At 42.1% G+C, this 54,267-nt stretch overlaps 9 protein-coding genes across 9 annotated transcripts; 6 read left to right on the forward strand and 3 right to left on the reverse strand.

The window, feature by feature from the left end:
* Window positions 1–8,917: 8,917 nt before the first annotated feature.
* Window positions 8,918–10,438, forward strand: LOC131281141 (U4/U6.U5 small nuclear ribonucleoprotein 27 kDa protein). The gene is made up of 4 exons (XM_058310396.1): window positions 8,918–8,995; window positions 9,085–9,195; window positions 9,627–9,728; window positions 9,915–10,438. The coding sequence occupies exons 2-4, from the start codon at window positions 9,101–9,103 to the stop codon at window positions 10,189–10,191; spliced, it is 474 nt and encodes a 157-aa protein (XP_058166379.1). The 5' UTR covers window positions 8,918–8,995; window positions 9,085–9,100; the 3' UTR covers window positions 10,192–10,438.
* Window positions 10,439–15,041: 4,603 nt separating this feature from the next.
* LOC131282688 (homer protein homolog 2) lies at window positions 15,042–17,406 on the reverse strand. The gene is made up of 8 exons (XM_058312215.1): window positions 17,293–17,406; window positions 16,918–17,074; window positions 16,661–16,792; window positions 16,394–16,585; window positions 16,148–16,326; window positions 15,629–15,707; window positions 15,269–15,553; window positions 15,042–15,183 (listed from the first exon to the last, which is right to left on the reverse strand). The coding sequence occupies exons 1-8, from the start codon at window positions 17,295–17,297 to the stop codon at window positions 15,073–15,075; spliced, it is 1,140 nt and encodes a 379-aa protein (XP_058168198.1). The 5' UTR covers window positions 17,298–17,406; the 3' UTR covers window positions 15,042–15,072.
* A 5,298-nt stretch (window positions 17,407–22,704) lies between these two features.
* On the forward strand, window positions 22,705–26,290 carry LOC131293548 (neural proliferation differentiation and control protein 1). Its single transcript, XM_058321624.1, has 6 exons — window positions 22,705–22,798; window positions 24,290–24,337; window positions 24,416–25,094; window positions 25,160–25,433; window positions 26,054–26,212; window positions 26,282–26,290. The coding sequence occupies exons 1-6, from the start codon at window positions 22,705–22,707 to the stop codon at window positions 26,288–26,290; spliced, it is 1,263 nt and encodes a 420-aa protein (XP_058177607.1).
* A 4,939-nt stretch (window positions 26,291–31,229) lies between these two features.
* Window positions 31,230–33,260, forward strand: LOC131282310 (probable cytochrome P450 303a1). Its single transcript, XM_058311727.1, has 3 exons — window positions 31,230–32,296; window positions 32,749–32,866; window positions 32,943–33,260. The coding sequence occupies exons 1-3, from the start codon at window positions 31,230–31,232 to the stop codon at window positions 33,258–33,260; spliced, it is 1,503 nt and encodes a 500-aa protein (XP_058167710.1).
* Window positions 33,261–34,203: 943 nt separating this feature from the next.
* Window positions 34,204–36,051, reverse strand: LOC131281457 (polypeptide N-acetylgalactosaminyltransferase 2). Its single transcript, XM_058310790.1, has one exon. The coding sequence runs from the start codon at window positions 36,049–36,051 to the stop codon at window positions 34,204–34,206; it is 1,848 nt and encodes a 615-aa protein (XP_058166773.1).
* A 5,113-nt stretch (window positions 36,052–41,164) lies between these two features.
* LOC131285501 (ubiquitin carboxyl-terminal hydrolase 35) lies at window positions 41,165–43,850 on the forward strand. The gene is made up of 4 exons (XM_058314362.1): window positions 41,165–41,876; window positions 41,949–42,086; window positions 42,146–42,303; window positions 42,385–43,850. Exons 1-4 carry the CDS (start codon window positions 41,340–41,342, stop codon window positions 43,658–43,660), a joined length of 2,109 nt encoding a protein of 702 aa, XP_058170345.1. The 5' UTR covers window positions 41,165–41,339; the 3' UTR covers window positions 43,661–43,850.
* A 500-nt stretch (window positions 43,851–44,350) lies between these two features.
* On the forward strand, window positions 44,351–45,782 carry LOC131281026 (polyhomeotic-like protein 3). The gene is made up of 3 exons (XM_058310278.1): window positions 44,351–44,769; window positions 44,854–45,543; window positions 45,604–45,782. The coding sequence occupies exons 1-3, from the start codon at window positions 44,689–44,691 to the stop codon at window positions 45,757–45,759; spliced, it is 927 nt and encodes a 308-aa protein (XP_058166261.1). The 5' UTR covers window positions 44,351–44,688; the 3' UTR covers window positions 45,760–45,782.
* Window positions 45,783–48,950: 3,168 nt separating this feature from the next.
* On the forward strand, window positions 48,951–49,242 carry LOC131281962 (uncharacterized). The gene is made up of 2 exons (XM_058311338.1): window positions 48,951–49,014; window positions 49,094–49,242. Exons 1-2 carry the CDS (start codon window positions 48,951–48,953, stop codon window positions 49,240–49,242), a joined length of 213 nt encoding a protein of 70 aa, XP_058167321.1.
* A 1,759-nt stretch (window positions 49,243–51,001) lies between these two features.
* Window positions 51,002–53,174, reverse strand: LOC131293549 (cytokine receptor-like). The gene is made up of 4 exons (XM_058321626.1): window positions 53,129–53,174; window positions 52,889–53,046; window positions 51,889–52,796; window positions 51,002–51,782 (listed from the first exon to the last, which is right to left on the reverse strand). The coding sequence occupies exons 1-4, from the start codon at window positions 53,172–53,174 to the stop codon at window positions 51,002–51,004; spliced, it is 1,893 nt and encodes a 630-aa protein (XP_058177609.1).
* Window positions 53,175–54,267: the final 1,093 nt, after the last annotated feature.

A 54,267-nucleotide genomic window follows, 5' to 3' on the forward strand; every position in this document is an offset into this window, starting at 1 on the left:
ACTATGTTTGGGGCAGGGCATTACTTTTGCTAGCCCATGTGCATTATCTGCAAACTATTTTGAGGATTATCCTCTTTTGCAAAATGATCTTTACACTGTTCGCTTTTATATATGTTAGTTCATCAGTATTTTTTATCTTCTTCGACAGGGGAGGGTCCGGTCTCGGTTGGGATTCGAACCCACGCCGTCGAGGTGGTGAGCCTCGGCGCTCATGGGCCGATTTTCTAACCGGCGCTACCGCTCGGCTGTCGCGGACCCCCCGTATTTTTTATGTTAACTTTAAAAAACTCAAAAATGCGACGTTTGATCACCTTTTCGTAATCAAAGCCCAATTCATTCGCAAATTCATCACACATTTGATAAGACATGCAACTTTTTTTGAAAAATAATAAAATTATTTCAACATTAAAATTTAAGAAAAATAAGGTGGGTAAATGATGGGGCCCTCGATAACTCGGGGCCCTAAGCAGCTGCTTAGTTTGCTTACCCTATGATCCGCCTCTGCATGTGTGCCTCACGTAATTATATATTTAACGTGTTCTTCAAAGTTAAAATTCAACATTATTTCTCTCGATTTGAGGTGACGCACATTTATGTAAATCGTGCAGTGCTGTACGAAATTGTAAGGCTGGAACATATACTTCTTCTTTTTCTTCTGTTTTGCGCTTTCGGGGTATATCCTCTTACGTTGATTCGAACACTATGTTCACTTTCACGTATTCAGAGGCGTATCGACTCTGTCCGAACTCCTATATAGAGGTTCGTCCTTTGGGAGATATATAGTAGTAGTTAGTTGGTCTGTTTTGATGGTAGTAGAGTGACAGTAGTAGTTAGTTTGTCGGTTTTGGATTAGAAATAAGGTTGGTATGTGTTTCCATACATAATTTTTCTAGTGATAGGAAGGTGTTATATGTGAGGGGGCAACAGTATTATTTTCCAGAGTTTTTTACCCGGTAGAATGCTCAAGTGGTAACCTGGCGACACTCGTTTTTGCAGAAGCTGCATTTGAATGCTGGAGTTAATTGGTGAGATAATTTTCTTTGCATTTGGAGCATTTGGCAGATTTGGCTTGGTTTAGATTGTAGCTACACCTATTCTGCAACGAAAGGTATACAATGCAATCTAAAGGTATACAATGGGTGATATAAATACCGTTATGTGAATTGTTCGTATTAGGTGTCGTGTCAAACTTTTATCGATGAAAGAATAAATGAGACCCCTGCCTTCGTTTTCTTGTGCGATGATATACCTAAATTTATGCAATTGGTGATATATTAGTTCGGCAACGCAATCAACCTAGTGGTGCGGTATGAGGGGACCCCCCAACGGAGGGGGGCCCCTCCGTTTCAAACTCATTTTTGCGGCCAAACTCATTGGTTCATGCTGCCCATCCTGTGTAGTATAATTTACAAGGTACCTTAATATATAACATTATGTTAACCAGCATTAAATATCTACTGTATGATTATATTATTGTTATATTTTGCAATGAAAAGCATGCTGTGATTAATGACATTTTATAAATTTAAGTCAAAAGTTTTAACATTTTCTTTCTGTCATCAAAGGACAGATTCTATATAATATTTAAATGGTTTCTTAGCCCGGTGTAATGTTAGAGATTTTACATTATCACAAATGACATAGAATGTATTAATTACAAATTCCTAATTGATAGAAAATTTGTGTTTGTCTCGCTTACGCACACGATTTTTTTCTGAAATAACTGAACTATAAGATGAATCATTAGCTGTTACTCCTACATTTGCAAAATCTGCGGGAAAACTCTGGATGAACACTGATCCTTGCAATAGCTCACATTCAACTGTTTGAGGCGTCTTGCTTGTAGCATTTATTTTCTGAAGCAGCGTGTTCCAAATTACGGCCATTAAAACAACCTCATATTTATTCATTTGATGGAGAAGCGTGTTTGTTTCATCTATTGTTATTGCTTTTTCATCTTTAGCGTTACAAATTTTAAGCAATGCATTTTTGATTTCTCCAAACCCGGGTTTTAAAGCTAAGACCGCGTCGACTCTAGTTGACCACCGAGTCATTGAATGATTGTTTTCCTTTTTCATTTTTTTTTGTTACAATTTTCCAAGGATGGGTTGAAGAGGTAAAAATGCGTTTTAGCTGAAAAAATTGCACTGCTGCCTTATAATTTGTAGCTGTAAAATTAAAAATTGAATTTTATGAGTGATTTGCACATGGTATATTCCACTCATAGTACCTGCACTGTTCCGCTTAATGCTTGCGCGAAGGCTCAAGTATTTAGCAGACATATTGCAACGTCAAATGACTGTGCTCTACAGTTTGCAATATCCATAATTATTGTGTTTTTACTTCTTGTTTCCAGTTTTTTATAAGATCTTAGTACTTCTCTCCAATAATTGTGTTTCTTTCCTCTTTCATTTATTAACTTTGTGTCTTTAGTTTGGGTTACCGTTTTTTATCGAATATAGTGTGCATTTTTTCTCAAATAAAATCAAATACTATCTGCGCACTATATTCGGAAGTTACCCATTAGCAAGTAACCAAGATGAACTTCTCAATACTTTTGTTTTAGTTTAGGTGCGCACTATACTCGTCTGCGCACCATACTCGATAAAATACGGTATACTAAACCTTTAGTACAAGTTACAAATAGATGTGATGTGTTCTTTTGATCCATGGGTAATAATTAACACCTTTGGTAGTTTCCGAAAATAACAACCAAGTGCTTTCTTCTGATGCTCCGTTGGTTTTTTCGTCAAAAATGTTCTATATTGAACTTTCTGCAGTAAACGTCATCCCCATCTTTACAAAGAGGTTTTAGAACTCTCGATATTGCCATAATCTGCAGGTTTTTTTCATTACGTGGTCAATGAAAACATCGGAAAAGATTAGTTTTCATGTTGCAACAGTTTCCAAATCAAAATTTGAAATTGAAACAATTATTTCAGTTTTATGTTGGTTTTAAGACATGGTAGTTGTTTCTGGCTCCAGGATCTCCGGTGCTCCTAGAGACGGTTGAGGAGTCTGCATTTTCATTGTCAAACAAGTTCGAACCATTTTAATTCTTATAAATTGACCCAAACCATTTTCTTGAAAATGAATAAATTCTTCTTCTTTTTTAATTTTCAACGGTTTACTGCTCCACTTTCAACAATTAACCACTATAAAATTACGCAAAACAAGTCGCTTGTTTTGCGTAATTTTATAGTGGTTAATTAACTTGTATGTCGCTAATAATTACCAAACTGTACGTAGTAATATGGTAATTTCTAGTAAGAATTGCAAGAATTCTTCACTTCTATCGGTCGTTTGCACACACGATCTTGGTTAACTCTCAATTATGTAGTATGTTTAAAGGGGTTCTCTGACCGGCGAGGCCCCTAGCGGCCGCCAACTCCACCCATAGGATAATCTGCCACTGCGAATGATTTATTGTAGAAATTTGCGCACGATGCGCTCCCAGGTGGCACTTCCATCGACGTAGGAGCTAAGAGGTGAGTTGTCGCTTGTAGATTACTAACTTTATTTTTCGTTCGATACGCTTTTTTACAAAATATAAACCTGTAACTAGGTTACTTTCTTGTTTATCGGTGTTTGCCCGGGTAACTGCTTCGCTTCGTCGGCGGCTTTTTTCGATCCCTACTGACCGACCTACTGGCGCTGCGCCTCGTCTACGGCTTCGCTTCCTTCGACGACAATTATCATACTTAAAATTGTTCATGGCTTAACGCTTGGTTGACGGGCGCTTTCCGTTAAAAACAACGTTACGCCAAGCTACCCCGAGAGTGCACGGGCCCCGTCACCAAAATGTTAAGGCCTATAACTTGGCTTACGTTGTTTTTAACATTATAATATCGTTTGTGTCCCTCAGGTTAATGGACAATCGTCGGTAATTCAACATCGGCCGCATCTGTCCCACATGCGGTTCGTGGAGCTGGCGGCTCGTCTTTATCCGAAAACATTTTTAAGCTATCTGAAGATGTCGCCATCTGTGTTCGCCTTGCTGTGCAATCTTTGCGCGCCTTATATTCCACGAAAAACATCAGGTGGAATACAGTTATCCACACAGGAACAATACGCAGCTACTTTGCGTTATCTAATAACCGGGCGAACGGTACCGGACTTGGTGACAAACGGCCCTTATGAACAAATTTCTGCGCGTAAGTGCTAATTTCGAGTCTGTTGTATTGCATGCCAAATTTATTAAGGTACACATTTTTCAGTTCCCCCAAACCCAACATGAATGGGACACAATTGCAGCGAAGTTTCCCAACATGAATGGGACACAATTACAGCGAAGTTTGAAGAAAAGTGGGACATTCCATGCTGCGTGGGAGCCATTGATGGAATACACGTACCAGTGGCTGCCCGGAAAGGAAAAGAGAAGATGCTGGAGAATTATAAACATTTTCGTAGTATTGTTTGGCTGGCATTAGTGAATGCAGACTGTGAAGTTGTGTTTTCAAATGTCGGTGCTCCAGGTCGGATGGCGGACGGTCGGGTCTATCGATCCAGTAGTTTTTAAACTGCTGTGAAACGAATGCCACCTGTAAACGTGCCAGGACCAGAGGGAATTTCTGAGTATGTTCTTGTTGGAGACAAAGCATTCCAAGGATCAGAACAAATGCTGGTCCCATTTAAAGTTGAGGACACACCAGAACGGCGTATGTTTAACAAGAGGTTTTCTCGGGCGCGGCAAGTGCTGGAGCGTACGTTCGGCCAAATCACCAACCGATTCCGAATTATAAAAATGAGCAACAAAAATTTAACAGCAGAAAAAAAATTCCCATTGTAACAACTTGTGTTGTTTTACATAACTTTTTGATTGCGGCCGGAAAATGCAATTTCCGCGCAGACCGGTTAACAGAATTTATCCATAATATTTCAACTCTAGAAGACGTTAATTTTCCCGCCCTCCCCTGGTGTCTTTACTTCCATCAGTTGATGAACATTCGCTGCTCTGGTGTCTTTCTTCCTTTAATCAGTTGCCAATATTTCTGTAAGAGTGTCTTTTCTTGCAAAAAACATATTGAGATATTCAGTCCTGGCACGTTCAATAGTATTCGTGGCTACAGTGGTGACTGTCTGTTAGATGACCTGTTGATGTATCCTTTGAGAATATGGCTTCTTTATGTCTGCATAATTTAATGCCCCAAACAACACTATGAAATGTTTATAGTTGAGCCCATCTTCGAAGCGTCCCACGGCTGAAACACGGTTGGTACTCCTTCCTCGTGCAATCCTATACTATATTTTACAATTGCATTAACTCAGTATCTATTTCAGCCTAGCCAGGAGACACTACATAAGATGACTTCGTAGGGACGTTTGCAGTACCAGCCAGCCAGCCAGCCAACGTCCGTGTGTCATTATAGGGCAGCGATCAGCATACATTTCTTAAAAAGGGCCAGATGATTAATAGAAAACCGAAACTACGGGCCGGATACCTTAAACAATGACTTACACAAATGGTAAGATAAAATATTTGAATTTTTATCATTAAACAATTTTTAAACATTTTAATTCTTATTTTCGTTGTATTTTGATGGTTTTTTCAACATACAACAGGAACACCTCGTTGAACAATATCTTCATTTTTGGGAAGAAAACAAACCTGACATCGTGGACAAATCTTATAAAAAATGGGTTGAAGTTTTTGTATGAAACACTAAAATTTTATTACGGGCCGGATAAAATTGGTTGGTGGGCCGGACTTTGCCGACCCCTGTTATAGGGCATAGTAAGTCAGGGATGCGGCACAAGATAAAGTGTAGATGTGATTATGGCTACTTAAGCAGGGATAGTGTACCATGTATTTCGTTAGGGTTAGGTTAGTTAGGACTCGTTTCAAACAAATAACTGATAGGGTAGAGTTTGTCAGAGTACCATGTATTTCGTTAGGGTTAGGTTAGTTAGGACTCGTTTCAATCAAATTACTGATAGGGCATAGTTAGCCAGGGATGCGACACAAGATGAAGTGTAGGAGATGCGTGATTATGGTTACTTAGGCAGGGATAAGGCTTGGTTCATTTAGAAATGGGGCACTTTGTATTGCGTGTATCTTTTATACCATTAATCCAATTGAAAAACTTTGTTTGAATGAATCGTAGGTTTTGATTTAATATATTTAAAAAAAAATATTTAAAAAAATACGTTCTGGTTTTACGAATAAATTCTCGTACTTTTTTGTTGAAACCGCCCATCAACCAGCGCACAACAGTTTTAGTCACTGTTTTGGCCAGTAAATTAAACCAATTCTTTATTTGTATTATGTCCTTAGTTACTTCTCCCTTCTTCTTTAATTTTTGTTTCATTATTGCCCAATATCGCTTTATTGGGCGAATCTGGAGGCAATTCGGTTGATTTAGCGTTTTTGATAAGAATTTCTCATCATTAACGTTGTACCATTGTAGCACGTCCTTGCTATAATGGCAGCTTGCTAGATCATGCCAAAACATGACTGGACCATCAAGAGACCTAAGAAATGGAAAAACTCGTTTCTTAAGGCCCTCCTTCTTATACAAGTCCGAATTCATATTCTTATTCGTCATAAACACGGCGGTCTTTTTGCCACATGAGCAGATTCCTTGCCAAATCATAATTTTTTTGTCAAATCAACTAATGTATGTACTTTTGTCACCAAAGGGTGTAAAAATTGTCCATTTTTGTCTACGGGGGGCTCCGCTATCATTCAAACAAACTGCCCCATTTCTAAATGAACCAAGCCTTAGTGTACCATGTATTTCGTTAGGGATAGGTTAGTTAGGAGATTCGATCATTTTCAAGCTGTTTTTATTACTTTCAAGAGTTTCACATACTAGGTGATACTATTTGGGTATACCACCATTTTTTCCTTGGTAAGGTGGATAAAACATACGGAGATAGGCATAGTAAAAGAGTACCACCACCTCCTTTTCATGGTTAGGGACAGGCGACTCAAAATTATGATTAGGGTATATTTCGCCAAGGTTAGTATCAGGATCTATTAAGACAACTATCTTCAACAGAATCACCAGTAGCTGTTGCGTGGCTAATAGCTTAGTTGGGACAGGTTACATGCGAGGTTGGTGGTGTAAGAGACAGCTTTTTGTCGAGTTTTTTAGGGAGTAGTTAGGGATGCTCTTTTGGGCCCTTCGAGTCTGTTCTTAGGAACCGCCCGCCTTTTTGGGCGCCCACGGAGTGCGTAAAATGCATTTTTCTTGGCTTTAACAAAAAAAATCAAATTAGCTGTCGTAGAGTACACGCTACAATCGTGTTTGCTAACTAGTTCGGGTACCGGGAAAAAAAACAAACTATCCTAACACCATGTTCATGATTGAATTGTACCCAAAATAGATGGATCCTCTTGCCCCTAAAAGTTTACCAGTTACTGCCGCATGCTACCCGCGAAGTCCTTCCCGCCTACACGCTCCTCATAGTCGTACTCTGTTTTTCAACTGCCATCGCTGCCATGCCGGTAAGTATGATACAGAAACTAGAAACAGAGCAGAAATATCCTCTTACACTCCGGAAAGTGGTGCCTCGTTAACCTTGGGGGACTCGGCGATTTACCTTTCGAGGTGATTGCTCGGGGCCGTTGTATGGAAGGAACGAGATCAGGTCCCGTAAGTAGCACTGGTGGGTTTCACCACCGTGGTGCGAAAATATCTGCCCTACTCCGGAGAGTGGTCTCCTTTTGCTAGTTATGAAATCTAAGATGTACCTCCTTGTGCAATCGATGGCGACCGTTGTATGAATGGAGCAGAGTTGGATACGATTGTTCTGGAGAGTAATGCCCCAATGCCCCCTCTCGTGTGGTGATTTATATTTAATATCGTAAGCAAAGACAATTAACAGACAGGTCGGGTCAAAGCTGTTTTTTACTCCGCCATTGTTGTGACAGTTGGTTAAAAAAGTGTTTACAAAAATTTCCAGCATACTTATGGGAGATCTCCGGTAAAATCTTCGCGAAATAGGTAGTTGGTAATTCTAGATCACAGTATCCATGGTCCTGCGGATAGAAACTGCTCTTCTGTGTGAAATCATGTGATATAGATCCTTTTGCTCGCTGTGATTGCCGAAATGAAGTGTGTTGGTCTGCCTTATACCCAGTCTTCCTCCAGAACATATTTCGAACGCCTCAACTCTTTGTTCTGTTGATGGAACATACCAAATTTGCAGTTTTACCCCACTTTCTTCGCTGTTCGTGAGAAGTAACCAAAATTTTAACCAACTGTCAACAATTTTCCCACGGTTTTCGGCTCGTTACATGGTATGCTGCGACCTGTCTGTTAATTGTCTTTGATCGTAAGATACTTTCGTCCCTCTCAAACCAATGTAGGGGTAAGCGGTGGGACTTATCATCATCATCATCATCGTCATGTAAACAAATCAATGTCGGTCTGGAAATTGTTTATCCTAATCTGAATCCCCAGAATCCGATTCAGAATTCGGTAAAAATGGTCTGGTCCTGATGAAATGGGTTTGGTTGGGTAAAACAACTCGGATAATGGACATTCTACTGTATTTCTTTGTAAAAAAATAGGTTCCAGGAATTTTTTTACAGCCAAACTTGCAAATCGCGCAAAAACTCAATCTATGTCCATTGGACATTCTACCCAGCGAACGATTTGAGTAAACTTAAATCAATTATATTGTCTCTAGATCGACTCGTTATGTGACTAATTCGACTCAAATCGTTGTGAGTCGATTCAAACAGTTTAGGATCAAGTCAGAATCGCAACAAATCGAGTCCCAAACCAATCAAATCTGATTCGAATCCTAATCGAATCAAATCTTTAGAATCTGTCAGATGGGGTTCGAATCTTTGGAATCCGTCAAATGGGATTCGAATCTTTAGAATCCGTCTAGGGATCGAATCTTCGAATCTTCCGAGTCCCGATTCTGCCAACACTAGTTTGAATCACTTAACTCTAGACGACCGACCAAGTACAAAACGAAGCCGGCGGCAAACACATTGTTGCGGTTTGTTGCTAGGTTCCTTTCTCGATGTTTTAGCACGGTAAGTAGAGAAAATCCGCATTACACGTTGGAGCAGAGTGTTCATGAAGATGGTCTCACGTGCTATTGTTTCGTTTTGCTATCTCGTAGCACCATTCCCGCAAAGATGCCTTCGTCTCCCAAGCGCAGGAAAGAACGCGAACGGCCCAGGCGCCGGAAGCGCTCTCGGGACCGTAGTGAAAGAGACCGTTCCGTAGGTCGGTAAGTAAACACATCCATCGCGGAAATAGCCTCACAGCATCGTTCCATGCGCCTGCGTATGCACCACCGTGAAGCAACCCTTTCGTAAAACGCCGCTGCACAGGGAAGGCCTATAACAATGACCACCCTCCGTTACCGATCCAATGGTCATCTGCCACTTTCTTTTGATGTCGGGGATGGAGGCAGTCTTTTCGCTATGCAATGATGATTTTTTTCCAATTATCGTTCTTCGTAGGGGATGATACGGCATTACATCATCTCGACCCCTTCATAATTATCCTTCTATTCCCACCGTACGATTGTCGTTCTGGCCGCTAGCTAACGCTCACCTGTTTGTATCGTCCCAAGCGTGCGGAACAGTTTCATAATGAGTGTTTGAAATCGTGATGCTAAAGTGTTCGCAAACGTCTTCCTTATTTTCTTCTTTGCAGCGACCGAAAACGTTCATCCGAGCGGGAAAGGGATCGTGATCGTGACCGCGATCGTAGCAGAAGAAAGTCTAGATCCAGATCAAGATCGCGTTCGAGATCGAGGTGAAAATTAGAAGTGTAGTGTATGAGTTGCATATATCTGAGTAGGTTGCAAAGCAAATCTAACAGGTGGTGTTTGTCCAATCCTGTATTCAATTCGTGTTTGCAACCCCACTAGTGTACATTTATCGCACAAAGTGTAATAACAATGGTTCTGTTTCCATTTTTCGTAACGTTTTTCCCCCGCAGGTCGTACGAGCGCAATCTAGACAAACCGATGCCATCGACATCGTCACGGCGTGCGGCACAATTGAAACCGATGGTACCGGAGTCCGAGCTTGAAGGTAAAACACCCGAAGAGCAGGAGATGCTGAAAACCATGGGCTTCTGTGGATTCGACTCGACCAAAGGCAAAAAGGTGGAAGGGAACGATGTCGGCGAGGTTCACGTCATATTGAAGCGCAAGTATCGCCAGTACATGAACCGTAAGGGTGGTTTCAATCGACCATTGGACTTCGTTGCGTAACCATGGGGCGGTTATCCTTGCTACTCCGGATGCTAAGCGACAACAGGAAGTCATCAAAAGTGTGCCCGGTGCGCGAGCGGATGAATACTACACTGCCACGTTATAACCCTACATATCAGGGTCGAGAAGTGCTAAACATTTGCAGCTTAGCTTATCCTCTCAGGGGTAACCACTGTGTAGGGAAAAAGGCCCACCACCGACTCTACCCTATTGGTGGGGGTGGTGTTTTTTTTTTCGTTCCATTTCTGTTTCCCAATCGTACAACCTCATCATGTTTTAACAATCGCATCTAATTTGCCATCTTGCTAGGGAACTAGCGCACATTCATATTTTTCATCCTTCATATAGTAAGCGCTCTTCTTCTGTCTCATTCTTATTTCACACTTTACGTTCGTATCCACAATGATGGTATATTTAAATGTTCAACCTCACCGACATTCCTTTTCCCACTGCAAACAGCCTTGCGTGCCTGCCTACCTGCCTGCGACATATCGCGACGGTTTTGGGCACGTGTCACCACAACCATAGCCATACAATAGTCATGCAACCGATCACCTCACCACATAAACACAAACTGCAACACGGGTTCCATATTACAACAATAGTTATTTTTCATATACACCATATACAAAATTTACCACACACAACCACCACACAATGCAATAGCCAAAACACTACGCACGACGGGTCCAGGCCGTTGGGAGCGCTGCACGGCCAACCGTCTGCCCGCGCACCGTACTGCTCTACGCCGACGGTGCGCCATACAGATGTACGGCAGCAACTTGCAACGCGCTCAACCGGTATGCCGGTTCCATCATACCGAAAGTTCCACAGCTATCTCGAAAATGCATTCGGGAGTCCGCCAACGGTTCGATTCGCATCTACCGCTTTTGTCCTGTTAAGTTTCTCCCGTACATCGCCCTCACGTGCCTCACTCACCACGTGGTCGTGTACTGCTCCCATCTGTGCGGGCCGGTGCGTAGTGTCCAATATATACCTCAACCACGCAGTAAAGTAACACATTAACAGAAACACTCCAAAATGAAATACCATACAAGAACAATAGATACAATATCAACAAATTTAAATATACCTCATATTTTTAGCGACTTAAGCATTATACATAGAATTACTGTGCTGTATCCATCCTCCAGACAGCTTATCGTATGAAAGCGTTTCACCTGTTTCCGTTTCTCTGTAACGTATTATCACCGTTTCTCTGTTCTTGAATTAAATAAGAAATTAGACACAACTGTAATATGTTCGAACTCAAGCGAATGATGTGTTAAGAAGAAATAAATAAAAAAAGTTTTGTTGTTTTTTTACATGCACAGTTTTGGGCCTTGTGTTTTGAAGGTGAACAATGAAAGAAATCAATGTTGATTTATACGTAAAACACTTCGGAAGGGTTAGGAAACACATCTCTTTAAAAGGTGAGCTATTTACATTTTATCATTTAATAATTTGTGAGTAGAAAACTTAATTGAGTAATTTCAATAACAAAATAAACATTTGTTTTTTTTCTTTTTGCTAATTTTTTCCCTTACCTGCTTAGTTTGTTGAGTTAATAAAGAAGCGAGAACCAGGTTATTGTTTTAACCTCCTGTCTATCATAGTGAGGAAACCTTACTACAATTATATGTAATGCGTTCAGATGCTTACCAAATGATTATAAGTGAAACATTTTTTTAAATAAATAAACGTACTCATTGTACCATAATGTGAAAAGCAATGTGAACATGATACAATAGATGTTAAATTATTCATAATAAAAATGCGATCTGACCTACCTAAACATATTTGTAAGTTGTACAATTCCACCTAGGAGAAAAGAAGAATAAGGTCCAATAACCGCAATAGGACGAATTGAATTTAACCGATGAATAAGAAACGTAATTTTGATTGGTTAAGAAATGGCAACGGAAGCTTTAGAACGAAAATGGACGTATCTACTAGTACCGTCCTTCGTGTTCGGATATCCATGATTGTTTGCTTCCTTCTGCACGCTGCTTTTTCTTCACATACTGTAGACAAACAGGTTTTCAATTTATTGTAAAAAGGAGTATTTGCGCATTGTCAATAACATAGTTTCGTCGCTTGTGGTTTTTGTTAATACCAGAACACCCTAGATTCCCTTTAATATTATTTTCATCCTTCTAGTTAGGGTCTTGGTTCGTGTGTCCCAAGGGAAAAGAGATTGTATATGTATATATATATATTTGTTTTGTTTATATGGATGTTATGTATTTAAATATTTTCTTGGCTTCCGCGCGCGGCTTTTATCTACGACACTTTCGTGTTTTTCTTCTTCTCTTGAACATGCATATTTAAATGTGTAGATTTCCATGCGCTTAGGGGCCACCTTCAACTGCCGCTTCCCACAGCTAAGAAGAGGATGGCGAGTGTGCGAGGTGGGGTTCACACGTACGCACAGATTCGCGAAAGAGATACAGATAACGTATCGAATGATAACAAGGGGGAGTAGTAATAATGCTCAATTTGTTCTATTTCTTTGTGCGCTATACTTCTGTGTGGCCATCCAGCCGGACATCCATTGCAAACCTGTTCATGCCTGCGCATAAACCGCATGCCAAACCATTTGCGCTGACCCCCGCCATCGCGTTCAATCTGCAAAACTGGTCTTGCGAACCGATTACAACCTACAACCAGAACCTCAGATCTGGTTGTGCCGCCCCGCTGTGGGCGAGAAATAAATGCAGGACTGGAACATTTGCGGTAGTAGTTTGACCGATACGGACAGGTTGTTTTTAATACGTTGCTATTCCAAGTCCCAGCACGGCACTCCAGAGAATGCACCGCCCGGTACAGTGCGCTTGCAACAGTCACCGAATCTGGCTAATACTTCCCCTAAAGTTGAGAGAACGTTTCTTATTCGCATAAGCTAGAGAACTCGCATAACTCTGCTGCTTGGCTCGATGCTTTAGAAAGTAAAATATAAAAACAAGCAACAAGCGGTTTCTGGAGCTGCCTTCGAGATGAGTCATTATTAAAACGATAAACGATGTACCACAGTAGTACTATAGTCTTCAATTATTTAGGCTTACTTACGCAAAAAGGGTGGAGAGTATATCGGGGGATTTTTTTTCAACAATTGCTATAGCTTCCCTTCTCCACATCATACCTCCTTCTTCCAACTACATACGCTCTCTATCTCTATATGCAAATACTTTTCTATTACCTTCTCTAATGGCTCACATATCTCGTCCTTCCCTTCAACTCTAACCAATTTGTTTGCAACGGTTAATTCGTACTCTTTTTGTTTACATTTTGATCATCGTTTCACTAGAATACCATTTTAATCGCTTACTTGGATAAAATGGATCTGTCACCTATGCGTTTGTGTTTATTCTGATTATATCCTTCGCCGCGTTGGGATGAGATTGGAATGGTGTCCACTATGTTCGACGTTCGAATTGAAGCGCATTTTTCACTATTCCACTAAAGCTAACTTAAAATACGATACAGGCGCCCACACTTCGGTAAGGGTAAATGTTGTTTATGCATTGTGGTTTAAAATAAAACAGAAGCTCTCCCTCTTTGTCATTAGCTTAGACCCCTAAGTTGAGTTTCATGGTATTGTAGAATTTCTTAACATAAACATAATCTTTGGTGTTTCTTAATCGTACCTGTTCACTGCGGTTTTTGTGCTTTGTTGTGTTACGCAGCTTTAAGAATTACGAGGGTTCTAGAATGTTCGTGTAAAGAAATTTTAAAACAAAAACAGAAATACTGGTACAATAAACTTTGCGGGTAGATATTCTTTCTTGTCTAGGGAAGCTCCCAGGGGCACACGAACAAATACTGGCAACCATCATGGCATTTTGTGGAATGTAAAAATTAAAAATAAAAATCTTTTCCTTTTCGTGCTCAAAAAAGAGTAAAAGAAAGTCAATAAACTATAAAAGACAATACTTAAAATCTGTACACTCGCAAGTGAAACAGGAAAAGGTTGAGTCGATTGGCAATACTATTGGGTTTAGATAGATCAGTGTTTTACCAACATCGCACAACCGTGCATAAGAGATTCCTGCGTAGAGGGTCAAAGGGTTTGTGGTTGGCGCTTTTCCAAAAGCACATGTGGTTTTTCGAGTGGGCCATACCGGGCGAGACGTGCGCTGTAGCCAGCGGGGGTAAGTTTGGTAAGATTAGAGTCGCTGAGATTTTTATGCCTGTTTGTCATTCATGAACATGTATGTGGGTGTGCGGGGGTGTGTGTGTGTCTGTGTGTCGATGTATGCGTGGAGTTTCGATATAATTTGGCTACTTTTTTGATTTCTTCAACATCAAAGGTAGTCCGGTTTTGGTCTTGTGCTTCGACACCAGTATGGTGGCCGTTTTGCTGGTTTGCTGAGTTGCGGCCACCCCACCCTCGTCCTCACATGCCGCAGACGTTTCCGATGCCACCGGAAGATGACGGTGATCGTCAACGAGCCGCGGCATGTTGTAGAGGGTTCCGGTTGTCTTAATCAGCGCCCCTTGTTGTGTAGCGACGGCAGGGTTACTTATTTTAGTGCTAATTAAAACGATGGTCGAACCTGACCGAACTCCAACGGGTGCCGCCTTTGCTCTTTCGTTAGCCATTTGCTTGTTGGCTGGTGCCGATTGTTTAGTTGACACATCGATTCCTTCCTGTTTGGCTGGTGGTATCTTATGTTGTTGGGTAGGGTAGTTGAAAATACTGCTGGTAGCTGCTATTTCTGAAACTGGCGATGTAATCAGCCGTGTAATACCACCACTGTCGAGCATGGTCTTTGTGGGCATGGCATAGGATGTTGGTTTATCCTCGACCGTACTGGCTTTTCCCCCGGTGGCGGTGGCGCTGGCGGTGGTGGTGGTTGTTGCTGTTGGCACTTTCGTATCTCAAGTAGATTTATGCTGTGCGTGAATAAGCTTCTCCATTTCTTTGTGAATGCCACTAAGTTCAGCTATCTGAGCATTGAACTGATTACACAATGTATTCATCTGCTTCAGCTGCAAAAACACACGCATAGATGTAAGCATTTGGAAATAAAGACACTATCGAATCGAAACGATCGATGGCGAACGCATTACTCACCATTGGATCGTTTTGCTTATCCTTCAGCGATTTATTTGCGGCCTTCAACTCCACCTCTTGGTTCATCAGTTCGGCTTCGAGTCCCTCGATGCGCGTTTTCAGCGAAACGATCTCGCGCCGCAGTTCCTCCGTGATCTCGCTGCTGGCACCAGCAGCCGCAGCGGCATTGCCCGGGGGAGCACCCTTACCAGCCTCTAGATCCTGATAACGTAGTTTTAATCGTTGATTTTCCTCCTTGTACGAGTGTAGCTGGCGTTTCCATTCGTCGACATTTGCCGTTGACTCCTTGAGAAGAGAGAAGTAAGATGAGAATGTTAGAAAGAGCCTGCTCGTACATTACTAACTAGTATGTATTTGTACCTGCAAAGCACTGGTGAGTCGTAGATTGTTGCTCTTCAAAGTGGCTAACTCTATTTCCCATTTTTTAGCGTTAGCAGAACTGCGAAAAAAATAGATGCGTCTCATTAAGGTAAACTTCTGGTGCGCAGAATGGAGAACTTTTACTTGCTTTACGAAAGTATACAAAATAATGTGTACAAGTGATGAATATTCGTGATTGAAACAAGAAAATAATGCGAATTTTTTACATAAAAATGTGGGAAATCCCTCCAATCTTGGATTGCTTTCAATGATTCACATTTTTTTTTTTTTTGTTTACGTTCAAGCTATGAATTGTACAAGGGAACACAACGGGAAATTGACGTATTTCTACAGAAATATAACACATCCGGGCATTTGGTGGTAATAATATAAAAGTAATGTAAAGTAATTTATCCTATCACGAAATGAGCAATTCAAAGCATTCGATGGAGGAACACTGCCATACGTAAGGTACTACTCTTGTTCGCCCTTCTCGTCTTCCTAAAGAATCCTGCTTACCTTTGTGCCAGGGCCAGCTTTAATCTTTCATTTTCGTATTTCAGTTGTTGCTCCGATGACGAAGTGACCGTACCATCGCTAGACGACGAGTTATTAATTGACAGCTGCTTTAGTTCGTTATTTAGGTTGTTGGCATTTGTTTCACTGATGTTGTGCGATGGACTGTCGGTTTTGCAACTCTGTCAATCGAGAAAGAAATATATTTTTTATGTTCACCATTCGATGTTCCCCTGGCCCGAGACTTACCGTCGTGGTGTTGTTTGCCGGTGCAAGCGGTGGTTCCAAATTTCCAGTTTCAAAAATATCCCCACTGTTGACCGACGCACGTGCCGTTATCGGCGATGCGTTAGCCGAAGCAGCAGCCGAGTTACCGTTGGCAGACGCCTTGTTAAGGGCATCTTTGGTGGCTTCTTTAACCTCTTGAAATTTAACTATAAACTGTTGAAATGAAGGTTAATCGTTTGGTAGATTCTATTTCAAGTTTTCTTTTTCATCTTTGTTCGAATCACTTACCTTACCAAGCTCAGCTTCCGATGCAAAACCAAGCCCGTACACTGTATTGGCACGCACATCGCTCCATTGGCCAAACTTTTGAGAAGTTTGGGTGAATGTCATATTCGGGGTAATTGTCGAATTAATAACAGCCTGTGGCGAAATAAAGTAGCAGCAGTTTAAGTACACTTTCCGATTATTTCAAAGACAGCTTCAGTGTGGGTTGTTTTGATGGTAAAATATTTTGTTGTTGAATCGATTAGTTGACTCTTACAGACCTTGCTTCCTTCCACACTGATGATACGATACAGGTTACGGGAGGAATCATAGAAGAAACTAACGGCAATCGCCTTCGAGCTTGCAGTTATCCAGGTCCGCTTGGTCTTGGGATCTATGTGGAACACATGAGCGTTGCAAGTGAAAATTGGTTGCTCCCTGCAGCATCCGGATGAAGGCGAGAAACACGGAAAGCATCATTAACCAATTGTACACTACACCGCTCCCAAACCCTCCCACAATGTCTTTTCACTTCCAACAGCACGAACTTGTGGGTGGTGTAAAAGTTCTTCCAACCCAGATCGAGCTGCTCAGTTAAACATCTTTTCTGCTCTGCTGAGGCAGGTTTCATGAATTAAAGTGAGCCTTACACTTACCCCATTTTGCACAGCGAGTTTCTATAGGACTTTTAACATGAAGAGAACTATTTTACAACACTCTGAAGGCAACGCCGTCGATATAGAAAAGCAGCTTTTCGACTTCTTTCGCTGTCAAACGGGCGACATGCCCTAAGGTCTATGAAAGGGAGGCCAGGTATGTACACGGCTATTTTGTGCACCACCATCAATTTGACAGCAATGATAATAAACCATTCGTAAAGGAACTGTTCATTGAATTCTATCCGTAAGCCCCCTTTTATTTATTTGAATCGAAAACTGTGCAAATCCTTTTCCTTAACAAGCGCGTTTTCGAATTTGAAATGAATTAATTGAATGATTATGAATAAACCGTGCTCTTGCATAAACTTTGGTATATACTATTGGTATTGTAACAGTGTGTGTGACCAAACAAGATACACACTAGTGTTGGCAGAATCGAGATTCGGAAGATTCGAAGATTCGATCCCTAGACGGATTCTAAAGATTCGAATCCCATCTGTCACCGTCCGTCCACACGGCGCTGCGACAATTCTGCGACCGGGGTTTCTGCGACCGATTTGTGCTCACCGGAAGTGTCAAAGTAATCAAAAGTAGCCCAAGTCGGCCATCTTGCATGTCAAAAGTGTCGCAGAAACTCCCGCCGGCACTGGGTCGCAGCGTTGGACAATCTGGCCAACGTTTTTGTCGCAACTTTCTGCGACATTACAAAAAGACCGTTATTCGTATGTAAAAATGGTCATTTTCGTGGTTTGCTCGACGAGAAGGAGTTTTGATATAGTAAATAAATATACTGGCGTGCTAATTCATGTTTTTAATGCGTTTTTTAAATTTAACTATTGTGTTAAAATGAAAGAATGTAAATAATAATTTTAATGTAAATGCATATAGCATATTTTTATTGTACAGAGTGTGTTGTGAAGACCATCAACCATCAAAAAACCTCAATCGTTTCATCAGTAAATGACTCAAAACAAAATAGCACAACACTGTTTGTTTTGTTTTTGTTTTGCACTCCACCCTACCAGCACAACCAACGTTTAAGTCGATAGAAGTGCTTTTGATCATCGACTTGTGCATCGTTTTTATTACGTCTGTTTTTATGTTATTTGTGAACAAAAACATAAACTCCAGAATAAAACTCTTTCTAGTCGAGCTAAAAAGGATACGGATAACGGACATATCAAAAAGTTTGAACAATACTTAAGCGCTTCCAAAACTACGCTTTTAACGTTTACTTGTTTTTACATTGATGTTTTTGACTTTCTAAAATGCTTACCCATGTAATGATTCCCCAAAATATGTTATAGGGCGCATTTACATTGAAGTTATTATTGACGTTCATACATTTTAATTCAAAACATGAATTAATACGTCAGTATATTTATTTACTATATTAAAACTTCTTCTCGTTGAACAAACCGGCGTTACTTGTTTTTACTTTAATGCTGTTGACTTTCTAGAATAATAAAAATATGCTATATGCATTTACATTAAAATTATTATTTACATTCTTTCATTTTAACACAATAGTTAAATAAAAAAACGCATTAAAAACATGAATTAGCACGCCAGTATATTTATTTACTATATCAAAACTCCTTCTCGTCGAGCAAACCACGACAATGACCATTTTTACATACGAATAACGGTCTTTTTGTAATGTCGCAGAAAGTTGCGACAAAAACGTTGGCCAGATTGTCCAACGCTGCGACCCAGTGCCGGCGGGAGTTTCTGCGACACTTTTGACATGCAAGATGGCCGACTTGGGCTACTTTTGATTACTTTGACACTTCCGGTGAGCACAAATCGGTCGCAGAAACCCCGGTCGCAGAATTGTCGCAGCGCCGTGTGGACGGACGGTCAGATTCTAAACACGCTTTCCAGACTGCACCGTCGCGTAACGCGACGTCGCCTGACAGGCGCTGAATTCCATACTCGGGGCCACACTACAGCGCGACGTCCCGTTTCAAAAGTAGCCCAGTTTCGGCAGAATAATCGCGCAAGCCAAGCGTGACAGAGGTAGGGGAGTATGTGGAAATATGTATCACATTGGGGCGCAAACTCGGCTAAAATTTTTTGTTGAACTTTGAGGTAGTAATGCATGATATTTGTTTAACTACGTATTTTATGCACCCTGAGTGAGTTTGGCGCTTCTACATTTGAAATTCACTGAGAAAACCATCTAAAACAAATCGATGATATTTTGCCCCGTCGTAGGAGGTATATATTTCTCCGTTATCTCCTACTTGTTGAAGAGCAGTTTGTTTACGTTTCGGCTCCCGAAAAAACTTGGTAAAAATATTAATTAAAACTGAGTTCCATAACTGAATTACATTTGTGAAGCCTAAAAATAAGTAGCACAATGAAAAATCCGATGTTTCGTGGATAATATTGCTCGTTTTGTGTTTTGGCTTGTATACGTTTTGTCTAGCTGTCGGTTTGTTTACGTTTCGAATTGACATTTGAAAAGAGCTAGCGCGTCGTCGCATTTTTCGCTGTTTCTACACTAGGCATCGTCTAGCGCGATTTGTGCGACATTTTTTTTATATGGAGCTGCTGTAGTGTGGACCCCGAGTGACACGGGGATTTTAATTGATATTTTATCCATAAATTTTTCGGGTGCCGAAACGTAAACAAACTGCTCTTCAACAAGTAGGAGAAGATGGAGAAATATATACCTTCTACGGTGGGCAAAATATCGTCGTTGTCTGTTTAAGTTTGTTTTCTCAGTGAATTTCAAATGTAGAAGCGCCAAACTCACTCAGGGTGCATAAAATACGTAGCTAAACAAATATCATGCATTACTACCTCAAAGTTCAACAAAAAAATTTAGCCGAGTTTGCGCCCCAATGTGATACATATTTCCACATACTCCCCTACCTCTGTCGTGCTTGGCTTGCGCGATTATTCTGCCGAAACTGGACTACTTTTGAAACGGGACGTCGCGCTGCAGTGTGGACCCCGAGTGAGGCAAAATATCGTCGTTGTCTGTTTAAGTTTGTTTTCTCAGTGAATTTCAAATGTAGAAACGCCAAACTCACTCAGGGTGCATAAAATACGTAGTTAAACAAATATCATGTATTACTACGTTAAAATTCAACAAAAAATTTTAGCCGATTTTGCGCCCCAATGTGATACATATTTCCACATACTCCCCTACCTCTGTCGCGCTTGGCTTGCGCGATTGTTCTGCCGAAACTGGGCTACTTTTGAAACGAGACGTCGCGCTGTAGTGTGGACCCCGAGTGAAGGATTTAGATCGATGTCGATTATCCGAGTTGTTCTATCCAACCCAACCTATTTAGCCCGACCTATTTAGAACGAACAGATTGAAACTGGTTTAAAGTTTAGTACAAAATAAAAAACGGTTGGGGTAATGGTACCAATAGTAGTTTAGTCATGTAACTAACAAAATGATGTAATTTATACTTGTCAAGAACACAATATTTTACGTATTTATACAAATTCTGATCGAAACACCATTATTCTTCTGAAAATCATATTTTTTCATATGGAATCATTTATACATTGTTAACACGTTGACTGCCATGTCACCCAAAAGTGGTTACAGTTCTAAAAAGTTCTAAAAAGTTTTTTATCCAAAAACAAACAAAAATGTAACATAAAAATTATAGTATTATTTTTTGTTATAATTCTTTGAGTAGCAAAATTTTTGCTTAGCCTTTAAAAATCGTTGGTTTAATAAATGTTTTAAGCAAATTTTATTAAAAAAGATTGTTCTAAAAAAGTGTGCTAAAAACACTTGGCAGTCAATGTGTTAAGGAACTCAGCATACATTTTAGTACAACCGTTTGGCAAATATTATTTTTGCAGCCTCTATAAAACGGAGGGGGAAGATTTATCTTTTGAACACTCCATGGAGGATCAAAGAACATTTCATTCTTGGACAAGTAACGCTACAGTGTTTAGTTCTTCGTAGAGCTAGGATTTTATTAGCACCTCTTACCATCATGGGGCCACTTACCCTAACAATTCGAACATCAACAAAATGCACAGATTTAAAAATACTGATCGATTAAGAAGAAAACATCAATCTTTAAGCACTATTTAAATCTGCGTCTATTATAAATCTGCTAAATAAAACTGTTGCTTTCAATCAGTGTATGCAAACGTAGATTCCATTCAAATTACAGATCATTCTTCCATAAGTGACCCTTGGTATCATGCAACGCAACTGAACTCTGCTGAACTGCACATCACTGTACGTTCCAATAGACTTTTGTCCAATAGACTTATGTCCATCATTGCACAAGACGACGATAGACTAAGCTTTTTAATTTGATGTCTTGATCTGATTGGTCGGCCCCATGAGCGCTCACTCACCAACTTGACTTCGTGGGTTCGAATCCCAACCGGACCCCCTTTCCTGTACGAGAGGACTGACTATCCATGTCCTCAAAGGGAAAAAGTCTAGTAAGCCCTTAACGGGACAGGCATGACCAACACGGTCGTTACACCAAGAAGAAGAAGAAGATCTGATTAGCGTGCCGATGCGGGTGTATCGACGTTGGCCAACGATGCTATAAATACTGAATTGAATATTTTATTTAGTTCTTTTATCTTCAAGGAACTAGTGGATACACTTGCAGTTATGCGCAGCACTGTTGTGCCGTTTTTCTCCGCATAAAACGCCAATAGTTGTGCCCGCTGTAAAATGAAAAAGACAAAAACAGATATCCACCGCCGGGTATGAATGAAATTAATTTATCGTATTTGACGTCGTCTCCTGGATAAGGGCGCGTGCGCAGATTCATGTGTCATCTGGTACATGGGAGGCTTGTGTGCAGAAATCTATCAATAGAATTCCAGAGGTGATAGGTGATGAACGGCACGGGAGCATACGGAAAAGAAAGAAAATTTGCTTGCATATTTTCCACCAAGCGGGAACCGATGCCAGTTGCTGCAGTCGATTTGTGCACAAACTTGTGACCACCGAAACCGTCGCAGTCCAGACCGTGTTTCGATGCGATGTGTTCGTGAAAAGTAAGAACCAGTAAAATAATGTTTTACATTCACGGCAACCTTCCGGACTGAGCGCTAGGTGAAAATTGATAAAGAACGACAAGCAAAAAAAACTAAAAAGGGCTCCAACCAACAGCAAACGGGTCGATATACAGGCAGCTCCAACCCCCACGTTGCAACAGAGGGTTCGCGCCACACCACCCCGCGGCCGTGAGTGTGAGAGTGGAGCAAAGGGACAGTATTAGTTGGTGGACGGTGCGTTTCCAGTTCGGTTAATATAGTTTGCACGCCGTCGACGCTTTTAAGCCCTTTTTTCGGCACTCGAAAAAGGTACGCTTGCGAGTGGAACATGAATCTTTGAAACTTCCGTAGCGCCATCTCAGCTATCATTGTTTCGCCAAAGCCGTACCGTGGCCCAGTGTGAAAATGACCTTTCGCAGCATTTGTTTGTCCTATCTCGCAATATGGAACATTTTCCTGGTGCTCCCGATCGTTACATCGGACAATGATTACATCTCAGGTAAGTGTGGAGAAATTCTGGCGAGTGTTAATGCATACAACAAAGCAGAAACGACCCCTCAAATTGTTTACACTACACGGTTGACTTGGGCGCCGCCACATTCGTTGGGTCGATATGGTTTAAATGTGCACCAAACAAAGCACTTCCATCATGCCTCCGCATTGTGGGTGGTTTGTGTGGGTGTGTTTTTTTCTCTTTGGGTTTGCATGCCCTGAATTCAACGATTACTTTGATATCCTATTCATATGGACTTGTTGCTTCGTGTACGAATCGTACCAACATGTTTAACATAGTTTCATGTGCATGAATATGCAAATAATGTGCATGAATGATCCTACCACAAACATAAGGGCCTTATTGTGTGGAAACCCGTGTAATACGCGACATATGTTTACTAGCTTTCATCTCCGGAAAGTATCGATGAGAATAGCGAAAACAGCAATGCTGATCGAATATTCTGTAATGGGGAAGCTTTTCTTTTCTGTTAACACTTGTATGTGAAATATTTGAGGTTCATCTTCCAATTTACTATGAGTTTCAGTTAAATCGGATCATTATTGTGCTTGGGAAATTGAGCAAAGAAGAAAAAAGAATGTAGATAGGAGTTTACACTATACAAAAAAGTTTACAGTATAGAAAATATACAAAAACAAACATGAATTCATTTAAACAACTTAGCTTTCAAATGTTTAAATCGATGCATTTTGGTTAATTTTTGATATATTTTCCATATAGTTTTTTTCATCTTAACATATAAATAACTAAGTTTATATTTTTCTTCTTCTTTGGCGTAACGATCGTCTTCGGTCATGCCCTATTATGGACTTACTAGACATTTTCCCTTTCTGTACGTGCATAGCCAGCCTCCTCACTCAGGGGAGGGGATCCGGTCGCGGTTGAGATTTGAACCCACGCATAGAGTTGATGTTATTTAAAAAATAAAATTATGTTCAAACATTTCAAGACGAGAACCAGAGTGTATCACAAGAGGCCGGCCAAAGTGTTCATATTTCTTCAAATGCAATGTAAAATTTTTGTTTATAAAATAACTGAATGGAAAAGTAACAGAAAATGACATACGATATAATTGAATAAATTCTCACAAGTTAATAATAAAACAAAACAAACTATAACATGATAATATAGTTTTAAGGAGAATTCTTTGAAATTATTAGCTAATCATTTTCCAGATCTTATCACGAGGAAACACCACGCCACAGGTGTGGGATCGAAAACTCTCTTCGGAGAGAGGCCTTGTCCCACTTGGGGATGTCGTGCCACAAAAAAAAACCTTATATTATACTACTTGTATTTTACTACCACTGGGTTTCTACCACTGGTTTTGATAGATCAATAATTTCAATCCTGCACTTTCCAGTTTCGGATTCTTTTCACTACTTTTCAGTGGTAGTTCAATTCTGTAGACGATTCATCAGTTTAATTTTAATAATTTGTTAAATTAAACGTTAGCTACCCCTTTTCTACCGGCAGGATATCGACGAAGATTACATCCAATGACGCCGATGTCCTGGACAAAGGGTAAGTTTAGAGAATCTTGGCGACCCGTTGAAAGAATTCGGGTCTCAATTCACGCATTCACTTCTGTGGATTTCTCAGATGGCGATACGGCGGAAAATATGGTGAAAACGATCAACATTTGGATCGAAGAGCAGGCGCGGCGTCGCTTTTTGAAGCACCTACAGAGTATGCAGGCGGCCAGTAGCAAACCCGCTCCGATACCATCGTTTGCCGACCCTGGCGTGACCTACACCTACCAGCTGCCCCTGAGTAATCAGATCAATTCGGTCGAACCGATTAACTTTGCGGTCGGACCAAGTGATCCACGGTTCTACGATCAGGCCAGCGGTGTTGCCCGGGAACCGGACCTGGAGGACGACGAGACCGACGTTGACGATGGCTTTCCGTACCGCTCGGGACCGGAACCAGATGCCGAAAGGCCGAAGGATCATCGGCGCGAGTCGGAATTGACCAACGACGCGGAGCCGATAATGGACCAGGACTTGGTGTACGGTTACCGTCATCCGCCACCACCGCCCCCGATCCGACCCAAGCTGGGCAAGGGCACGCACATGCGCAATCAGGCCAATGCCAAAAACACCCTCACCACACCGGCGCCCGGCGGCTCGCAGCTTGTGGACCGACGCAACTCGAACGGAGTGGTGCAGCAACCCATCGAGCTCGGCACCGGCCTGGGCATGTATCTGATCGCGCTGATCGCGGGTATCAGTGCGGCCATAACGGTGGCTCTGATTTCGATCGGGTTCGGATGGTACACGTAAGTGAAAACAGTCAACTTACGGAAAACAGGTCGACAATACTTTTATTGCTCTCCACCCACAGGCTGCACAAACGGACCAAAGCAGCGGCCGATGTGGAGTATCCGGCGTACGGAGTGACCGGACCGAATCGAGACTCGACGGCGGGCTCCACCGCTGCTGCCGCCGGCGATCGCAAACTGGCCCAGAACGCCCAGATGTACCACTACCAGCACCAGAAGCAACAGATCATCGCGATGGAAAACACCACGCGCAGCGCCAACCACTCCGAGCAACCCAGCGAGGACGAGAACGAGGAAGGCGACTACACGGTCTACGAGTGCCCTGGTCTGGCACCGGTAAGATATGAACATATACAAGAGTAATCAAGACCACCGTGACCATGGCCACGTGAAACGCGCCACGTGTTTCAAATTCAAATAACAACTAATTACCGAAGAGGTCAAAGTCTCTAAAATTTAAAAAAAATAACAACAAATTTAAAAAAACCGTTGAGTTAATTTCCATTAATAGAAAATTTCTTAATTGAAAACCTTTTTGCTAGTGCAATTCCGACACCAATCTACTCTCCAGTAATTTCCCAAGCTAGAGGGAAGAACCTACACCCCGTTTGAGTTCATGCTATCTAAAGATAAACAATGTTTTTAAGAACAACGACACACATTATAAAAAATAAGCTTTCGAACATATCACCTATGCTGCTCGAGTTTCGAATAAATTTTGAACTATGTTGTTTAAATTGATGCGATGAAGACAAGCTTGATCATACGAAACCAATAATAAAATCCGTTTACACACCACGCCACAGGTGTGGGATCGAATCTCGAGTCTGGCAAGCCCCTTCTTTAAGAATTATCTTTACAGTGAAATAGTTCCCACATGTATCTGCCAGTTTGCGGCGTTTCTTGAATGTCACTTGATTCTTACAACATTTTTGTTTTGTTCTTTCTCTTCCAAGACTGGTGAAATGGAAGTGAAGAACCCGCTTTTCCTTGAAGAAGGACCAGTGAATGGAGTCTCCCTGCAACCATCGATCAGTGGTGAAGGTCCAGCCCTGGGGGTGGTCTATTTGGAAAAACCCGTGCAACCGCAGGCCCACAACAATAACAAAAAATCGGTAAGATGCCCGGATGGTTAACGTGATGATGGAAAGCAGGTTGATAACCATTTTTTCCTTTTTTTTTAGGGTACATAAGCTGTACGTCAGAAACATGGAAACATATTTCCTTTTTGTCGCCAAGGTTTGAATTTTCATTTCACGCTACTTCGAATGCATTGTCTTGCTCAGAGTAAATAGAAATTTGAAGGCCTAAGCTTTTTATTTTGAAATTGTTCCTGAAATCGGTTTGCCTTCGGTGGATTTGTATTTATTAATTCAAGATAAACAAGATAATTTATTTGAGATAAACGTAAAGTTTCCACCTGTTAAAAATGGTATATATGGATTAATGCACGTGCAATAATGTACTGCGCACCATAAGAAGCCTAAACAAACTTCCTCTGATAACAACCACGTCCAGTTACATTCTGTACCAAATCCTAAACCAAATCTATTTAATATCAACCGGTTTGTATCGCTAGTCGGGCGATTGAAAGAAATTATATCATCTTGCAGTAGAAATAGAACGCTGCGAAGGCAGCAAAAAATGATAAATATATTCATTGACATATAAATTCAGAGAATAACACACACACATACACACCAACACACAGAAAAACGTATATAAATATACATATATATATATATAAATGTTGAAATATGTATCAAAAATAGATTTTATTCTTGCTTGCATTGGGCAACTATATGAAAAAACGGGAAAATTTGAGCTGAAATTACGTTGCAATCGAAGAGGGTATAGTCAAATGATGAGTCGAATAAATGGAGTGCACGCAGCGAAAGTATCTATCTTTTTGGTGGTTAAAATGCGATAGAGATGCAAAATCAGAATGGTTTACTTCGCCTTGATTGTGCGACAAACAATAACGAATGTGTTACAATTGATGATGCAAATGTTGCAAAAACAAACAAAAACAAAAAATGCAACGGTATTGGAGGCTAAATCAAACACGAGATAGAGGAAATTCCGTAGGGTGTGGGAACAGTTGTGATTGGAATGGAAGTAGTGACAAACCTTGTCGTAGCCAATAGTATTTGTAATAACCGTCTAATAACTGCTCATCTGATGAGTAAGGCAGCTAGTTTACGTACTGTACATTTCCCAACAACAAAAAAAAACAAACAAACAAACTCAACCCGATGACTTACTTTTCTTGCTACATCCGGGCTGAGCAAGCATGTTTGGCCGGTGGACAAACAAATAAACAATCAAACTTTGGCTCTGATCCAATTTTTTAATCGTGCAACTTACCGATCAGCAAATACAGGTACGATGGTAGTCGATAAACTTGTGTAACTTTTATGGAAACTGTGTGGAAGCAACCAATAAATAGCATCAAATGTGTCGGTTATCTGTGTATAGAGTTATTCATAATTTTATGTCTTGTACTATTTCTTCCACTATGCTCTGAGGAAACAAATAAAACAAATTCCAAATGTATACTTATTCCTGTTTTAATCATGCACGAACACACTGATTAGTTTTTTTTTAATGTTTAAGAAATCTTTTTCCTCGCGCTATACTAGGGTATACATTTTAAGTTTAAATTTCCTTACGTTACTCGTAACGTGTTTTTATTTAGAGCCACTTAGTTTCAAACATATAACTATGAGTAATCCAGCCTAGATGGGTCCACCAAAGCCGAGTGGACAAATTTTCATCGGCGTTAGGAAAAATGTACACAATATTTGAATGAAATACATTTTATATATAACTCAGCGGCCAGTCAGAAGGTTTAGCCGAAACGATTGATGTTGGCGCTTCACGATCAACTGTTCTCCATTGTGCTCTAGTTAGAGAGCTTTAGAACACTAGCTCCGAGCCGTCCTTTCTTAGACCCTGGCATCCATCGGCACTTCCACATATTTCTATATTTTTCTTTGCTATTTGACAAGATGACCAGCCATATAACAGATTCCGCCACTTTGATATCTACCGTTTGCTTCAACTTCTATTGCACTTTGAGTTTCTTTAGCAAAGTCAAATCATGCTTCAAATTAGAGCTCTCAAGGTTTTAAAGTGAGTTCTTAAGAATAAAGAGAATACTGAAAAAATCCCCAAAGCGAACCCGACATGTCTTACAACATCCAAATTGTACTGGATTCAATTTGAATGATATAATTTGTTCTCACCACAAAAGAAATGCTATTCTTGATGATGTTGTTTTCCAAAGAAAGTTGCTGGGATTATTAGTTTTTAACTGCGAAATCGTTGAAATTTGTTCACTTTTTTCAATACATTCGTGAGTACGGAAGGGTTTACTGGAATGAAATCCTTATTCGCCGATCATTTACAGACAAACGCTTCTCGATTTCGATGCTATGCGTCGAAGTTCGAAAGCCTTTTGTCGTAAAGCAAAAATATATAAAAAATATGTGAATTCACTTTTAATCACTTCACCTGGCGAGTTTCGTAGTATAAAAAAGTGTCGTTAGGAATAGAATCTTAAATCTAAACCGAAGCGATGCGTTTATATTTTAACAGCAGCTTGACTGGACAACAAAATGAGCGTGACTGTCTGCACAACATACAGAAATGCCTTATCGAATCTTGCCGTACCCCGACCGAAGGTGGGGCGACGTGCGCGTTGTTGGTGGCCGAAGACGGTGTGGCGCGTCAGTCGGGTTGGCCAGTTTGAAAAGCGTTAGGAAAAGTGGGGAAAACGCTATATTACCCGCCGACTAGCAGTCCTGGCGAACTAGTGCACTTCTATCCGTCCACGGTGTTAACATACTGAGGGATCTAACTCCTCCGATTGAGGCAGGGATACTCGGACAAAATAGTTGCAGGTGCATAGCGTTAGATTATTCAGTTTGGTTTTTTGCGTACACACAACTATATAAAAAAAATATATCACTTTGTGAATTGTGCTTTTGGCAGGTCGCTAGGTGTAGGATGTGACTTCCAGCGTGAATGCAGAGTGAAATTAACGTGCTTGGATAGTTCCTCCATCAGTTAAACTTTGTGAGGTGAGCGAAATCACTGCTCAAACATGTTGTCCCAAACCACCCAGTGTAAAGGAGAAAAATATTTTACAGTTATATGTTACGGTATTTGTATGTTTTCAGTGGGGTGATTGAATAATAACTAAATTTAGTAGATGGTTAACTCTTGATAATTTCTTTCGTGTTCTTTTAAATTTTCGTATAATATTAAAAACAGACCTAAGCCGATGTGTTACAACTAATGGAAAGCAAAATAATAAAAAATAATAATAATAAAAAACAAAAAGTATCAAAACACCCAGTGCCAATGTGCCAGTGATAGACTCGGATTTTACCGGACTGTTCCCAATGCCACAAGCCGCAGGCACCGGCAAAGTCGCTGCATCCAGCCAGGAGTTTAGCTCCACCGAGAACCCGTTTTCACTGCATCTCTTCATTACATAAAAGGTTCGCCAAAGTGATGTAACGAAGAAAACTGCACGCGTTGTACGCGGTGACAACTTCGTTCGGCACTTGTTTGGCCTGTTGCCTGATTCTTCCCGCTGCCGTTAATGCGGTCAGTATCATGGCACAGAGATTCGCCCACTGATATAAATTCATATTTCGAGTGTCCTAAAGCTATACGGTGACATAGGACATAATACGTGGATGGTGTCCCAGTGGGTTACATTTTCTCATGGGGATCATATGATCATCAGGGAGGGATTTTATTACGGGAGGGAGTTGAGATGAGTAAGTAGAAAGGCAGTTAGTCTCTGTTAGGTTAGGACCTCCACCAACCAAAGCCGGACCGTTGCCTACTTCTAGCATTGCGATCAACTTGCGTAATGTTTGAACGAGGTAAACCGTACAGCGTGGTGTCTAAATGTGCATGTGCTCAATTATGTAAGTCTGCATTGGGTTCGCAATCCTACGGCTTGGGCAGATTGTTGTTGCATACCGGCAAATGCACTTTTTCGACTCCCCGAACGCCTCCACCGTCGAGGTTGGTTTTGTTTCTGCAATTACTCTTAATCCACGGTAGCTGCATGCATTCTCTTGATTTTTTTTGTTTGTTTCTGCTATGTCTTGCTATTGCCCATAAGCATTTAGCTCATCGTCGTTTGATGGCTTTATTGGTGCAATTTTGCATGGCATTGTTTTTTGCTATTGTTACTAAAGAATCGGAAAGAAAGTTCTAGTATCCGTACTTACTTCACTGCAAGTAGGTAAATGGAAGACTGGAAATTGACAATTTCATACCAACAATGCAACACTGTTTCAGTTTAAGTTGCATTAAAGTTAACACATACATTTAAAATTGATTAGTCCTACTTTTTTCAAATTTAACAACAAATTCCAAAAGCTATTTCAATTTTTTTGATCGCAAATTACATTGTATGATGCAATATTGTTGTTCTCGTAATCTGAATCAGTTTTAGGATCAGTAGGCATTTTCATTCCAATTCTTTCCAAAACATTATAGCTTCGAAAAGATGCCTAGAATTACCATCAACGGGACATTATCTTGATCTTAGTAGACATCTTTAGAACTATTATGGAATCGGGTCAAATTTCCAGCATCTTTCGAAAAAAAAACTGGTTGAAATGATACCTTGGCACTTGGCAGGCAAGTGGCATTGATTATTGAGTATGGCACATCATCAATACTCATCATGTACGGATACTTTTTTGTCATCGATTTTGAACCTTTTTTTGGGTTTCGTTAGAACAAAGTGACCTACAAGTAACTTTTTCGAAATGTTAAGTACTCATTGGATAGATTAGAAGTTTATCTACGATATGTCGTTTAAATGGTTGTCCTAGGTCACGTAGTCGCTGAGATAACTAGGCTTAAAGTTGAAATTGGTAAATGTACGGATACTTTATTGTCAGACTGTATGTTTGAACTCAACAAATTCTTCTATGTTTGAGCATAACAATTTCTTTATGTACTGGCGGGTTTGAGATATGCATAGGCTGCGCATCATACAACCATTGTTGAATTAAGGCTTAATCTCGTTGTGGTACCTTGTTTGCAGAACATAAATCGCGCTGAAACCCGTACGAAAGTAGCAAAAGTATACGAACCATGTGGTACTTTGTCGCATGCTGCATAGTGCTGCTATTGTTATGGCTCCACCTCGACAACCTGAGACCGGCTAACTTCCCGCCCGGTCCGAAATGGTACCCGATAGTCGGCAGCGCGCTCTCGCTCATGTCCGCCCGCAACAAAACAGGAATGCTGTGCAAGGCGGTCGAGCGCATTGCCTTCGATTACCCCGAGCATCGAGGGGTCATTGGCTTCAAGATCGGCAAAGACATGGCGGTGATGGCGGTTACGGCCGAATCGCTCAAGGAGATGATGAACAACGAAGACTTTGACGGACGGCCAACGGGCATCTTCTACGAAACGCGCACCTGGGGTCTCCGGCGCGGAGTTCTGCTCACTGACGAGCAGTTCTGGCAAGAGCAGCGACGCTTCATCGTCCGCCATCTGAAGGAATTCGGCTTTGCCCGGCGCGGAATGACGGAGATCATCCAGAACGAGGCGGCCTTCATCCGCAAGGACTTCGAGGAGCTGATAGCGCAGAGCGGCGACGGATGCGCCGTGGTGCAGATGCAGGGCGCCTTCTCCGTGTACGTCCTCAATACGCTGTGGCTCATGATGGCCGGTGTGCGGTACGGGAAGGACAACAGCGACCTGAAGTACCTGCAGTCGCTGCTGCACGAACTGTTCGTCAACATCGACATGATGGGTGCGCTGTTCAGCCACTTCCCGTTCCTGAGGTTCGTAGCTCCGCGACTCTCCGGCTACCAGCAGTTCGTGGAGATCCACGAGTGCATGCACCGGTTCATAGGGGCCGAGGTGGAGCGCCATCAGCGCAACTTCAATCCCGACGACGAACCACGTGACCTGATGGACGTGTACCTGCGGACGCTGGAGAACAACAACGCACCGTCGGACAGCTTCTCCCGCGAACAGCTGCTCGCCGTTTGCCTGGACATGTTCATCGCCGGCTCGGAGACGACCACCAAAACTCTCGACTTCGCCTTCCTGTACATCGTGCGCAATCCACCGGTCATGCGCCGGATACAGCAAGAAATCGACGAGGTTGTCGGCCGCAGCCGGCTACCAACACTGGAGGATCGTCCAAAGTAAGTGAACTTTCAATTTCCAACCAGCTTTTGCTTAGCGAACAGAATGTTTAAATCATGTCAGCACACTTTCACTCAACTTTTACCCAAGAGCTACAAGGAGTGCTTTTTCTTGATTGCAGATTGAACTTTTTTAAAAAAATCAGTAACGAGAAAATTTGTTTATAAAATTCTATTCCAATCAAGTTGTTAAAACTTTAAGATAGAAAGTGTTTTTACTTAAGACACTTCGGAAAAATTGGGTTACAAAAAATCGAAGCTTAATTTATTGTTCTGAATCAGGTTTGTTATTAATGGGTTAGAATCATCCAATTCAACTTCAACTTAAAGTTAGTAAAAAGCAAGCTTTTCATTTCAAGCCGATGAATTCTGTCCCATTTTTTTTTTTGTACGATAGAAAGCTAAGCTTGCTGCGGGACTTTACTTTACTTGATTTTACTTTTAACACCCAGCATGCCATACTGTGAAGCAGCGACCCTGGAAGGATTGCGTTTGTTCATGTCGAATACATTCGGTATTCCACATCGAGCACTAAAGGACACCAAACTCTGCGGTTACGACATTCCCAAGGTATGTTCCATACATAATCTTTCGATCCGAGCGTCAACTGCTCATTACTGTCCGGTTCTTGCTTTCCCCAACCTAGGACACCATGCTGATAGGCATGTTCCGCGGGATGATGCTGGACGAGAATCTTTGGGAAAATCCGACCCACTACGTGCCGGAGCGATTCTTAAAGGACGGCAAAATACACATCCCGGCGCAGTACCATCCCTTCGGTGTGGGAAAGCACCGGTGCATGGGTGAGCTGATGGCCAAAAGTAACCTGTTCCTGTTCCTGACGACCACACTGCAGTCGTTCGATCTGCTGCTGCCCAAGGGAGAGCCCTTTCCGTCGGATGTACCGCTTGACGGAGCGACACCGAGCGTCCGGAAGTACCACGTTGCCATCCGTCCCCGCTGAGCCATTAAATGGTTGTGTTGTGTGAGAAAGCGCGAATGGGCAGGGCCATCATATCGTGTCGATAGATGGTCGCCTAAAGGAAGCTCGGAGCAAACAACAGTAACAAGTTTATTATAATATTTCACGCCCTTTCTACCACAAACAACGTGAATGGATCTACGTGTAGATCTTGAAACAAGTGGAATATCACAATAAAATAATAAGCAAAACATATTTCGGACTTACCATAGGCAGTAACTCCATTGAAATGGCATTCCTCCAGAAAGGTGTCCGTGTTCGCCGTAGCTGCTTACCAGTGCCTTCCATTTGTCATCAGCGCCGTAATCACAAAAAACAAGATCAAATCACACCAACGTAACGAGTGGCATACAGGACAAAACGTTTCCTGAATGTTTACTGTTCACTTCTTAGGCTTTTCTTGTTTTATAACAAAAAAGGGAGAAATACAATACAAATGTTGCACTTTTTCGTTTTCTTTTCGTTACAGCGAGATTAAATTGTTGTCTTTCTTAAATTGATTTGCATTGGTGTGTAATTAATGTTTATGTGTGAATGGTTGGGCCGTGTGTGTGTGTGTTGCTATTGGTTGTTGCTACACTGCTTACTGCGATTACGGAATCGAAATCGTGTCACAGCTTTTCTACATGCTCATTGCCCATCCATAGTGGTCAATACCATATTTCATACTATCTAATAGATCCTTCGACGGTTGAATTTCTGCGGGTTTGGAATAGAATGTATGTATATAACAACAGAGAACACAGAACACATCTGAGTGCTACCGAACCGACTGTCCACGGCGTCTTGTCGGCGGTAATAAACGGACCAGATGTAACGACTACGTAAGAACAAATCCTTTCCCAGGTCCGTAATTCCTATGTAATCCTTCCCATTCCAAGAACACTAGCTTGCGCTCTCTTTACCATTTTCCCTTCTAGGCTTCTCACTGTGTCTCGGTCACGACTTTCCAATGTTGAGTGTCGAGCGCGGAGTTGCAGCGTTCCGCCGTAATACCTCGTTCCTTCATATGGCGCGAGTCGAGACAGACATTGATCTTCCGGTGCTGTATCAATCCGCCATCCTTCAGCCGCCACTGTTGGTTCTCCGAATCGTCACAGTATTTCATCAGCACACTGTTGTACTTTGCACTGATCGTGAACTTGACCAGCGTCAGACAGAGATCATGATGTTTCAGTTCGCCCTTTCTATTGAGCACCCAGTTCTGGTTACCACCGTTGCCATGGCAGCTATACAAACCCACGACGGCCCCAGCAACATTACCAAGACTGTCTATACAGTACGCACCCTGCCGTATGCTTCCGTTGTTCCGCCGATCCGGTATACTAAGCTGAGGGTACACATTTTCCAGGTACCAGCGGAACGGTTTGCACTGTAACTCCCTCCGCAGCTGCAACCGATCGTCGATGTCTCCGAAGGGAATATTCGTAGCCAGCGGAACGGCCGCGTAATAGTACTTCTTGAACTCATCCATCCACACTTCGGCAGCGCGGCGCGTATTTTTGGCAAATATGTTCCCACTGCCACCACCCGGGAACGTGTACGGATGGCGCTTGCGGAACACGTGGCCGACACGGCTGCACGGGATGATCTCCAGCGAGCCGCCACATTGCCACACGCGAAAACTAATCTCCAGATTTTCGCCACCCCAAATGTCCATCTGCGTGTCGTAGGTGCCCAGCCGCTGGAAGTACGCTTTGTCGATCACGAACAGCCCGCCAGCGATCATCGGCGTGCGTATCGGTGCGGTCGGGTCGCGCTGCCGTGCCTTCCGCTCGGCATTGCTCAAGTACTCCCACTTGAACACCAAGTTCCAGTCGAACCCACCGCGCAGATCGGCCGACGCACCGATGTACTGAAACGTGTCCATGCTGATCACATCGATCACCGGACAGACGACGCGCGTCGGATCTTCGGCCACGCGTGCAAGCAGCGGCTCGAGCCAGTTCACATTGCATTCGCAGTGACTGTCCAGGAAGGTGAGCACCTTGGCGGTCGCCGCAGCCGCGCCGGTTACCCGAGACCGTACCAGACCTTCGCGTTTGGCGTTTCTGATCAGTCGCACCTTCTGGATCTTGGCCAGCTCCTGACCATCTTCGGGAAAGTCGGAATAGTCGTCCACCAGGATGATTTCATGGATTAGACGCTCTGGCGAACGATTCAGCACGCTGACCACCGTCCGCAGCAACGTACTGCGGGCTTCGTTATGGAACGTAATAATGACGCTGGTGGCGGGCAGATGCGCAATGCTGGATGGCTCGGACCAGCTGGACCGGCGGCACATCGCATTGCGCGTGTCCGGCAGCTCACGGTTGCTCTTCAATCCATCGCTCGCCTGCTGATTGAAGCGATTCCTTAAGTACGGATCCTCACCGCGCTGTAGACCACCCTTCTGAATGTAGCTCGTTTCGTCAAAGTAGTCCCACGTCATGGGCGGCGAGTTGTAACTAAATATACTATTGCTATTGCTATTGCTATTGCTACTGCTACTCAAGAGGTTGTGGCCATTCGTGCTGCTGCTGCTGAGCAACAAGCTGCTACTTTCCCCGTCCTTCGACTGGCTCAGGTGTTCATTGTCGCGATGCGTAAGCTCGTCGTGAGTACCGCCGTGGAAGCTGCGATCCGAGGACGCTGACGCGTGATGTGCCTTGCTGCTGCGCAAACGAAGCGCTCGATTGCCATCGTTATGATAGTAGTCTCCTTGGAAGTAGTAGATGACCACCAAAATCCACGTGATGGAGATGAGGCCGAACACTTTCACATTCCGTCTCATAGCGATCGCTTAGTGTGGCTGTTGTCGCGTTGCTCGTTCCAATGCAGAATAGGCGATTTCATCGATTTGCACAAGAAATGTCGCGCCCGAAAGGACTGCTGATCGCCTTGGACGTTGGGTCGGAATGACCAGCCGAGTGTTATACTGGACGCTGTTGATCCAGCAATGGTGGTTACTTTTAGTAACGTTGCACGGTGTGGATAATACTTTTACGTTCCATTCTTCCAACCCAGCGTTCCATTGGCTTGACCGCAGCGGGAAGAATTCAAAGCATTTGGTGTAAATTACTCGTTTCCCATCGATTTATCTGCAAAAAAGAGAAAAATAAGTATTAAAATTTGAATCAAAACATCCAGCTTTTCAGAGGTAAACTAAATAACCGTAAACAGTATGTGTTGCAATGGATTATCCATCCAGCTAAGATTTCATTCTTCAAACATTCCTTAATTTTTAAAGATACACTCTAGGTTAAATAATTTTAAAATAATCTAGACAGCAAATTTGATAAAAATAGAAAAAAGTCTCGAAATAAGTAACATAACTGTGAATTTGTTGATAATTTATTCTGCCAAGAGAAGGTTTAAAATTGAAAACAATTGATTGATTTTAGCTATTTTTAATTTGTCAACAAACGAACGAATATATACAATTTGGTTACGTTCTTGGACGTTTGCATTTGATAATTAATCGGACATCTCTGTCCGATCTCAGGAACAAAAAAACAAAAGAGCTAGTAATGTATAGAATAGTATTGCAATAGAAGCAATTTTACATGGCTCAAACACTCAAATGAAAAATGAACTACAAATCCATGCCCCAACACGTTCGAATGAGAGCACCAACGCCTGCTAATTGTTTCGTACATCAGAGCATGAAATTGTGCGGTGGTCGTTGAAACGCGAGCTCGCGGTTGAAAGCATAGATTCGCTGTTTTTTTTCTACTTTGTTTCCTCAGAGCATAAGCGGTACTTAACACCCTATCCCATTTATGCACCCCAGGAGACCCCATCGATTGGCTGACGTCCGGGGGAAACGAAGTGGCCCGGGCGGAAACCGGCGCGCTGCTTAGCCATCACGAGATCGGCACGGTTGAGAAACAGATCGTTACGTGCCCAGATTCCGCTCACTTCGCGATCGGTAGAAATCCGCGCCGAAAGCGTCAGGCCTTTATGGAGCCACAAATTGCTTTTGCCGTTCACATATGAATGATTTGCAGGGGTTTTCTGCAGACGAAAGGTGCAGAGAGATGCATGAAGGCGCTCCATCTGGCGGAGCTGCAGCATCCGTGTTCCGTTCGTAAGATGCCTTGCGGCGTTTGTGGTATATTTTTGGAGAAGCTATTCTTTCCGACCTTGACCTTCGAGCGCGTATATGGCACCGATACACATATGGTTTTAATGTGGAACGGCGAAGACGCAACGGGTTTTTGGAAGTAAAATCTACCCGCATACGGATATATCAAGTTTTTCGAAAGTGCATGAAGGTACTGATTGATTTTTACAGCTGTTCACTTATAGGCTGCTCAACTGACTCAGCAACAGCAAGGCGCTTAAGTTAATATATAAGTAATGTATTATGCGGATAAAAAGACTTTGAAATGATTCAGAAAGGTATTCCCATAAATACTTCCCAAGAAGTATCTCTTGGGCTGGTCTGTACTCAATAACACTAAAAAGAGATTCTGTAAAGTCTTGTGAAAAGTAGCTAAACAAATTTTTTAAAGTATAATTTCTAAACTATAACTTTGTTTTTTTTTTATTATGTGGATGATTCTCCCCAATTGATTTTTACAGCATCCGACCGAGAGAGTAAAGTACACTTTAATCGATTATGTTGTATGATATAATTCATCAACTCGCTTGGTGAGCGTGTTGCAACTAAGTAGAGCCTCCCATACGAACGCAAACTAACCCGAGCATTTTGATTAGGCTTTCATTTTTAGTTTTTTTTTTACCTCAAGAGCTTGTGAGCGCTTTCCGGGTGCAGAAGCAAAATCATCTGCTGGCTTTCAATTGAATACCAGCCAGACTAACCAACGAGCCACTTGCGAGCATCCAATGCACGGTTCCTTTCTCCCTGTGGTTTTCCCAACAGCTTAGTACCGAAACACTACACCATAAGCATTACCTAACTAAAAGTGCAAAGACCGGTCGAAAATCGTGAGAATCCGGAAAGCAGGCAGATTGCTAGTTTGTACATTCCTGCATATTTTATTTTCCATTTTTTCTTTGGTTTTTTTAGTGAAAGTGTATGTATGTTCACAGTGAAAGTTTATTTTCTTCAAGTTAAAATAATATGTATATTTTTGATTTTTTTTGCCAAGCCTAATCGATGAGGAGGATGTGCAAAAATTAAAAGATGCTTCAGCCTTTTAAGCGTTCCGAACCAATATTGGAATTGTTCGTTTTCAACATGAATCACAAATACGATTGGCTGCAGATTTGCGTATTTTCACTGGCAAAACCCTTTCGTTTAGCACAACGTACAGTTTGTTGAATTCATAATTACTTTCACAAATTTACATATTACCTTGAACACATTTGGACTATAACGGATGCTGCATGGACTATTCAGAAAATCTCAAAATAGAGTTTGAACACTGGTAGTTTTCCAGCACGTGATGTTGAATTGAAGGCTGATTTTTCGCAATGCTAGTTTTACCCCTTTTGGCAAGGGTTGTCTTTTCAACTTTTCTTTATTTCTAATGACACTTTTGTCGAACAACAAAACAAAGAAGCTCACAGAATCGGCACACACGGGATCACTGCAGTGGAGAACATTCAGGCAAACACAACGCGGAAGCAAGTTAGACGAAGGCTCACGAGGAATTGAACTAAGGAAGCGACTGTTACAACACGGCGAGCCTACTAATGTTGCGAAGGAGTTATTTGTCTGCTCGTGGCCTGCTGCGTTCGATACTGCAACGATGGTATCTTCTGGATACGGAATTGAATCTCCGCACAACATCATTCGCGCAATCCCGTTCACTCTCGCTTGTTCTCCTTCTCCTTCTGACGCTGCTGCTCTTTCTCTTTTACATGCAACTCTCTTTTATTCACAACAGTGGAAAACCCTATCACCCGTGACCACAACAGTCATCCGCGCCTTGTGGCGCCCGTGCGCTCTCGTTGGCCCCCCCACATGTCTATTGTTTTACGTTTCACCGGGCTTTGATGAAATTTGAAAAAAAAAGAAAACCAACCAAACCAACAACGAAATGACGGGAACCAGACTGGTTACGGTAATAGAGGGGGGAAGGGATGTGGCCAATGGAACCGTTTTCTCACTTCCACTTGAGGAGAGGGAAAATTTAATAAATAAATAACCACCTAACCGACCGACAATAGCCGACCATTTTCTCCCAAGAATCAACGGTGGGTGCAGCGAAGACGTCTAGAGCATTTGCCGACACGCAACCTTTCGTCGCGCGCGCATTTTGCTCATCGCACGAAGACGGCCGTCTCGGAGCCAATCCGACCCCACCACTTACCTACATTTTTCTTCCTCTGGCTTGGCGCGGATCACCACAACACAGCGCGAAATGTGTGGCCGTGTGTGCAAATCTATATGCGATTCGCATCTCGTCTTGGCACACGGTCCTGTGCTGTGCAGAGATGCGGAATGATGCACTACAGCGCGCGCACGACCATGCAATGCGAGTAAGCGCACTGAGGAACGGTTGAGAAAAATAATAATAAATAGCACCGTGCGGTTCCGTTGACTTCGATTGTTGGCGAACGCAGATCGCGCGAATGGTGGAAAAACGAAATGGTAGCGTGCCCTAAGTAGGTGGCCCTCCTTTGTGGCTTAACGGGGCGGCACTGATGCTCAATCGCTAGGTAGGCAAATTTTCTGCTAGTCCGAGAGATGAACGTGAATAGAATGGTGAGGGGAGGGGGTGCATGAAAGGAAGCGGGACGATTCCACCCTTCTCCAACGGGGGATGCTTGGCTGAATGTAGTAACATGCACGGTTTCCACTCCAAAAAGCAATTCATATTTAGGAGGAGAGTGTCGACGGTTACTAACACCACCGGGGCTAAGCCACTACCTTCTATTTTGCCAGTTATGCTGCAGTTTATTCCGTGGATGTGGTTGCTGCAAAACTGCAATCTCCAGCGACCGGGTTCCAGCCAGAAAACGAACTACATACGTTGGAAAATCACTAGCCAACTTTACCCCACCGGGGGTAACGAATTTTCGTCCTACTACGCGTGCGTTCGAAAGAATCGATAACGTATATTCTCCGCTGCTCTCACTTTATGTTACATCTTGTTTGGCACGAGCATTTTCCGTTGTTTTGTTTTTTGTTACCCACCCGCGCCCCCGTCACATTGTAAATAATCGGTTATTTAATTCTACCTTATTGTATCAGCACTTACCATTTTAAATAATTCACTTTGCCGTTGCTCTGAAAGCAGCTGGCACGATAAAATCTGTACATTTTTCCACGATCATTGTCAAACTGCCCTGAACACCGGACGATCCACATCCGGGGTGTACCACGGCGTACAAAACAGTATTATTGGGCAACATGGTAATGAGCCGTTCTTTTTGGCTCTCTCTGTTTTGCTCTTCGATTTTACTTTCACTTTTCTCCTGCTTCTTGCGCGAGTCGAGGACACGGCAAATTTTTTTGTACACAAACTCCAATCAAGGTAGCTTTGGAATTTCAGGTAGCATGTCGCAGATTGATTGGACGTTTCGATACGACCAAGGTATGTGTATCACATCCCGGTATTCTGTGAGCTGGGCAAGGTTGTTTTTATCACCTATGTTTCTACAGGTTGGTTTCTATAGCATTTGACAGCGAACACACAGTGGATTTGGAAATAGTACGGAACAAGGTTACTCTGTCTTGAACAAGCCTCTGTTGGTTGAAGCAAGTACATATTATGATTCTTTAATTGTTTGATTGTTTGTTTGATTACTTTTACTTGTTTTTGTATTCCAATATTGTCCATCTTGATCACCAAAGAAAAGACGAAAAACGATTGTAGTACACCTTGATAATATGTCAAATTGTGAACTGCCAATTCGCCATACGGAAAGCTACCTATAAATGTAAGTAACTTGATATCAAAGGCAGAAAAAATCTCCTAAAAAGACCTACATTTGTCAGAATACACAACAGTGAATTGTAATAAGCATACAAAGACGAAGGTCGCGAAAGAGGATAAATTGATTAGTTTTGTTTGGCTGTAAAAGGGAGCGGATTTCATCACCGATTTCCCGAAACCCACCTTGTGACCGTAATCCTGCTGTTCTAAGGAAAAGTAAAACAATCGGATGGCGATCAATCAAAACACCACCGAATCGTCGTTTCAAAGTAGTGGCAATGGAGGAAGTGAATCAGCGTCCAAACTGCGAAAACTACTGGAGGGGCTGCTGAGCGTAGAAAATTCGGACGGTTTGACCGAGGCAGAGTATCGTCAGATATGCGAGTATATCTGTTCCCTACTGCTGGCCGATCAGATCGACAAGAGTGCGATGCCAAACATACGCAACATGCAATCGCTTGCGGAAATCATCACGAAGCAGTTCCAGCAACTGGTCGAGATAAACGCCTATCGCGATCTGGTGCAGCATTGCCTGGAGAAGCTGTACACCGACGATGCATTTGCAGAGAAAAAGATCCCCTCCCCGTATGTCACAATCATGCTGGCCCTAATGGAACCGAAGCAGGGCGTCGCATGGATTCTGTCCAAAAACCTGATCGATGAAGCTATCGTTAAAATTCTTACCGTTTTCATCGACTGGCTGTGTATGATCAATTTTGCGCCAAATCTCAATGTTTGGATTATGCTACTGATCGAAGGACTTCGGGTAAGATTTTTGTGTATGATGTACATATATGAAATCGTTTGAATCAAACACATTTTTTTTAATACTTTGCAGGCCAAAGGAAAAACTAACTGTATTTCGAAAGTTAGAAAGGATAGACTGAAACAATGTATGGATCGCATGCATCTTCCCCATTTTCAAAAACAAGTCGGCCCAGTTATTACGTGTTTGGAAGCTGGAGAGTTACGATCGGTAATATTAACAGCACCAAATGGCAGATTCAGCGATACATTGATGTTTCTCTTCTGCAGGATATTGGTCGGCTGAGCTACGCCTACTCAGAACCGTTCGACAATGTTGTAATTGGTGACAATAGTTTGACCCGTTCAAATGCACGGGTTGGATTGGTCAATTTGGGTAACACATGCTATATGAACAGCGTGGTGCAAGCGTTGGCCATGACTAAGCAGTGAGTACTGTTCAAACATTATTTGCGATTGTATATCGAAAGAAAAACGTTCCTAACCTAAAAACTATCTCCTCTTGGAAGGTTTTGCACGGAAGTGTTGCTCAAGCAGATCGATGCACCGCCTTTTTCCGAGGTGCAACAGCTACTAGCTCTTCTGATTCATTCGCGACGACCAGAACTGACGCCGCGAGCAGTGCTTGCTTCAACCAGGCCACCAGGCTTCGCACCGGGGTATCAGCAGGATTCATCCGAGTTTCTCAGCTATCTTCTTGATCGGTTGCACGAGCAGGAGAAAAAGCTGCTCCATCAAGCGAGTATCCATCAGCAGCACCAAGATACCGGTTTGCCACTAGTTGCTAGCACCCACAGTGGCGGCGCCAGTAATCAGCCTAAAACTCTCGTTCAGAAAACCTTCGAAGGGCAGCTTTCGGTAGGATGCTTGTGTGCAGTTTGCAACAGTACGAACCATACGATCGAAACTTTCCGATCGCTGGATCTGTCCTTTCCCGATGACAACGAGCTGGGAGTGTCAGCAGACGGTACACATTCTGTCCAGAAACTGCTCGATTATTTCTGCTCCTCGGAGAAACTTACCGGCGAGAATCAGTACTTCTGTGATCGCTGTCAGCAGTTGCGTGATTGTGATCGCTCCGTAACGGTCACCGTGCCGCCACAAAACTTGATACTTACCATCAAACATTTCCGTTACGACCAGAGTCGCAATCTGCGTGCAAAACTGATGAACAAAATACTGCACAATGAAAACATTTCGCTCGCCGTAACGGACGCAGATGGGCACCGTCGGCAGTTGCACTACCGAAACTATGCGGTAGTCGTTCACTACGGTACGAACATGGACTCCGGACACTACTACACTTACGCACAGGACGGTTCGGGATCGTGGTTTAAATTTAACGACAACTACGTTACCGAATGTTCGACCAGCGATCTACAGAACATCCCGAGCCCGAACACACCGTACATTCTTTTCTATCAGCTCGTCATGGATAACGTTGTGGGTTCGCCGACCGGGGGGACAACAATTTCCGCGGCAGCAAACAATCCCAGCTCCATAAGTTCCGCGTCGGTCTACGGTGCGCCGAGTGGCGGTGGTGTATACGAAAACTTTCCAGCTCTAAACGAGCTGCCCAGTCGGTTGCAGGAATTCGTACGCGATGATAATCTACTGTATCACCGAGAGGTTCAAGAGCAGCGCGACAAAAAAGCCTCCAAGATGCCTTTCCTTTCCTTGGGAGGTTCCGGAGGGAATCGCCGCCAGTCGGATGACTACGACGATCCGCCACCAAGTTCCTGCAACAGCAAGTGGATTACACCGTCAAACAATTTCATCTTTTAAACCACGGCCCATGTCGACTAGGTTCGCTTTCCAGTGCGGATAGGCTTTTTCCGTTTTCATTTCCCTTCCATCATCCCCTATTTTACGACAAAAACCAGGGATAAACATTATAAGTTGTTGAAATTATTTAAAAAAAAAGGTGAGAAATGATATATAAATCTTTTTTCGATGAGTTTTATTGCAATCGTATCGTAGCAGAATACCCGTTAGATTGCTGTACCGAAATTAGAAAATTCGTTGAATTCAGTGGTTTCATTTTCATTCATTCTTTTCCAATAGATTGAAAAATTCTGCTTATCGCACAATTTTTCCTAATGAAAGAGTTTTTGTTACTTTTGATTGCTCGGTAGGAAAGAATCATATCCTTCTCAATGTGTATTTTTAATAAACTAAATTTGTTAAACAAGCCTGAGTGTTCTTTATAAACTTAATTTGATATCTCATGATGTATCCGAATATGACGACTTAAATTTAGTAAAATTAGTAAAACGAGGCTTGATTTAAAGCATGGCCAGTATGAGCTCGCAATAAAGTGTGCATGTAAGAAGCTGGCCTTGTTGAGATCGTAAGTTATTTATGATTTGCAGTATGGATCAAGCGAGGCCAGAATGCCAGAACAGGCTTCTCCTCGCCAGTGTTCAATTTCTTCGTCCAACAACTGTCACTCAGTTTACCTCGGCCACTGGGAAAGGACAGAGGCAAACAATAAAGAAAAGTTTTACTCGAGAAGATCTTGGTATTGCTGCAAGCTGTCAAAGTGCGTTCATTCATTTGAAATTGGAATATTGCTCGCAAAGCATCGATTACAAACAAATCTTTTCTGTGGGTTTCTCGGTGGGCTTGTAAAGTGTTGCTAGAACTGGACAGTTTTTGTGATAGCAGGAATTTTGTTGTTTGTTTTGTTGGGTCGTAATTGAGTAAACGTGACGTAGGTGCACGTTGAATCGTATCGCGTCGTATCGAATATTTTATCGTGTGGCAACTTGAACGCGTGAAATAGGTAAAAAAAATATCGTCAACAGTTTACCATGGGAAAATCGACGCAGAATCCGATCGATCAGGATGGTAGTAGCGATCGCATCACTGCCCGCGTTGGATCTCGCACAAAGGTAAAAATAATACATTAACGTAATATGTGGGCTAATTTTTTTATAACTTACCTTATCACTTTTCGTTTCTATGGCAACACCCAGAAAGCTAAAATCGTGTTCGATCCGTCCGACCATCATGTGCCACGGAAACGAAATCGGAGGAGTGAAAATGATTTTCCAGCTGTAACGACCCCAAAGTCCGAACCGAACCGAACAGCGACACCTTCGTCGTCCTCGTCAACTGATGGAGGAAGCAACAACGTGTCCACATCTCCTGGAGGGCATCAAGGAGCGACACCGAGTGGATCATATCGCTTTTGTATGGTATGCGGGAAAAACGGCCCTGGCCGGATGCCGCGCAAAACGGCTATTGCTCCATGGACTTGTCCCGGATGCTTGTGGGACAAGGAAGCGGAAAACCCGAACAAATCCCACGACAAGCATCAAGAACAAAGCTCTATGCAGCCGACCAGCAGTGACCGAGGGTTCGAAGAGGAAGACACCAAACAACAGCAGGATTTTGCCGGTTTTAGTGAAACAGAACTGAGTGGACATGGAAACGATGACGCACCAGAAAACGAATGTTTGTCCGCAAAAATTAAAGAGGAAGAACCAGACTCAGAGCGAGTGGACGACTATCGGCGTTCAAGCGAAAGGATCGTTTGTAAGCAGGAAAAATCTGATCGAACCATTGCTAAGGAAGAAAAGGAAATTCGTTTCTGGTCGTGCGACGATGTTTGCCGTTATTTTAGTCGACACTGTCAAGACTGGGGAGATTTATTTCAGGAACAGGTACCTAAACCTTGTTCGGTTTTTGTGAATGCTTACTCATTACACTCTAAAACCCCACAGGAAATCGATGGCCCATCGTTGCTTCTCATGCAAAAAGGAGACGTACTTTCAAGATTCGGTCTTAAATTGGGGCCCGCTATGGAACTGTATCAGCGGATAGTAGCCCTACAAAATGGAGATCGTGAAATCGTTGATGTTCGCTTGACTTGGATATGAATATAAAAATAAAAGATCATTACATTTTATATTTTATTTTAACAAATAACATTTTGTTTACATTACCTTTTAGGGCAGTATTTTCCCTTGAATTTCTAAAACTGCAAATAGTAATGCGTATGCGTACTAAAATTGCTAAAAGGGACAGCGTGAACGGCGTCGTTAAGGTAAGTGATGCTTGTAAATACCGCTTTCAGGAAAGAAAGTATATTTAACTTGCCATCGCTTCATATAATAAATATAGAAATAAATGGATGCTAGAGTAAAGCGACGAGTACTGCATTAAAATTATCCAGGAAATTAAGAATTTCCTACAATATGGAAATTGTTTATATGTATTCTCAACCGTAGCGCATCATGCTGACATGCACAAAGATGGTTGCGGTGCGTACGGCAAATGTCCCAGGTAACCAAATCAAATTCTGTCGATTGAGTGAACCAAATGAAATGAACTTGTTATTAGAGATTCATGTGGTTTACCATGATCATTTGTCTGATCACCCCGTTTAGAACATTTTGACAAAACGTCAAAAGAAAAACCAAAGAAATTTATGACAGTCCAGTTATTGTTGCTTACTTTTACTACGGTCGTTGCACACTCAATTGTAACACGCTTTCTAGACTGCGCTGACAGGCGCTGAACTCCATGCAAAAAAAATCTAGCGCGATTCGCGCGACATCGCGCAAGGTTTTTTTATATGGAGTTCAGCTGCTGTCACTCGGGGTCCACACTACAGCGCGACGTCGCCTGACAGGAGCTGAACTTCATATAAAAAAAAACCTTGCGCGATTCGCGCGACATCGCTGCCTCGTCCGTACCGTATTCGTCCATCCTTCACGCGCAAACCATTTTAAAGTGTACTTGTCTAAACGTTAATTTATAGATAATAGAGTACTTTTTAAGTGTATCATAAGACACAACATTTTTAGACAGTTATTGCTCTGTACGTAAGATGGCATTGGCATACTACACACAGACAAGAGAGCCTGAAAAATTCAGAGATCCTCGAGTTCCATAAATTCAAAAGTCCGTGACACTCCGAGGGTTTCACTAAAATAGATACATCATGTTTTTTTCATGATCAATCTCCAAGCATTCCCAACGAAAAATTTTGGCGTTATTTTGGGGTAAAAGAATTCTCTTCAGAACTGCCCGCTCTTCTTTTCAGAATTCTTTTACCCCTTCTTTTGCAGCAGATTTCCTATGCAATCTAAGCGTAAACTGACTTCTGAAAAGAAGTGTAAAACAATTCTCTTTATACTTGCGGGACGCCTCAAAAGAGAACGCTTTTGACGTGACAGTGCGTTTATAATATCTATTTCTGACTATACGTGGGAAAAAACGTATACTCATTCGTAGTAGATTATATTAGCTGGGTTCAGGATATCTTTTCTTTCCCAAAATAATTATTTTCTTGCAGGAAAATATTTTTGTTTGTTTTATTGTTTTGATATATCGATAATAATAATATATTATCGTCCGGTTCGGAAGGCAATCAGGCGAAACATCCAGAAATGGTCCGACCCCTCCTCTGGTTCGTGCTGGCAAACAGCGACCACGGATCGTAGCAGGCTCCTTCGATGAATGATGTGCAGCACCACTCTGTCATGGTCAGTGAAAACACGTAGAACGCGTTGATGTTCACTTGAAGCCGCTCCTTGAAAAGAATGGAGATTTCTTGATGAAAGGCGCGGACAAATCATTATCAGTAAGAACTCTGCTGTGGGTTCTTACACACGTACTTACTGTCTGGTGCGAGTTAACCCGGCCCCGATTAATCACCCCGAGTCGGTCGATCCAAGCGCTGCTATCGGACACTGGCCACCGATGCTATGTTACACCCGGTAACAACCGATGATCGCCACGATGTCCAACCGCCACCGACCAACTATTAACGCTGTGTTGCAGTTTCGGCGCCTGTCTCTAAGGGTCATCGTCTCTTCCTGTTATCTTTCCTGCCCTTTTCCTACCATGTTCCATGATGTTGTTTAAACACTTGTCTATAAACTTCACTCCGATTCAGACACCCAAACCCGCGAAAGCGTTATTATTAACTCGCGCTTCCGAGCAAGTTGCTTCGATTTCATTAAAAAGAAAACAAATTTTGGCAATCGAAGTCTCATGACGTTTCGTTTGACGATTGTGCCGAATACGCTTTGGTAGGTTATGAGGTGTAAATGTCAAAAAAGCCTACCAAAAATACACTTAGCAAGGTTCTTTTTGGTAGGCATGTATACCTTTTGTAGGAAAGTGCAGCAAGGTTCTCCTTGGGTTTTTATTTCAGGTTCACAAACGAAAACGAAAATGACAGCAGCAATGCATGGCGTTCATTCATGAACCAACCGGGAAGCATCAATGTTTTCAATTCATTCGATTCGAATTGTATCGTGTTCGACTCGGGCGATAGACTCCATGAATCCACATGTTCAGAAAAAAGCATGGAAGTTGGATGCTGCGCCGTAATGGACGTTGCTAAAATTACGAGTGCAAGAAAGTAACTATGTTTTATTCACATTAAAACTTGACAATATTGTCTTATGAATAATATTATCCAGAAATATTAACCATTCCATTAGAAAATATATGGTCTCTTGAAACATTTCATCTCCCCATGCTGCTCTCTGCTAACGTTCATATTTTATTACCAATTTCATTCCCACGCTACATGCTTTCTGCGCAGGAACGTCTCTACACTTGGCAACGATAGTAAACCCTTTGAAGAAAAAAAATCAGTTAAACCACGACCAGCAGGACGATAAGATTGTCACATACACTGTACGAGAATATCCTGTAAGGTTCTCATTTCTTTCTGCTTCTGCAGCTATTGAATGTAATACGAAATTATCCTTAGCAGTTGAACGAAGGTGTGATTTCATAAAATGTGCAAGTATGTTATTGCGGAGTTCTTAAATCTCGTGTCCGATCCTGGGACATTAGCTAATTAAATAGTGGATATTTCCAAGTCAGCAGTGTTTAGTAGTGCCGTGACTTCTATCTGCAAACATCTCCGCTCGAATCAGTGAACAATATTGCAAGTTTGCATGCTCCTCTTTTCCCTCTACGCATAGAACCACGTACTGGCAAGTTTATCGCATTCGTTTACTGCAAAGTTTGGCGCAAATATCGAACTGATCCTGACCGTTCTGTTGCAGCTAGAGAAGGGAACTTGCTTCAAAAGTAAACAATCAAAATGGCAGTCGGAAGAGTTGCAGGCACTGGAAACATTGGTTATTCTTCCAACTATAGGACCGGAGGTTAGTGGTCATATAAGCTTAATTCACAGAAAGGTAGATATCCATCTGTAACTAAATTTGCTTCTACTAAATTTTTCAGGCCGATCCTATCATGGAGGAATAAATGAAGAAATAATATGGATTAGTATTGGGATGGCTGTGACCATCGCAATACTAATCACACTGGCGCTGATTTACCTGGCATATGAAAAATGTCAAAAACGGCGGCAACGGTACATACAGGCGTGAAAAGAAGTTAAACATGCGAATCACGCCATTATGATCCGCGCATCAGGGTAAAAAGCAAGCTCTTCATGCCCCAAATACGGCCAAAAGATAGTAAGCATTTAAAAATAAAATGCACAAATAGCAATTCTCTACCACCACTAAAGGACCAAGATAAATAAAATAATGCCTCTTGAAGGATGCACTAAAAAAATCAAGGATTAATGTAAGGAGATGAACTTAAACGAAATGTAGCCTAGAATAAACCCGAGAGGAATAATTAAATCAGACAAAAGCTAATACCAAATACTTTTTAAAAGCTATATATATATATTTATATATATACATATATAAATTTATATATGATGTATCATTATATCAGCGACCCCAAGGATACGATATATTCAGTTAATCTAAGCTCAAATTGTGACAACTTTCGTTATAAATTATTGCAGTCTGAAAAACAACTTGCCCAAATGTAGTTGGTGGTGTAAAAACACAAATTTGAACTGTATTGTTACATATGGATATTTATATGCAATTTTAACGTGAAGTGAAGGAAACTAGCAGCAGATAATTCAAGCAAATTCAAACGGTTGAGTTTGAATGTAGAATGTTATAGCATAGCAGGAACAGACAAGGAAAAGCATGGAAAAATACAATGTATTTGCTCTGAGCCAAAATCTGTAACCATTGTTAACAGGTGTATCCCACCCCCACCTTTTTGTATTCAAAAACTGTCTTTCTGTCCAGTCTCTCTCGTCCATAAACCATGTTGAAACGCATCCCTATTGGCATGATGAACAATCCTAAATTATGCAATGGAAACGTACCCGTATCTCAGCACGGTTGGAACATTAGTAAGATCTCTAAATGCTAGTAGACGCACTATATTGACTTGAAATCTTAATTTTAACTTTCTGAGTAAGTACCCCCCTCATACTTCCATTAAATCATAAATTGAACCCGAAATTTGTCGTTTTAATAATGCTAAAATCCAATTATTGTTAAGAACACAAAAGAGAATAAATATAAACAAATGGACACAAAGAATAAATTTGTAAGCTTGTTTTTTGCCAACTTCGAAACATTCCATATACATATGCGAATTCTATTTTTACAATCTGGATCCAATGTTGCTACTAGCCACACCTTTGTTCAAACACCAAGCCTGCAGGTACCGTCAATTTAACTATGATTTTAGCAAGAATTTTATTCCAGACAACCTTATTATTATATTGACAATTTTGTTTATCATTTAACTTTCTGTGTCAATTCTGCACCCGTACAACATTCCATAAAACACAGTAATGCTTTGTATTAACACTGTAACACTGTGTTGAGGTGGAAGATTTAAATATCTACAACGTTAAATGCCTATAACTCCCAGAATCGTAAATAATCGCCGCTAATTTTTTCAGCATATCTTCTTAAGGTTTTATATGTATGCCCTTAAAATAAGATAGCCAACAAATTTTCCTTTTCAACAACGTACAACAAGTGTGAGAAAATATTTTATAAATAATCTAAATTAAATATGCAAAACGAGGTGAATATTTGAAAGAAAACGTGATTTTTTCAACTTTGCGCAACTTTCACGGGCGATATCTCTTGCTATTGTGCTTTAAAATTAGTAATATTCTGGAAATTTCTAATCAAACTATTCTTTTTCATGTAGCAGCATTTTTTGAGAATTGGTTTCCTCAAATGTAAAACCAAAAGACTGTACTCTGAACTTCTGTGCAACGTGGTGAACAAACAGCTCGTGCAGTTATAATTTTTGCTATTGCGGTTTTGCTACAAACTTCTGCAACTCACCCGATTCTCTGGTAGTACTGAAGGCTGGTTCACTCCTTGGGCCGATGTGTGTTTCCGAGTACATAGCAATTTCGATTTTGTACGTTGCGTATGATTTCAAATTTTCTAACAAATAAGAATGCTGATTTTTGTTGGTCACGTTTATCGACAGCTCTGGCTCCTTGCAGTCTTGCATGCGTGGCTCATTGATATTACAGTAGAAGATCATGTATCCTGTGTGCACGACATCACCGCACTCCGTGTTCCACTGCAGATGTATCGAAGACGAAGCTGTTTCTGTTATCAAGATCGGTTTCAGCTTACCGATGTCGGTCTTGTGCGTTGCCGTACAGGCGGCCCAGATCATGCCGGACGAGTGTTGGTCGGCATTGGCTGAAACGGCAAAGTTCAACGCCACACCGCCGTTGCACAAAACGAAGGTCGTCTGATTCGAGGGCACGGTAGTAAAGTTGATCGATCCCTTGCAATCGTTCGGGGAGTTACTGTTCGTTTTGCACCAGAACACAGTGTAGCTAGTGATGGACGATGCGTCCCGTGAAGGTGGCTTCCACGAGAGAGTGAATTCGCCAGAATCGGATAGCAGCTTCTCAATTGTCGGTTTGGCGAGACGATGGCGTTGGCTCGGCACAAACACGACACTGCTATTTTCTGACGTGCCTTCTGTATTGGCGCTTCGAATGCGGAAGGAATAGTCCATATCGGGTGACAGTTCTTCGGCGATCATACCAATGGTTTCGTTCCATGTTCTAGGAGAGATATTAAAGATTTATGTTTAAAATCAAGAAATGAAATCTCATATTTTTACTAATTACTAACACACAAACTCTGAAGGCAACATAACAGTAAACTTACTTAATTGTACCGTCCTGACGATGCATTTGCACCTCGTAGTAGAATCCGCTGGCCGCGTTATACTGCCATTTGTCTAACTCTCGCCAATACACAAACAGGCGTTTTTCATTGGAGTGTTCAAAACTGCCCACGGCCACATTAGGCGGCATGTCCGGCCTCCGGGGCAACGTGGTGAACAGACAGCTCGTGTAATTAGACCACATATCGTCTCCCTGCTCGGATGAGTTTGTGCGCATCCGAATTCGCACATCGTAGCGGGTTGCTGCGTACTTTAGGTCGCGCAGCGGCAACACATATTCCATGTTGTGAAGTTCCAAGCCTTCATTGTTCACATTCTGCCAAACGTTGTCATCATAGATGGAAAGTAACTTTACCTCGCTGATGAAATCCCGGTTCAAAAAAGCGTATTTGTACCACTTCTTCCATTTCAAAACGGCACTGTCCGAAGAGATAGCATCCACGTTGCAATTTTCCTCTATGTATGGAATAACCACATCGAAATGGTTGATCACGAAGCTTTGACTCAGCGCACCCAGTTCGTTCTTCGCGGTCAGAGTAAAATAGTAGTACTCGTCCTCGAGCCTGTAGCCCTTTTCGATCACACATTTCTTCATATTCGTCTTTCTTTTGTGCTTCAGCATGCAAGTTAAGCTTTGTGTTGTGGGATGAAAATCAAACTGCAGAGTATAATTCACCGTCACCGGATTTACTTCGGGCGTGAACATGCACACCATTTTGTCCTTCCAGCGCGGTGCGCGACACTTGAAGTCCTTCACTTCCTGTGGTTTGTGCCCGACGTAGACGGTTCGGATCGCGATGCCCCAGGTGTCATTCAGCTTGCAAGTGTACGCATTGGCGCTTGGTTGCGCGTGATCCACCGTAAATTCAATGGTAGTGGAGTTTATGATCTGCAACGGTTTGGAGACAAGTACCGTAAATAAATTTTAAATATTTTGTGCGGATTTGTCTAACAAATGTTCGCGCAGGGTTAACTACTTACCTTCACTTGTTCCCGTGGAACCGGGTTGTCCGATTGGTTATAAAAAATTAGATAACTGCTGTTCAATCCTCGTGCTTTGAGGGAATGCATATTGAGAGTGCATTGTAATCGAATTGTGTCGTTCACCTCGAGGTAAACTGCCTTTTGTGGGAAAATCCCTGATGTAATGAGATGGGAGTACAGATAGGAGAAATAACAAATTGTCTTGAATGAGGGAAGGCCTGTAATTAAAATACTTACATCCCTGTGCAGAAACTTCGCTAACGCAGTATAGCGAACACAGCATAGCAAGAAAAACTAGTCGGGGCATCATTTTGAAATGCTAAAAAAAAATCGATGGTACAAGATTGATTTTCGATCAATGGTTTGCTTGTGCATATATTAACACTGCTTTTCTTTTGCCCAAACGATGTTTTGTCTATTTGTTGATAGTTTAGTTAACATGAGAACTATTTGCTCTATGATAAGGGGGTAGAAAGCAGAGCAGAATTTCACACATTACTTCCTGGTTGTTCTGAAACAATATGAACATTTGACCATCATTTCAACTTCTGCGAAAACCTCATGCAATCGCACTTCCGTCTATGAACTTTTCTACGGGACTTATAGAAACACTTGCCATTACGACATGTGGAAAATCCGTGATTTAAACCAAGCTGTTCATTGGTTGGTAAATGGTTTGGGACCTGGTGCAACTTGAGGCCCCATATACCGGTCTTTGATAGTGATCATTCACCCCCAAACAACTCCTACGCGACCTCGTAGTGATACCACAACCGGTACACGAGTAACGTTTGTGAAGATCAGGTAACCAACCCTGGTGGGAGCTTGGGTCGTATTCAACTACGCGCTCATCAATGTACACTTCCTTGATGAAGGAAGGCACGATAATGAGAAGGATGCCTTTTATGCGCTGCTGGAGAAGGCATATGATAGCTACACGAGGCGTGACATGAAGCTTGTCATTGGAGATATTAATGCGCAGGTTGACATGGAAGAGTGTTTTAAAGCAACCATCGCGACTGACAGCCTGCATACTTGCTCTAATAACAATGGCCTTCGCTGCATTAACTTAGCAACATCTCACGGAATGGTGGTCGGAAGCACATCCTTTCCTCTCAAAGACATCCACAAGGCTACCTGGAGATTACCGGACCTACATACCTGCAACCAAATCGGCCACGTGCTTATTGAAGGCCACTTTTTCTCCGACTTCATAAACATTCGCAGTTATCGGCAGCCTAATGGGAGTTCTGTCCACTATCTGCTCGGTGTTTACATGCGGCCAAAGCTATCGATGATTTGGGAGAAGGAAGAACTGCCCCAGGACTGCTGTCGTTGTACCAGTTTTCAAGAAAGGTGTCACGCTGAACTGCGAG

The sequence above is a fragment of the Anopheles ziemanni genome, chromosome 2 (genome assembly GCF_943734765.1).
Source record: "Anopheles ziemanni chromosome 2, idAnoZiCoDA_A2_x.2, whole genome shotgun sequence".
Classification (NCBI taxonomy): domain Eukaryota; kingdom Metazoa; phylum Arthropoda; class Insecta; order Diptera; family Culicidae; genus Anopheles; species Anopheles ziemanni.

Coding starts and splice junctions, on each gene's coding strand:
- LOC131282310 (XM_058311727.1), top strand. CDS start 31,230: ATGTGGTACTTTGTCGCATGCTGCATAGTGCTGCTATTGTTATGGCTC. Junction 32,297..32,748: donor ACACTGGAGGATCGTCCAAA/GTAAGTGAACTT, acceptor TTTAACACCCAG/CATGCCATACTGTGAAGCAG. Junction 32,867..32,942: donor GCGGTTACGACATTCCCAAG/GTATGTTCCATA, acceptor TCCCCAACCTAG/GACACCATGCTGATAGGCAT.
- LOC131293548 (XM_058321624.1), top strand. CDS start 22,705: ATGACCTTTCGCAGCATTTGTTTGTCCTATCTCGCAATATGGAACATT. Junction 24,338..24,415: donor GCCGATGTCCTGGACAAAGG/GTAAGTTTAGAG, acceptor TGGATTTCTCAG/ATGGCGATACGGCGGAAAAT. Junction 25,434..26,053: donor AGTGCCCTGGTCTGGCACCG/GTAAGATATGAA, acceptor TTCTCTTCCAAG/ACTGGTGAAATGGAAGTGAA.
- LOC131281962 (XM_058311338.1), top strand. CDS start 48,951: ATGGCAGTCGGAAGAGTTGCAGGCACTGGAAACATTGGTTATTCTTCC. Junction 49,015..49,093: donor TTCCAACTATAGGACCGGAG/GTTAGTGGTCAT, acceptor TAAATTTTTCAG/GCCGATCCTATCATGGAGGA.
- LOC131285501 (XM_058314362.1), top strand. CDS start 41,340: ATGGCGATCAATCAAAACACCACCGAATCGTCGTTTCAAAGTAGTGGC. Junction 41,877..41,948: donor TACTGATCGAAGGACTTCGG/GTAAGATTTTTG, acceptor AATACTTTGCAG/GCCAAAGGAAAAACTAACTG. Junction 42,087..42,145: donor AAGCTGGAGAGTTACGATCG/GTAATATTAACA, acceptor TCTCTTCTGCAG/GATATTGGTCGGCTGAGCTA.
- LOC131293549 (XM_058321626.1), bottom strand. CDS start 53,174: ATGCTGTGTTCGCTATACTGCGTTAGCGAAGTTTCTGCACAGGGAT. Junction 53,047..53,128: donor CGAAGTTTCTGCACAGGGAT/GTAAGTATTTTA, acceptor TCATTACATCAG/GGATTTTCCCACAAAAGGCA. Junction 52,797..52,888: donor TTCCACGGGAACAAGTGAAG/GTAAGTAGTTAA, acceptor AAACCGTTGCAG/ATCATAAACTCCACTACCAT.
- LOC131281141 (XM_058310396.1), top strand. CDS start 9,101: ATGCCTTCGTCTCCCAAGCGCAGGAAAGAACGCGAACGGCCCAGGCGC. Junction 9,196..9,626: donor AGAGACCGTTCCGTAGGTCG/GTAAGTAAACAC, acceptor TCTTCTTTGCAG/CGACCGAAAACGTTCATCCG. Junction 9,729..9,914: donor AGATCGCGTTCGAGATCGAG/GTGAAAATTAGA, acceptor TTTCCCCCGCAG/GTCGTACGAGCGCAATCTAG.
- LOC131282688 (XM_058312215.1), bottom strand. Junction 16,793..16,917: donor TCAGTGTGGAAGGAAGCAAG/GTCTGTAAGAGT, acceptor ATTTCGCCACAG/GCTGTTATTAATTCGACAAT. Junction 15,184..15,268: donor ATAAGCAAAACGATCCAATG/GTGAGTAATGCG, acceptor GTGTTTTTGCAG/CTGAAGCAGATGAATACATT.
- LOC131281457 (XM_058310790.1), bottom strand. CDS start 36,051: ATGAGACGGAATGTGAAAGTGTTCGGCCTCATCTCCATCACGTGGATT.
- LOC131281026 (XM_058310278.1), top strand. CDS start 44,689: ATGGGAAAATCGACGCAGAATCCGATCGATCAGGATGGTAGTAGCGAT. Junction 44,770..44,853: donor GCGTTGGATCTCGCACAAAG/GTAAAAATAATA, acceptor GGCAACACCCAG/AAAGCTAAAATCGTGTTCGA. Junction 45,544..45,603: donor GAGATTTATTTCAGGAACAG/GTACCTAAACCT, acceptor AAAACCCCACAG/GAAATCGATGGCCCATCGTT.